Genomic DNA, 67,093 nt, shown 5'->3' with positions numbered 1-67,093 from the left:
CGGCGAGATCGTAAACATCAGGCAGGGCCTTGATGCAAAGTATCACGTAATCGAAGGGGCCGACGGTGTTTGCGGCTTCTTCGGGAACGCGAACGACTGTAGAAAAAGCGCGTAAGCAACGATGAATCCATTTTCCCCTGGTTCTCGAGGAGCATACTTACCATGTCGAGGCTTGAAGCGTTCGTTACCAAAGACTGGCGACCTGTGATGATCTGGTTAGAAGTGGTCGCAGGACGCTGGGCAGGGAGCGGAACATACTTGAACGAAATGCCGTATTGCGCAACATGATCATATCCCGATTTCCACACGAGTGTAACATCGCAGGCGTTGGTTGCCTGTAATCTCCATGACAAGAAGGCGGAAACCGGATTCCCACCCACTGAACACACGCTCATTAGCTCACTGTTGCTGTTGGCGTCGGCCATGGTAATCGCATTCGACACGATGCACGAGCACCGGTCCCTGGAGCGAACGAAGGGAGAGGGAGGAAAATTAGAAGAGAAAAAAAAAGAGAGAGAGAGGGGTGGTAGGAAAAAATAACGAGTGTGAATTTGGCAAATGGAAGGGACGGAAAGGTGTAATTGGGGAGGAAAAGCCGGGCTGACGGGTAGAGATAAAGGGACACAAAATTCCGATCCACACGGTCGCACCGATGTAAGAAGAAGAAGCAATTACTGGAGCGGGCGGGAAGAATTGAAGCCAGGAAATGGACGCACCTGAGAGGATCTTGAGCCGGGGCGTCTTGGGTGCCATGATGGACCCAAATGTGGATTAGTGGTGGGTTGGCCAAGTTAGTCGCCTGTTGTACCCTCTGTACACCACTTTCTCACGACAGCGCAGCGCAAGCTGACGTCGTGAGCCTTGTGCAACGACGGCGTATGGAACAACCGCCGGATGTGGCTGCGGTCGGTAATTCGCCTGCAATTGAGCGATGTAAGGCTGGTTTGGTGATGCTGCGTGTATCGTCGAGGGTACGGAGTTCGCTGGTCGTTTCTTTTTTTTCCCCTTCCTTCTCTTGCTCGAAATCCCCTACTGGACGACAGCAGGTCGACAGGTGGGCGCGTCGGTGGATTCGATAGGCCTCAGACCCATTCGATTACGGGCAAGCGTATCGAGGCGGGTTTGGGGTGACGGGGAGACGAAGCGATTCGACGACGACGACGACCGATAGACTCTCCTTCTTCCTTCTCGTACGGTAGTAGGCAAGCTGTGGCGCAAGGTCGGCAGCGACGGGACCACGGCTTCTTCCTCTTCTCGTCGCAGCAGAATTAACGAACGTGACGCCTGTAATGGCTAGTCGAGGTCGTGGCGGCGCGGACGAGCTGAGGTGAAGGGTGGGCTCACAGAACGGGCCCTTTTCGAAACGTAGAAGCAATGAACAACAGCAGCTCGTACAGAAGCACTGGCAGGTAAGGTAGGTAGGTACAGGGTCGCGTGCTTGCCGGAATGGAATTTGCAAGCAAGACTGTCTATGTAACGAATGTGTGGTTGACCAAGAACGTGTCGTGTTTCGAAGAATGGTCGGCCTGGGAGGACAGCGAACGGGGGGGCGTGATCATCAAAAGGAGGTGACGAGATTTAGGATTACAAAAGGGCGGGAAAAAAAAGGAGATGGGGGGGGTGGGAGTGGGATGTGTTGTCTGGCGTTTCGTAGGACAACAACTTTGGTTCACTCGTGCGGAAGACAACGAGGAATTGGGGTGGGAGGAGAGATCAGAGGAAAAAAAAAAAAGGACGGGATGACGGTAGAAGGAGTCTGAGCCAAGGTGGTGGAGAGCGGCAATGGCTGGACGCGGCGTGTAAAGTAAAAGGTAAGGTGCACAGGTCAGATCAGGACCGCCAGGCAGGGCAGGGTGCAGGTTAGGTACTTTGGGCATGTATCTGTGTTCGTTGTGCAGCTCAGCATGCAGAGTCCCCTACCTTGCGTCGTAGGGTAGAGCTGGATAGGAGCTGGAACTTGATCCGGAACACGTTCTGGGCACCAAGGTGAGGTAAGGTACTTGTACGTGTACCTGCCTGAGCCGCCGCCTTATTACGTGGAAGATGAGGTGGTGTGCGATGTGTGTGGTTTGTTTCGGGGAAAGACACCGCTGCGGAGGCCATACGGTAAGGTACGGATTGCGGGATCGCGCCTGGCAATAGGACGGCTTAGGGGAATTAAAACTGAAAAGCCACGCGGTAACAGGAGCTGATGTGCCCTGGTGAATATGACACTTTGGGAGAGTCGCGGAAGGACAGGACAGGGGTGGCTGGATCGGGCGTGGAGGGCAAGACGTAGGCGCCGCCGGTGAAACTGGACTCAACGGGAACCAGAGACGTGGACTGAGAGGCAGGAAGAACGGGACGGGGTAAGAGAGGGAAGGATAGGCAGCAGCAGTTGGAGCAAGCTGGGTCCTGGTGAATTTGAGGGGAGGGGGAAAGGAGGAGACTGTCACTAACTGGCGCAGCGAGCATGAGCAACAGGCAAGCGGGCAGACAAAAGGATGGGAACGGATGCCAGTTGACAGACTAGCAGAATGGCTGGGATGAATAGGATGGTAATCGGATTGGAGACGTATAGTATCAGTACAAAAACCTTTGGGATGGTTGCACTGGACTGTCGAACCTGCCCACACCTGGTTTGACGTGCTATGCAACGAGATGCTTTTAGCTTTTGATATTCGAGTTACACGGCAACATACGGATACAATTGAGTCAACAGCATCATCACGTATAGATGGTGGTAATGTTCTCCGCCTCTCTGTATCCCTTCTGCTTTCCAAGCATGAGGTACCCATACATGTGTCTGGTTTCTTGCTTGTTGACGAAGTGCTGGCAACCCCAGCCCCGGACTGTGGATGTCGATGTGGACTGTGGATGCCGCTCGGGATGGGCGGTGCAAGTTGCGTCTTCCCTGTGCCTCTTTTTTAGTCCGCCCTGTCGGTTGTCGTTCTGTGTTCTGTGTCCTGCGTCCTGCGTCTCTTATTGTTCAACGGGCAAGGGAGGCAGAGCTTGCTGGGGTCCGCCTCTTTCCGCTTGCCTTGCACCCGCCGCCCGGCAGGTAGGTACTATGTACGTACCTTTCCCTGCTTTGCATTCTCACCACATCTTTGGGCCGGCCAGACTCTGAGTCTCTGGCCAGGGCAGAGAATGGAAGACAGGAGTAGAGTCAGGCACGTACATATAATAGTCAGATACTTTGTGGTTCCGTCCAATTGAGAGCCATCGGCCTCATCACCAGTACAAGTACTCGTACGCACTCACTGCTGCGTTGCTCTGCCCGACAAAGTCTTCGATGCACAAATCGACAAGGGAAAAGGTCGATAATCGATATTCGCCTCCCTGTACACCAAATGCCCGATCAGCACCTCAGATACGTGGATGCATCTGCGTAGAGGAACACGCCCGATTCCCGTCGTCCACTAGGTACGGAGCACGGCGTAGTAAACTCCCAACTGGGCAACTGGCCTAGCGCCGCCGCCCCTTTGTGGTCCGTTGGTTCCTTGGACAGCGTTGCAAAGATGGACAGGACGCCGGTGTTGCGCGCGTCGCGGGATCTTCCTCCACTAGCCCGGGGGTCGAAGTGGTGACTGTCCACGGCCGATGGTCGATGGCATGAGCAGTCACTGGTGCGACTAGGCTGCATTCGTGTTGGATCAGAATTGGAAAGACTGACGAGTTTTCCATCCCACCCGGCGATAACGACTGCCTTGTCCTCCGTGTCCGACGGCCCGAATCGTTACTGAACGGTTAGGCAAGCATCAAATAAGAAATTTCTTCCAGACCACTGGGAAGAATAAGCAGCGTCCAATGTACACCGTCTGTCAGTGCGGCGCATTTGAACTGCAAACCCCTGAACTCAAAGCTTGTTGATTACCAACAACAACAAGCGCAACACGAACTACCAAGAGTCCGATTGCGAGTATCGGGCTCATCCCACCCTATGGTTCTGTTGTCAATTCCGGCTGATTGCGAGGGCCCTGGCCTGCCAAGAAAGGAGTGACAGTGCGGTACTCTGTACAGGGCGGGCAGGCCGCTGTTGAGGTGCAATGCAATGCAGAGCGGTATGCACCGCAACAGCCGGGCAAACAGGGCGGAGTGGGCGAGTCGGGGCAGTATCAGGATTCCATTGAAGAAAGGAAAAGAAAGGGTGCTGACAACGAAGCTCTCGGACTGCTGCAGCTTAGGTTAGCTGCGAGAGGCATCCCATCAGCAAGTGCAAGAACAGACCCGAGCCGTAAATCTGCGTGTACTAGTAAACAGCGTTGGCAGGGTCTTACACCTCTGCTAAAAAGCTGCACTTCACCTCAAAATGGTGTACATAGTAGGTGTGGTCTGGCCCCCAAGCGTAGGGCAGGCCTGGCAGATCGTCTTGCCGCGCTGTCTGTCGTGTCGTACGTGTCGTGGCGCGGCGTCGGCAACTCCCTTCTCACTGACCTCTGCTTTGCCCCGGAGGTCCGAGCGAGAACACCAGCGCTGCCAGCTTGCGATTCCAGCCTCCGGAGTGCCCATGTCTGCGGTATGTCTTGTCTGCCAATGACTGTGGGCTACCACAGCTTGTTGGATGTGGCTGGTCCAAAGATAAGGTCCACGTCGGTTTCTCATCACTGATCAGGTGGCTTCATGTCGAAACAGACAGATCTGAAGCCCCGTGTATGACCAGGACATGGCCTCTAACGACTGACTCTCCTCATACATCGATGGAACTTGCAGATTCCTGACCTCTCAATAGCGTGCACCAGCGGTAGTGTCGTGTCGTGTCGTGTCGCGGGCGTTGGCGTGTTCAGGGGTGGACCGAATGCCGTATTCTTGTGCGTGGGGCAACCCTCAGAACACAACGCAATCAAGATTCAAGACTCAAGAGGTCCCCCCGCTGTCAATTCGTCCCTCCCAGTGGCTGTGTCCTGTCAAGCGTGGAGCCGCGAAGCCGTAACCTTCTGGTTGGATTCTTCACAGTGGAGACGGGATGTTGATCGGGAAGTACTCTCTACCGCGTATCCGTGGTGTACTGTAGGTATCCGTTTTGGCTGCTTGGGTATTGCGGTCGCAGACTACGTGCCAAATAGTAAGCAGACAGGCACTGCGGCCTCGGAAGCCCACCTCGGGAAAGCAGGATACCTACCGGAACGAATGCCACCATATGATTGGTGTCTGGTCTGCATCTCGGGGTTTCTGGAGAAGTCGACGGTACAGATTCATGCCATTCATTCCATGCTAGTCGACAGCAAGACGGAAGTGTGGTGAGAGCGGACGGGCCGGGCGGGCTCCGACTCGCCGGGAAACCAAAGGAACAGGACGGGCATTAAAGAACCAATGAGGATGTCGAAGAAGAAGAAGAAGAAGGAAGAGGAGGTCGACAATTTCGCGATAAAATAAGGTGTCTGAAAGCAGCTGTTCATTCGAATTGAGTTTGCTTGGCAATAAGGAAATGCGAAATGCCCACCGAACCGGATGGATATCAATTTATTTTCGATGTGTCAAAAAAATAAAATAAAAAAAGTCAAGGCTCTGACGAAAGTGAAGGCGCGACTGAGGAAAGCAGTCCATACGGTACCTGCCTGGGCTTTCTCTAATTGGGGCACTAGGTATGCGAAGGCGCAACCGGTAGCAACCGCCAACGTCCTCGCGCTTCCCTCAGACGGAAAAGTGAGGCATAGAATTTTTCACCGACTCGCCTCAGGGAAGGAGCCTTCAAGATTCGAAAACAGATGAACGGGTAGGGTACCTAGGTAGGTAGGGTCTTGGCTAAGAATGGCAAGACAATGTAAAAGCCTGCAAGGAATTCCTCGGGCCACGCCTCAATGGCTCTCCAGCTCCTTCGTCCGAACAGCTGATGACGAAACAAACACAATCAGGAAAGGTAATTGTCGCGGATGTCCCAGCGTCGCTCCAGCGCTGGGTATTCTTTTCCTCGAATACATTAACGGACCGCTAGATACCCATAGCATTGGATCTTACCATTGTTCCATATTGGATCCGTTGCCGCAGCCCAGTGCAACCTCACCTTATCTCACGTCAACATCAACATCGTGGAACATCAAAGTCAACAACAGGGTCAATCAGCACCTCCGACTTTTGGTGTCCAACCAGGCGCCACCAATCTACCGCCCATACGGACGCCTCCCGACAGATGCCACCATCGGTCCGCGAGGAGGAGGGAATCTTCCGGCCGCCTCCACCCTCATCAAAGGCTCCGAGATATGGACGGAGACCCTACGAACACATGCCCGCAATGGTCGTCATTTTTTTTCGCATCTTTTTCCTTCTTGACATCGTCGACCGAAACACCGCACAAGCTTTCTTCGGAGTCTTGACCAACTCGATACGTGCCGTCCCACTGGCCCACGACCTCCTCCACGCTCTTCGTCAATTGCACCCGGCGCCAACGAGAAGAACCCCTACCGGCTTTCGGGGCCCCGTTGCATCCTACCTGGCTGTGCGTGGTGGCCTCCGATTCCCTGCGCAGGTCCAGAGAACCGCCAACACTATTGCTGGGATGCACACGCGGTGGATATTCAAGACCCAACAACGATCTTAGTCCTACCGTCTACGGCTTCTTCGCCGGACGAAGGCTCAAACGACTGTTGTGCCTACAATGTTCAGACTGCCGGACGATACCTAGAGCACGCAGTGGTATGACTCTTCGACAATTTACACCATGGCCAGCCGCATTCCTGCCCAAAACTACCGTCGAAGCCGATCCACAAACATATACTCAAGCATGCTCTGTTGCTCGGATACCACGCCCAACGGAACGGCTGATGCTGACGCTGATGAACCATGAAGGGGAAAGGACATTCAATCCCGCCTAGCTATGCGATTCCACAACTTCGGAGACTCGTCTCCTTGAGACCTCACCTCATCATCTCGGACTATAGGGGCGTGCAACTTTTGGGTGTTCGCACCCGGCGAAAAAGGGTCGCTAGGCAGATTGGCATTTTGTCCGAGTCCAGAATCAGAATTCGGCCGCATCAGCATTGTTGGATCTTCGATCTTCAATCCCCAATTACCCATAGCACTTAACGCCAGCTCCACAGAGCGAGTCAAAAGTGGTGCTTCCGAGTCGGAAACCCAAGAAACTCCATCTTCGGGCCCCTGGACATTCCCACATTGCTTTTTATTCCGAACATGATGTGCGCGCCCGGCGACACCGTCCAGTTCAAACCTCAGCATTGGTATTTGCAACTCTTGTTGAACGTCTGCTGCCGCTCAACTTTCCATGGCCACCACCTAGAGTGCACTTCAGTCGCACTGAGGGGGCACAAGGTACGCTGCAGTCCGTTGTAGCTCTACCTTGATACGGCCCAGCAGCAGACTCGGGAATCTCGAAAATCTCCTCCGCGGCTGTTGTTATCTTTATCTTTGGAACACCATCCACAAGGCAACCTTGCAGAATGAAAGCGCGCCAAGGAAGAGCCAGGCACAGCATACTCGACGCTATCATACGCGTGTTGGCGGACGCGCCTAGGAGCACGGCATCCAACCGCTCTCAGCGAACAGTGAGAGTAAGGTCTGAGGAAAAAAAGGCGAACCAGACCCCGGCTAAAGGTCAATTGGGCGGCCCCATTTGTCACCTTGGCCCCTGATGTTCGGCGTGCCTGGCAAGCGTCCGCGGGATTGCAAATCAAATGTCACCAAGCTCCCCCTCCGCCGACTGTGGTCTCTTTTCAAGGTCATCAATAAACGACATACGAACAGTCCAAGCGGCTTTCTCAGCGAACTGTCTCCGGATAAGAGGCTCATATGCAGGCAACGATGACCCAATGCAGAAACATCAGGATTTCGGTTGTTTCTTGCCCATGTGCTGCTGCAGCTCGACCTTGGAAGGGAAATTAGCAAAAGACCATCCAAGATGCCAAGTTGTGGTGTGGTGCTTGAAAAGGCATGCCGCTAATCCCTGCACACCAATGGTCTTAGCACCAAAGTTAGACACAGCTTGATATCGCCCCTGGGTTGCCCCTGGGCTGCCATCCGCTGGTACCTAGCAAGCCTAGCGGACTTAGCAGCAATCATCCAGCTGTCCGGACTGGTCTTGTCATCAGAGAAGCGTCATACTGGCATCGATCAAATCATCGTCTATACTACTGTTACCTCTCCTTCTTGACTCGAGCCACCGGGTCAGAGGAGCACCGCGATGGGCAGATTTGGGCCCAGGGGCTCAAACCCTCGCTGGTGTTAGCTAGCTAATCCTGCTAACCTGCCACACAAAGTCAGTTGAACTTTTCCCAATGTGCACACTACATACTTTCTTTTTAGCTTCCCTTGGAATCCTTCACGCGCAATGGATGCAGCCATCCCCTCAGCTCCGGGTACTGACAGCTTGATAGTCGACAAGAAGTGTACTGTTATTCGTGTTATGCACAGCAAGACACATAAATCTCCCTTATTCCACTTTTCCCGCAAGAAGCCCGCAAATGATGGGGCGCGAACTCGTTTTTCGTGAGGGCGGCCCCCTGGTTCGTCTCTATTAAAAAATCGACCAGGGAATTGCTGATGGATGACGAAACAAATGTTACCGCGGCCGATGTACGTATCCTTTTAGGGCGGTCTGCCGCGCCACAATCACGGATCCTGGTCGATATCAGCTGTGTGGAAGCTTCCAAAGGTTCAAACACGGGCGGCTTCTTCGGAGACGACGCCACGAGCTGGCTAGCCAAGACATGTGCCCCCAACGCAGATGAAGCCCGTTGTTATCACAATCTGTCGAGCCCGGATACGGTCTACTTTCGGAACATGTGCTGCAGTTTGGGCATCACTAACGGCCAGAGACAAGACACCGCGTGAAGAGGCTGAGGATCAGCATCCTGTCAGCAGCCTTCCGTACACCACTTTGGGGATACGAGTACGCGCGAGGTTTTGTTGGCGACTGTTGCACAAGACCACCAGCTTCCGGGCCACAGCACGTTGCGTTCTGCACGAGAGCTTCGGGCCTATTGCTAAGCCGCCCTGAAGTGTTTTGAAGTTATGAAAAGGCGCAAAAAGGGTTTTCGAGTCGCGGTGATTCGCCAATATCTAAACTTGATCCATCTTGCGATCTCACTGCGTATCTCTACGATCACTACGACCGGAACGCGAACGAGAACATGGTATTTGTTCTGTAGCACGGTCTTGTCACAATCGCAGGCGTCAAGACAACAGAAATGTCTCATCTCAACCGCAGCTTACCGGGACACTTCCAGTCGGCTCATTCCCTTCATCGCTATTATCCCGATTCATTCCCGTGAAATGGTTGCCGCATTCTAAGACACTTCCGGTGCCGCTGCGAAGTCCACTTCCCGAATCCGCTACGCCTCTCTTCAAGCAGTGGATCGACAACTGCCGACAACCCCTAATGATACGGGGCAGACAACTGCAGCAAACCTGCGCAGAAGAGCCCAGTGGCGTGCAGTTCGGCTGGCGACAGACAGACGGATCTTCATGGAGGATCAGCAGATTGCACCAGTATCGTCCACTCCGCGCGGAACCGTTCGACGAGCCACTGGATGGCGCATGGCATCCCTGCTTCGGCTCGCTATTGTGGGGATGACATTCGGCCTCCCCCTCGGAAGATGCTTGTTTACTTCGAGGCTCAACTCATTTCGACAATGTGAAGTGGTTGCGCCGGAGTTGATTGAGCTCGCGGATAGGTGCTCCTCGACAACGAGCTGATTTCCTCTCTGGACCGTGGACGAACGTGGCGACACTGCAAGTCTGGGGTAGGACCGACGCGTCCCAGATTACGATCGAGGTTGGTTCGAGGGAAATGTGTGCTCGTCAAATATGCGGTTCCCAATGAGATGGTTTAGATCCGACCAGGCCGGCTCAAATTCTCCGGACGGACGGCCGGGTACCTTGCTCGACGGGACGTCGCAATACCGCTGGCGAGCCGCCGCTACGCGAGAACCAATCCTTGGGTCGGGCTCAAACATATCCCAAATGTCCCTGCACCATCTTTTTCAGCCCCCATAACTTCGTCTCCGGGACATCAAAAGCAGGTACCACGCGGAGACTTCTCAATATTTTGCCTCCTCCTCTCCCATCCTCCTTTAACAATGATGACGCTAAAACACAACGGCATCTAAGTGATCCGGATCCGGATCCGGATCATTGCGAATTCGACTTCGTTGGTCGTCGTTTGATCTCGGTTGCGCTGTCTATGCAAAGCATCATGCTTGGCATCCTTCTCTGCCTACCGGCTCACGGTCAGTGCCCCTGATGGGAGGGCGTCGACAGCCCGCTATATTAAAAGCCGTAGGCTTTTGCCGCTGGACCTCAAGTTGGGTAGCGAGGGGGAAGATGTTTGGTCGACGCGGAAGGATCCTGCATACGCCATGTTTTCAGGACCGCAGGTCATCATATGTGTACCATGGAACAAGTGACACGGCACAACACCAGCCGCATCTCTGTCGCGTCACTTGTTGACCACTCCCTCTCCAGTTCGGCTCGGAGGAAAGATTCGTCGCCAATGTCTGGTACTTCCAACGGCCTGATGCCTCGGTGTGTTGTTACTCCTGGGTTGTCGGGGGGGACCTCCTTGCGACCGCATACGGTTGACATCCTCCATAATCTCTGCAAAAGTCGGCCGCGCCTCGTCATGGGGTTGTAGGAGCTGCACAGGAGTTTGGTCCAGCTTCTCGGTCCAGTCGCGAGGAGCTTGAAGAGTTGACCGGACTCCGCGATACCGTGCGGCCTATTAGACGCCTACATCAACATTGATACATGAACTCAAGTTGGGTTCTGGACTAAGACTGGCTCGGTCCGTTTGCCGTAGAGGCGCCAGGATTCATGACAGTCAGTGATACCTGGTTATGGATTTCGAGAAAGCTGAATCGCTTCCAGGCTTGCTCCAAACTTTGACCGACTTTTGGACAACACTCTTGGAAGTCTTCACATGGCATTTTGAATCTGCTGGAGAACAGCAACCGAAGCATAAGGGGCTGTAGTCTAGTGGAAAGAGCGCTCCCTCCAGAGTTTCCCCCCTTCTTCCAAAACCTGAAAGTATTCGCAGAGTTCCTCCGGAGGAAGAGGCGGCGGTTTGGTTTCATTCACCCAGGCCCATGTTGATGTCACACAGCAACAAATACCTCGATCCTGAAGTTGTTTACTGAGCCAGGCAGTAGTAGCAACCAAAATGGATTAATGACATGACGTACGCTGCTTCCCGTCTCATCTCTACTAGCGCGCGTGGGAGTCGATAGATCGGCGTCGCTCGGACGGCGACGGCGGGCTCCTTGCCGACGTGGCTAGCCCGTGCTCGGACAGCTGTCATCTCATCGTGAGATCTATCTTGCTTGCCTCCGTGCGGCGGTTGATGACGAGGCATCGGCGCTGGCAGGATTATACGTTACGCTAGCTGTGTGAATGTAGCGAAGGCGGTGTTCTGGTCGAGCTGAGACCTGGTTTGAGTCCCTTCTTCGCCTGTAGATTTCTTGGCCTATTGCAGTAGCCATCTACTTGATTAGAGCATTGTCGTGCTAAAGAGTATTATCGGTGGTGTAGAGACGGGAGGTCGCATGCCTGAGCGGTTGTCTTTGTACTAGAGCTAATATCCCGTGAGCTCGTGGTTTTCGAAGGTCCCTCAGAGTGCAGCAATGCGTTTTCAACATTCACCTGATGTTACCGAAACACAACCGATCCAGGTTTGCGATCTGACATCATTAATAGTTCGTGCACAGAAGTACTGACTTCGAGGCTCTGCGTGAAAATAGAGGACATCACATGCGGGGATATATGCAGGCTCGGAACTCACTGCCGTCCATATAAATGCGGATGATTTCGAGCCTTCTGCAGCTTTGAAGAGAGCTGTGTTGTGTGTTCTGTATCTGTAAGTTGCTGCATCCTGAAGTCTCTTTGCTTCTCGGCGGTATTCAGTCGTCGCTGGAATGATTGGGTGTAGTTATCAGGAGACGTACGTGTGTCCGGGTGAGTTGATCGCGACAGCATGCTTATTCTGTGGTGGAATACTTGAAGAATAGTGCGAGACGACGGGTAAAGGTTCCATTAAACTTTCATGGGCTGAAATCCCGGAATAGAAGAAGAATGTACCTGAGCGTGTATCGTGACCAGGACACTATCTGCCCGATTGCATTGAAATCGGAACAAGTGCAGAAGTCGCTGGGGAGAACGTATCAGCGAAGTGTTGAATATGTTTTCGTATGTCCTCTACTTCACACATAGTGAACGGGGGACGGAACTTGCTTTCAGTATGGCTTGGTGGCGTGTCATCTCAAGCGAATTCATCTTACGGAAATCGTCAAGATCCCAAACAGATTCCACTGAGATACCCTCTGAAGTCCGTTGCGTACTCAGGCCTAGATTACCAAGCACTTCTCACATCGGCTTGTATCGTCTTGCGGGATTGCCTCATGATTTTATCTGGGATTTGTGTCCTCTGGAAAAGAATGAAACGAGTTTCCGATCAGATTCAATAAGCTATCGTACCAGGCTCCCTGACTGGCAAGGAAGCATGTAATTAGGCATCTTTTAACCATGTGACGCCGCCCGCGACAACCTGATAGAGACCCCCATTGGGGGACAACTGCGTAGGAGCAACATTATTGTTGAAAGAACCACCAGCTCCAGCGTAGATACGCCAAACAATCTCGCCCGTCCGAAAGTCGATAGCCGTGAAATACCAAGCGTAGAGCCCCTGGCTCGCAAGCTCCTCATCCTGGGTGTAGGAATACACGAGGCCGTTCGCAGTCGAGAGGCTAAGAACGCTTGTCGATCGGACATCCAAAGTCCAGCGCGCCTCGCAGATTTCGTCAAGGGTGATGTCCACGCGTGTGATTCCAGGAGCCAGCGGCGCAAAGTCATTGAACTCGCCGTTCTTGTCGTTAGACGCTCCTAGGTCCTGCATCTCCGGAGCCCCGTAGTTGTTATTCATGATGACGCTGTAAGTTTTCCCATCGAAGTAACCAACCATCGCGTTCTCGTTGGCGCTGCCGTTCGGCTGGAATAGGGGGACCTCGCAAACCAGAGGCAAGCCTCCCTCTGGAAGGGTTTCGGCGTCGCTGGGAACTTGGCGGTAGATGAGCAGGTTGACTTGAGCGTCGGCGTTGTCGGTAATGGCAACATATTTATCGCCAACTAGTGAAGGAGTTGATCCGGAGCCCTGAGAGAAGCCGCCAGGCTTGGCTGAGCTGCCGGCGTCGTAGGTTGCGTTCCACAAAGCCCTGATCTGCCCATCGTTCGCATCTGCGCGGAAGGCGAACATGTGGCCGATGGTGCTCCTGTTGGTGTCTGATGCCTGGGGGCCGGTGTTGAGGTAGACAGTTCTCCCGCTTATGGCGATCGAATTCTCGATTCTCTGGCCAGCAATGGCAATCGTGTGCACGACACCGCCTGGTGTAACATATCCAAGGATTGAAAAGTCTTCGGATGTACCGGTTATCATGAGGGCAACAGATGTGAACCACACGTTCTCCTCCTCGTCGAGATAGCTGCTGACAGCGCTGTGACCTTGGGGGAGTACGGAGGTGAGATCGATGTCCCGTGTCTGGGCGAAGGTGGTGTCATTGACGCCATCGATGCGTTCAACTTCGAAAATGTGCCTCTCCATGGTCGGCATAATGATGGTGTTCCCGGCCACCGAGATGTACGGAGAAAGCAGCGTCATGTTCTCGGGAGCCCACGTCCCTAACACGTCCATGGTATCAGGATCAAAGGCAGCGATGCAGAAGTAGGGCTCCTCAGCATCGGTGCAGACGGAGCGTGCCGTGAGTCGGTTGTCGCTGTGCCAGTATTGGGCCGAGATGGCAATGGAGCGACTCGCAACAACGGGGGACACTCCTAGAGGACCATCCCAGTCGTTTGTTCTGGTGTTGCCGCCGTCCTGGTGGAAGCCGACGACGTTTGGACCGTAGCGAGTCTTTTTCGGAAGGGCTTGGATTTGAGCCGGAGACCCGATGAACCTGGCGGCAGAGACATTCTGGCTTTCTAGAACGACACCTGTATCTTCTAGGGGAGAAGGAGAAACCTGCAGACGTCAGACTGTGATCTCGTTGAAGTTAAGCCTGGAAAATTCGCAAACGTACAAATTGACCCAGAGCCGTGCGAAGCTGAAGCCCGAGGGCAAGGACTGCCAGATTCGTCTTCATGGTAGTGATGATAAATGTTTGTGGTAAACATGTGAGTTAGATCTAAGAGGACGGCTTCACAAACGTCTTAAATAATTTCTGGTAGAAACCAATGGTTCTTCGATTATGAGTCCAGGAATCTTGACAGTACGGGTGGACGAGTGGCATATCTTGGCGTTGTTCATTCAATTTCCGCCCGGGAAGCCTGACGGCGGGAACTCAGCCACATCGCTGCGTCTTCCGTCTGCCATTCGGTTCCCCGCAAATCGACAGATGAAGCCTCGCATTCGTCACGATAGCAAGTGATGCTCGTATCTCGCTATACGTGGCCGCAGATCCTAGATCCAGCATCGCTGTACCCGCTGGAAGGTTAACGGCGCTTCGTGTTGTAAACTGTTCACTTGAATACTTGGCTTTTAAGGACCGTCTGCAACTTCGGGGGTCTTCAAGAGCCCGTGACTCCGATACCCAGCCAGTCTAGGGTCCAGGGCGGCATCAGTCCTTCTGCTGGATGCTTAGCCAGGAAGACGGCAGAGTAAAAGTCGGTCGTGATGTCTTGTTTGTAACGTTCGGCAGAATACTCCGAGGCTGATACAAACGATCGGGATAGAGGATGGAGCGGTCTTTGAGTTGGCTTTTAACATGTTGATAATGTCGGTTCGTTGAGATCTCTCGATTGTGAAGTTAAGTTTGACCACTATGACTATTGAAGAAGCTTGTCGAATCAGCCAGCTAAGCTTCTTCTTGCTGGACATAAACAAGATTTCCAAGCAATGTGGTTCTCGACATTATATGGCGGTGCCGGATCGGCATCTGTACCTGGGACGCGGAACATAGTGTTGTTGTTGGGTTCTAGGGTTTCATTCAGGTCAACTGAATTATCAGCTGGGCTCTTTTATAGTAGAAGTTGAACTTGCGGGAGGCCATAAAAATACTGTCTCAATAGGGGATAGGTTAAGTTGGTCGCGAGCAACCTTTCGACACCATGTTTCAGGTTGGCATGCTTCAGTTGATTATTCCTGCGGAAGAAAGAATGAAACGTGTTGTTGATATGAAATCGTGAAAATGTGGATGTGTGTAGCACCTAAAGGTAACAAAGTCACCCGCTCGGATGTGGTCAGCACATATATGACGGCTCCGAGACGCACGATGGATGATGGTGTTGATGAGCGTGTCCTAAACCTAATGTGCGAACGGGACAAAGTTCATCGCCACTGTCAGAGGCAAAATGATTCCTCCAGCCATCAGAAGAGACCCGAGAATGAAGTAAACAAAGCAGAACAGGTCAAGCGGCCGGTTATAGAACCGCAATTGCACACTCTTGCCAAGCCTGTCCTCCCTTTTCGTCAAAGTTCCGTCAGGCACATGCTTGAACTCCATCTTGCTCCCGCCTCCAAGGCCGCCCTGGCTCTGAATGATAGCTTGGTGAAGCATTTCCCTGTTATAATCAACAAGCCTCTCCTCGAGCCGCGGGAACCACCGCTGGACCACCACAAGTGTCCTCATCAACCAACAAAAGCCCCGGAAGCAGGCATAGTGATACACGCCCGGCCGTCCCATGCCGAGCTGGTCACACAGAGCGTCACCGTTGAGAACCCGACTACCCGCCTCGATGAACCCGGCCGAGAGGTTGATGGGTGGCAGGTCTCGCACAGTCTCGACGAAATTGTGGCCCGCCACGAGCGACATGTCCGTCACAAGACGTTCGTTGTAGCTCATGCTGTCCATGAGTATCTTCGCTTTGGCCGCCGAGGCGAAGTGCTCCGTCGGCGTGCCCAGCAGGTGGCCAATGTACCGCCACAGCGCGACGTAGTCCTCGATCTCCTGCTGAGGCACGGAGATGCCCATGAGCGGCAGCTGGATGAAGGCATGGTTGCAGCCAAACGTCGTCAGAGCATGTAGCGAGTCCATCGTGTTGATAGGGACGCCGTACTTCTCAATATTGTAGTAGGCCGACCCTTTGGCCGTGTCCCGTACGATCCTGAGGATGCGTTGCCGCACCATCGAGTGCAAAAGTCGCACGCGAACGGCCGTCTTGTGCCCGCGTCCTCCAGGCCGTATGTACTCGAGACTATGCGTGACCTCGAGGAGCATCTGGAACGTCTCGAGGAGCCTGCGGAAGAGCACGCGGGTGCTGAAGCCGCCGGTGCGCACCAGGACCTCGACGACGCCCGCGGACGCCGAGTTCTCGCCGACGAAGCCCTGCAGGGCGAAGCCCATCAGGTTGGCCGCGGCGTAGCGGTAGAAGAACTTCTGGCCGCGCGCGAGCTGCTCCCAGTCGACCCATTCTGGAACCGTGTGGACGTCGTCCCACAACCGGCCCAGCGCCTCGTCGTGTTCGTGGTGCTCCTCGAGGACGGCGAAGAGGTCGAGCTTGGAGAGGTGTTTCGCGCTGTCCGGTTTCTCGGCGAGGTTTTGGCGATGAATCTCCTTTATCCTGTCGACGGCTGTCGCACCGATCTTGTCGTAGGTGTGTCGCAGGTGCTCCGTTTTCTCCTTGGGGATGTGGTCCTTGGTCCAGCGGAAGGAGTAGTTCCCCACGGTACGGACGTCGTCGTTCGGCTTGCCGAGACCGAGGATTCCCATGTTGACAGATTTCGTTATCCACGTTGTGACGAGCGTGCAAAGAGAGATTTAGTAATCGGCATACATTGAGTGATTTAAATACAAGACTGTTTGTCATGTTTTAGTGCAGCAGATCTCGCCAGTCAGCCCAATCAACCGGCGCCAAGGTCAATATTATGCGACGCAGATGAAGCTGTGTGCGATGATACGCTAAAATATGACAGCTCGCATTCCGAAGGCGGTGACCAATTCTTTTGGGCTCGGAGTGTGGTGTGCAAGCAGGACTCTGTTGATCCCACAAGGGAGGGAAGATCGTGATCTATCGGACGGGCCGCCGATATAGTGGGGCCGCCGGCGCCGTCCGGCGAGCGGCATTGGGCTCCACTGTTGTGAACCCGGCCAAGGCGCCGACTGCTAAAGCGCCGGGAGTCCTGACACCCTACGATAATACTCACGATGATTTAAAGCTAAAGCCTGCAAGACTTCAGGACGTTCATGATGAAACTGGGAGCAGAGAGATCAAATCAACCCGAATTCTCAGCCCCCATCTCTATCGTCTGACAATTTACTAAATAAGTATTACATGTAAGCGACATGACCGCACTCGGGATAGTACGCTTACGGGTTGACACCTGAATATGCATCGCAACCTTGGCGCATGATGCCAATTGCGCCGTATCTCGTACAACGTTATGTCGTTAAAGACGCTCGCCGTCTGTCATGGACGGGTCCTTCGCGAAAGCTTGTCCATATCACCCACCCCACAAGGGATTCAGAAATACGGATAAATATCTCAGATGGCATCGACGAAGACCACCAGGAATTTCCATTCGTGTCAAAGAAACCTGGGGCGCTCGCTGTCAAGATGTCTGCCCGGACCGTCGTCGCGCTCCCTGACATGTTCAAGTGCTTCCTTGTCCAGGAACCCAGGGTGAATCGAAGTTACGGGACAGCCAAGCTGGCGTCGGAGATATGGCTCGCAGGGTATGTCAAGCATCTCTCTATGTCTTCCTAGGGGTGGTGATGACTTATGGTCTTGGAGCAGAAAGTGCTCCTTCTCCCCGAGAATGCAGAAGAAAGTCAACGCCTGCGACTTCTCGTACTTCTGCTCCATTGCTGCACCGGATGCTCCAGAAGAGCGGCTGCGAACCATGTGCGACTGGGGAAACTGGGTGAGTCCTGATGGACGATGGCTTTTGGACTTCCGTCGCATTTGATGACATTCATGATGCGCCAACCTGTCAAACACTAACTTCTCCACCCAGGTCTTTCCATTTGACGATAGTAGGTCGCACTCATCAATATACAATTATATGCCACAGAATAATAGCTGACTTGCGTCTAGTGTTCGATTCTGGGCATCTCAGATCAGATCTAGAAACAACGCAACAGGTGCTCGACAGCCTCATGGCAAATATGCTGGGCAACCGCTGCTACATCGGCACCAAGCTGCCCGTAGTCCAGGTCCACGACGACATCTTCAGAAGATTGGCAGAAGTGAGCCCCATGCTGAGTTTCACAGATGAATGAGTCAATCGCTGAGATCGTGATCTTTGGATCCAGGGTGCTCCAGTCGGTACGCCGTCCCCAAAAACCAAATTCATGTTGCGCTCCTTGATGTACTGACGAGGAGGCTCTGCAGGAGTTCAAAGACGCTTCGCGAGATCCATGGAGCTATACGCCGCGGGTGTCGCCAGTCATGTAGAGTCGTTCACGAATCACCGCCTCCCGTCGCTGCAAGACATGCTGGAAACACGGCGGCTGTCTGTTGGGGTCGCACCGCTTTACCACCTGGTCGAGTACGCACATTCTCTGCAGGTACCTGACGAGGTTTTCGAGGACCCCGAGATCCAGGCCCTGGAGCGCCTCGGAGCTGACTTCGTCATCCTGTGAGTCCTCGCCGGCATCATACCAGTAGAGGCGCAAGGTTACACCGTAGCTGACCCGCAACTTCGACACATAGTTCGAACGATATGCTGTCTTATCGCAAGGAAGAGGTGCGTATTTGCACCGAAGCCGAAGATGACAAGCGGGCTTGCATGTACTAGAGTGCTGACATGGTATTCCAGTCGGAGGGATGCCCCTTCAACATGGTGGCTGCCTGTCGAATGACGGGACAGTCTGCGCAGGAGGCTTTCGACACGGTTGGATCCCTTCTTGAAGAGCGGTACCGCGAATGGGACGATGTCATGAGCCGCTTGCCGCATTGGGGTGGGAATGTCGATAGCGAAGTTGAACGCTACGTCAAAGGCATACAGGATGTTGTCCAGGCCAACATTAGCTGGAGGTATGTGGTACTCGCACTTCGTATATCCGTCTCAGGGGACCACGCCCCATGGGGCTACGCACTGCCTAGACTTGATGTGAATGGTTTTCGCTTACTGGCGTGGCGTCTTTACAGCTTGCAGTCGAGAAGGTACTTTGGTGTCCTTGGCCCGCAGGTACGCAGAACCAGGAGAGTCGATGTTCTGGTCAACCCTCCGTACCTATCCGATCTTGGGGTGACCAATTGTTGAGTTTGGCTGAGGCTTGTGATGGCGATGATGGCCGTTGTTGGTTCTAGACTGCACTTGAATCGAAGGATGAGTCCTGTGGGGCGGGCAGGGATCGAGTAGTCGCGAGCCATGGGGACCTCATGACACATGCGGCGTGACTCATCAGTCAATAAACAACGAATTATATACTGGTTTCACCAGGATGTCGCCGCGGCGTTTGCTAGACTTTTGTGAAGGGCGCAGGTAGCCACGATTTGACATGATGTGGAACCCTTGGAGCAAGCATGTCTCGGGAGACCGTGCCGTCGGTGGCCGTCTGTATCAAGCTTGCTGAGCCGAGCCTACGTCCGGCCGTAGCCATTCAAAGGTATCAAGCAGGTCGAAATTGAAATCCAGCTGGGTAGAAAAGTCCCAGTCCATGGCATCCAAACCGGCGGGGAGACCAACAGCACCGTCTGCGGAAGCCGAAGCTCCTGCGGCGGCGGCGGCCGGGTTGTTCAGCGCCTGGTCGAGTACGTGCTGGATGACGACTTTGCAGTCTGCGCAGAGATCGCCGTTGGGCGCCGTCGGGCTGACCCAGTCGAGGAAGCCGACGAGCAGGCTGAGCTTCTGGATGATGCTGGAGCGAGTCACTTTCGGGTTCTGCGGGTGGATCCCACCGTAAAGGGTGGGCTTCAGCAGTTCGAGGCAGAGAATGCCACCGCCAGGGGCAGCGTAGGCCATTACCTGATCATGTCAGTGTTTCCGTCTGAGCAGTTCGGATGGATCACGGAACCCGAGAAGGAACCCGGTTGCACATACCAGCCACTCGAAGTCGCCGTTCATGCAGGACAAACGGTCCATGTTCGTCCAGAACATGAGGGTCTTGGATACCATCTCGAAGCTCACAGCCAGTAACGCGCCATCGTCGTGGCCCCTTTTTGCGAGAAGGCGCTCGATGAAGAACATGTTTTGGAGGTGTTCTAGGTGGGCGATGAGGCGCGCATAGAGAATGGATACCTCTATATTCCTGTCTTGTATGTCGTCTTCGTTGAAAACGATAATCTTGGGGAACCCGGCGACTGTCCTGAGCTCCTTTTCCTTGATCTCTCTGCAGTAGCATGTCAAAATAACGCTTCATTAGCGACAGTCTGGACGGTCCACTTACAACAGTGTTTCGAGAGGCGTGATAGATCCGTGACCCAGAGCTATCTCAAATAGCTCATCGCGGATGCGGGCTAGCAGAACGCGGGCTCGGACCATCGTGGAAGAATACAGCCCACCTTCCGTATTCCATCCATTCTCGTCAAGGGTTGCGACGTGCCGGGCGAACGTTGCCTTGTCGGATAGGAGGTACTCCTCTTTGAGATCCAGTGGCAGCGGTGTACGAGCGTATCTGCGGCTGATCATTGGAGGCCTGCCTGAGAAGGAAGCGAGGACCTTGTCCATGTAGAAAACGTAGGAAAAGACTTTTCGCTTGATCTCAGAACCGATGTTCGGCACATACGGCTCCGGGTCGACTTCATCATGGAAGCCGAGGAACGTCGATAGTGCCACGGTTTCGGAATGCAGCTGCCAACATGCGAAGCCTAGGTCGGGGTTGTCAGTATTATTCTAGGCGGCTTGAAGTCAGAGTTGCTTACTTGCATCACCAGAGAACATCGACTCAATGATTGTTCGTTTGGTGCACATGAACAAGAGCAAGGAATTTCCTCTGCTGCCGGCCGCCTTTGTCAATTCCATACAGGCGCAGATGCAGTACCGGTACTTCATGACGATCTTGGTCCCCTCATCCACATTTGCGAACTGCATGCCCACATCTGGTCGATACGGGCCAAGGTACCTCGCCGCGAGCTCCCAGTACACGAACAAAACCCCGAGGGATTCCCACCGCAGGTTCGGACCAAGAAGCTGGCCGACCCATTTCTCCGGGTCCGACTCTTCGTCCACGAAAGGTTTGGCCGTATTGGCGCAGATGGTGCGGGCGAGAGACTCCAGCTCGCTGTCGCTGGGGGGAGTAGAGCTGTTAAAGAGCTGGGGAAAGGTGTCGTAGATCGAGTTCATGATCAGCCGCGCGGCAGGCCGGCACCATCCGTCGCTTGGGTTCAGATGGCTGTCGAAGAGCTTCAAGCCGGTCTCGCGGTCCGGTAAGTGACGGAGGATGGTGAGACATGTCTCCAGGGCCTGCGGCGTCAGGGGCGGAGAGCATTCCAAGCCGCAATAGTTGGTCGTTGCGATCTCGCCAATGGGCGCTATGCCGGAGGGCTGAAGCCGGTTGAGGCTGTGCCGAGTCTCTTCGTAGATGCCGCAGAAGGAGGTGAAGCCAAGGTAGCCGATGCCGAGCACGCTCGGAGTCGCGCTCACGGACTCCTCCGGGCTTGTGGGGTGGCTTGCGGTAGGCTGCTGCCGGCCCGTGGAGGCGCTGGACGGAGTTGTCGAAGTCGCCGTTGAAGCCGTTATCGAAGCTCGCGCCGTTGAGCCCGAGGGATGGCCTGGCAGAGACGGAGGAAAAGACAGCGTCAGCGGCTGGGATGGAGCTCTCGAGTCTCTGGTAGCTCTCCGGTGTTCCCTCAGTCGATTCGGTCTGGGAGCATCTCGGGTCGCAGGGGTGGTGCCGACGATGTACTCGCACGCTTCTGGATTCTTCGACTTTCTGCATCTGTTGCATACCGGCTGGGTGTGGTCACAAGCGACTTTGCGCTTGCGGCAAGGCTCACAGGCCTGCGCCCGCCCGTTTTTGCGGAACAGTCGCGGTTCTGTCGACTCCATGTCTCCCTCCGATAAAGTCAGGATAGTCAACTGATTGACATGATTTGGAACTCCGGCGTTTCTCTTTTCCTTCCGACTGCCCGACGGTGTTGTTCGGGAAGCAAAAGTACCGGTTCATGTCTTCCTTCGGCTTACCATACCTGGGCAGGTTGAAAAGACATGAAGTGCGGTTTCGGCTTCGGCTAGGAGTTTTCGCTTACGCGGCTCGGCTTCGGCATCCACCTCACCTCCACACCTGGCAATCCCGTCACTATGAGTGATTCTCACATCAACCAAACCGACTAACCCCATTCGACTCGTTCGTATAGCACATTACAAGGGCTTACTGGGCTGACTGGCCAGGTTTCTTTTACTTAAGCATCCGGCAGGATGGGCCGTTGGGAGTTTGTGGTTGTGGTTAAGCATTTTTAAGCACTTACTTGGCAGTAGGAATCGACCCCGGCACGACTACACCCCGGTCTGACTGTGACTGGGGCCGTGCAGTAGCGTGTAAGCCAGCTCCATCGTGCAAGTTTGAGCCGATTCATACGCCCTTTGAGAACATGATACCATTTCACATTTGTAACTCGGGAATGGCTTGCATGTTTGTGAGTCAAGGTATACTTCAATCCGAGCCTCGTTTGGCGGGGTTTGAAATTTCTGACTCGGATCTGGGAGTGTATAAAGACCTCGCCAAGTCCCCTTTCGAAATCCAATTTCAAAATCATCGGTGAAGTAAACGGACTTAAGCTAATACACCTACGATTCAGCACCATTCAAGACTTCATTTTTACCTCGATTTAAACTCTTTGACTCCCCACATGAGCTCCATCGAAACCTCATATCTCAAGGCCATTCTTCGTGACGCCGCAACCAGCACAATGTCCGGCAACTACTACGAATCAGCCATGGTCATTCCGGGCATGCACGCTTCGGCGATGCCCCGGAGGCCTGCCCAGCCAGCGCCAGCATCAAGTTCGAATGCTGCAGCGATGGCTTCAGAAGTGACGCTAGTCGACAAGAACGGCGAGCTTGTCCAATGTAAGGAGAAGGTTGATGCCAACAGTGCCGCCGATGGTAAGTCATGATTGTCCTAATCTGAAATAACACTGAAAGAATTGCACTGCATCTTGTTGTCTTATTCGGACTGATATTCTACCGCGTCTGGAAACAAATGCTAACATTTCTGCGTCTAGGATCATCGCCATCTCGCAAAGGACTTCTCAAGCGCATCCTGAAGAAGGCTTAGATGAGAACTACCGACATGATACCCCTAAATCTCATCATCAACAAAGAATCTCCTCTGAAGGAGTGGGTCTTTCTCAACGTTTCGGAGGATGTCAGCATCTTAATGATCCATCTCCTTGCTTACGACGACACCTTTACCGCCCGAAGATTACGCATGCCTTTTGGTCGGCGTCGGCTCGGCTTTGACGTCTGATTTCAGTCACAATCCATCGATTCTCGGCTTAGAATCCTTCGTCCGACGACTTCGAAAACGCCCAGGCTGTCAGCACATTATTGCAGATCTCTTGGAGCTCCGATGCCATCATTCATTAGGAGAATTGGCTTTTTAATTCAGAGCTCCGTATACTCGAATCACGGTTGCTCTAAGGGCATGGAACTAGCGGCCAGCTGGCTCATTCTTTGATGTCATGGGAAGGATGAAGCATCAGCAAGCCTGCCTTCAGCGTCGACTCGACACAATCTCTTTTCTTTCACCACCAACGGATAGATATCAGCACGGTCTCGGTTTCGGTCTCAGCGGCCTTTTGACGGACGGAAATTGATGTGATCGGTCGGGAGAAAAGCCGGGCAGAATTAGGTTTAAATAGGAATTATGCTTAATGAATCAACGAGTCGCTTTGATAATCTTCTGCATGGCAATAATATATGATTGTAACACTGTAGCATCCGTATTTCCACATTCATTCACAACTACGCTCCCTAGCGACGACGACAACGACAATAACAACGATAACCAAAATATAAATTCTGGCTCCTCGGATCGATATTTCTGATGTTTGCTTTGCTGTCAAACTCACCAGGCGTAATGTCAACTGCGGTATTACCGGACAACTGCGATTCGCACACTCCGAGCTGCCCCACTCCGATCCCGACTGCGGGGCCGTAATCGGGGCCGGAGCCGATAGAGGCACGGAGGCTCGTGAGCTCCCCAAGAAGACGACAGCTGCACCCTAACATCAACCACTACGGCTGATGTAGCGCGATTGTTGTTCCCCCCGATGTCACGAGTCGACTGCCGCATGGCTGCATACCCCTGGATCTTTGCCTTTCCCTCTCCTGGTTTTCCATACGATTGTGACAACTTCACGCTTCTTGAAGGTTTGCCACGCCGAGACAGTCAGTCATACACTATGTGATCTTCTTGGGGGACAAGATGATCCCAAACGTGGCTTTGAAAATGTCAGAGGAAGACACCTCCTGCAAACAATTTCCGGCGGTGCCTCAGGTTCTGTTGGATGGAGGTCGATGTCCAGTGTTGAGCTGTCTTTGAAATCAAAGAACTGCAGGTCTTATTTTCAAGTTGACTTAGGCAGAATCTTGCAGGTACCTAGCTAGAGTAATGCGCGGTTGCATACTGGTAGGTCATTACCTTTACATAATGGAAGTGAAGGGTAAATGAATGGACCGACTTGGATGAAAGAGAGCAGTGTTACTTTTGTCTTTGATGATTTGAATCAAGCATCATATTCGTGCATCTACGATGTTGTGTATCAAAGGAGACTTAAATTCACCCGTCGTTTTGGCAAAAGGTCTTCCTTCCTAAATCTTGGGCTCTTACTCCAGCAAGAAAACAGCAAAGAGCAGCAATGCCATTGTCTTTGACTTTTTAACTCATCTAGAAGTAGATGAGACTTGATCTTCGTTTGCTCATCTGGAGATTTTTTTTCTTTGACAACAAAAAGTTTCTGTCCCTCCTACGCCAGCGCCTTCCAGCATGGGAAATCAAAGCTCGTCCCTCGAGTCCACCATCACCACCTAAGCGGGAGGAAAAACTTCTTGAGTTCCCAGTCGCTCTCGCACTTGGCACCCTTAACTACTGCAAACACTCATACACCGAACCAAAAAAAAAAACCTCCCCAAGCAACGGATCCGATTTAATCACGATTGCTCGGACAAGATGTACCCCGAAATCCCCCCGGACTGGGCCGACACCTTGGGCGACCTCACGCACAATATCCTCATCAAGTACAATTTTTTCAACCAAGGCATCTGGGTGAAAACCACATCCGCGGGTAGCAAAAACGGCAGCGTCGACATGCTCACCTTCACCGGGCAGCCGCGAAAGGTCACCCACAACAAACATACCGGAGGAAAGTGCTGCTACCTCGGCGCGCGACAGTTCCCCACGGGATGGGTCGACAGGTTCAAGTGCGCTCTTCCTCTAGGCGACTTCCACGACGTCGACTACGTCGTCCCCGTCTTCGAAATTACGAGAAACCCCCGGGACTCGCACCCGACCCCGTACGTCAGCGTCCCGCTCATCGGGCCCTGGGAGAACTGGACCCAGGCCCGTCGTCTCGCGCTCCGGATCGACCACATGAAGGACGGCAAGATCGTCGGGCAGTACCAGCACGCCCACGATCACACTTTTCCGTTCCCGGTGCGCGGGTCTCCGCACAACTCGTTCTTGAGCGGCGCGTGGTCTCGCGCCATGGCCTGGATCGCGACCCTGACCAACTTCGAGTGGGCGGACCGAAGTTGGTTCCGTCACTGGGCTCTCCAGCCCTACGTCGTGACCATCGAAGAGATCGGGCTGTCCTACCTGGACCAGTCAATGGTGATCAACCAACCTATCCGGGGGAAAACACAGGAACCTCCCAAGCGCATCAATGTGGAAGTCAACATGGAAGAATTGGACAAATTGTACAGAAGGGGACAATGGGAAATGCCCGTCGACTGCTGGTCTCCCAGCCTCCCCAGTGGCAGGACCACATGCGACGCTTGCCATATTGTAAGTGAACCCAGCCCTTTCTTAGGCAGCTGCCTAGGCTAATACCCTGAATCAGTCAATGGCCAATCCGTCAGCTATGCACTGTCCTGTTGTCTGCATAGATTGCGCCCCGACCAAGATCAATATCCCAAACACCAACAAGACTCGCTGGGTCTGCGACTTCTGCAGGTCCCTAGGACGGGTGTGCACATTCACCCCCGAAGATTATCTCGACCTCCACTTCGACACCTTCAAGTCTCTCGGATACGCGAGGGTCCTCGGGAACCATCCTGAGATATCTTCTGGAGAGGAGTACACTGCCCGCATACTCTTGGAAGATGCGGCGATGCCTGATTTCGTGAAGGAGAGAAACCTAGTTCCCTTGCGGGATGTAGAGAAGGACTCTGTTGGGGGCGTGGACAGTACCGAAGGCGATGGTTTCCAGGCGAGATACGGTAGCAAGGACCACGGCTTTAGCCAAGGGCGTACATAGGTGGTCAGGAGCGGATATGGCGTAGTCAATGCGGCTCTTGAAGAAGCCAGAAACTGGCAGGGCCGCTCCTGCGTCTCGACGTTGTTTTTGTACCTACCAAGCTACCTACCTACTTACCCTTAAAAGTTCACCGTCACTTCTTGAAGCGCTCTTACCAAAACCCATCGCAAGACCGCTCGCTCCACAGCTCATGCCCTCGTTCACTTGGCGTTCGTTGAGAAGGTGCCGGTCAGGTTGGCTCCCTTGGATAAGTAGGTAGTCTGAACTAATCAAGGCCCCGATTTCCACCACCGACGTCTCATGATTTCTTGACTTCAACATTCCTCCGTCATTATGTACATCCATTTTCTCCAATCACCATAACCAATCGGTCTATCACAACGCAATCGTATCAAGGCGACGCTTAGCCTTCATCGCACAGCCCTCTCTACCCGTTGGACGACAGTCGCACGTTGAACCCAGCAACACTTCCAACACTCCATTCAAAATGGCTAGTTCCTCCGACGAGTTATTCGAAGATTCCGTTGATTCTACGTTGTTAGAAACGCCGATGTTGTCGCCTGGTGCAGAGCCGTTCCAACCTATTCAGCCTGATCCTCCGTCATCACCACTGTTGGAGTCCGGTGCTACTATACCCCATTGCGATACTACGGCGCCCAATACTACGGCTGTCGCTTCTTCTCCGTCTTCGGCTTCGTCATCACCACTGTCGGAGTCCGGTGCTACTACACCCCATCGCGATACTACGGCGCCCACCACTACGGCTGTCGCTTCTTCTCCGTCTTCGGGTACTCTGCCGTCCGAAACTCCGGTGGCGGTTGACGATACTCAGGCGTCTGGTTCCCCAAAACCTAGTACTCCAGCCTCGCATACTCCGAGCGAAATCCCCATCGCCGTAAGGCGGATCGTATCTGGACTACCCCAAAGAGCCAACGTCTACAAGGACGCGGACTACTATGACTCCAAGAACGGCAGTATGGTGATAGTATGGCCTCTCATGCAAGTTCTGGGCAACTTGAGTTACATGGAAAACGAAGAGTCACTGCCGGAAATGGCTTTTTGCGAAGATGTGTTTACCCAAGTCCGTTTCACCAAGAAATGGGACGCCAGCTGTGAAGAGTGGCAGAATGACAGGTGTGGACTCACCAGTGAATTCGATATTGGCGAAAAAGCTGTTGCCCTTTTCCTGAGTTACGCCATTCCGCGTCCGGAGTATTACATGGTTCTACGCTACGAATCCGACCCGGTTGACGGTATCCTTCTTGAAGGGGAACCTTATACTATTCACGACGACTATGTTGAGTACGGACTCCACCGAGAAGAGCCTTCTGAGGAAGAAAAGAGTGCAGCCCCTTCAGCTTCTGGGACTGTATTACTCAACCCTCGCATATTTTGAGAGACAATACATCGATAATCACCAAGGCATGAACAGGGGAAAGGAGGACACGGGGAGGGGGCCAAGACAGGGAGGGAGCAGGAACATGGAGTACAGTGTGTAGAAGTTGAAAACAGTTTAAGATATTGCAATGGGAGTATCAACGTAAAACCAAAAACCAAAAATTGCCGCCGGTTCCCAACGCCATATCGTGAATTTCCCACCCATCTATACTCAGGTACGACAAAGCAAACATCATTCTGACTTTTCTGAAGATTGGGAGTTCTCATTCCCCTTATCTCCCGTAATCTTGCCCCAAATCTTGTCAAACTTGTCAGTGATCCAGTCCCAAATGCCAACCATCGTTTCTTTGCCCTTCTCAATGGCGTCCTGGTCTGCGCCGTCGCTCTCTTCTGCACTGTCAGACGCGGCATTGGTGGACGCCGGTTGAGGGGGGTCAATCTGGATCGTCTTGACGGACTCGGACGCGGGCGCCGAGGAGTGAGCCGCTTGCGAGGCGCTGGTTGCAGTAGCAACCTGAGAGGTGGTGTACGGGGGGACGGGGTCCTGAGGTTCCTCGGGCGTGTCCTCGGACTTGTGAGTGCCGACGGGCGAGAGCGGCAGGCGCAGGGTCCCGTTGTTCGGTTTCGGGATGAGGCCGACGGAGTCGCACAGGATATTGTAGACGTTGATGTTTTCTGTCGCGTGTTAGATCAGGTCTGGTAGACGAGTGTGAATGGGGGAAGGGAGGGAGGGGGGGAGACTCACGGAAGACGTCGATCTGACTGTTGGGCGGGTGGGGGAACGCGGGGCCGCGGGCGATGAAGATGGCGCGCATCAGCGGGTTCTCGTGGTCGTAGCCGTGCAGCCCGCGGGGGTTGTACACCGTGCCGTCCTGCAGGGCCTTGGCGACGTCCATCTCGTCCTTGGTGACGATGGCCCAGCCCGTCTTGGGGACGATCCACAGCGGCGCGATGCGCTTGTTGTTGGAAAAGTGGTAGCGCGCCGGCATGTTGACGTCGCGGAGGTAGACGTCGAAGTTGGGGTTCGTCTTGGCCTTCTCGGCCAGCCCGTCGTAGAGGCCCTGGAGGTCGTTCGGGTTCTTGGGGCGCAGGCCGTAGAGGGGCCAGCCGTCGGTGTGGGCGATCTTGGAGGTGTCGACGAGGTCCTCGAGCTGCAGCACGCGCGTGGTGTCGGTGGTGGCCATGCCGTGGTCGGAGACGACGATGACGTTGACGATGCCGGTGAGGTTGCGCGCCTCCAGGCCCGCGAAGAGCTGGTCCATCATGGCGTCGGCGGCCTGGATCGTGGTGCGGATCTCGGTGCTGTTGGGGCCGTACCGGTGGCCGTCGGCGTCGACGTTGGGCACGTAGGCGGCGATGAGCTGGGGCCGCATGTCCTCCACGGCGGCCGTCTCGTCCTCCATGCCGGGCTTGTCGAGGAACTCGAGGATGCGGGCGACCTTGTCTTCGAGGGCCTCGTCGCCGTTGAACTTGTCGAGGAAGGTGGGCTCGACGCCGAGGATGTGCGCCTCGCTGCCGGGCCACATGTGCACGGCGGATCGGATGCCCTGGTTCTCGGCGGTTACCCAGAAGGGCTCGCCGTCCCACCACTTGGCATCGAGGCTGCGCGCCGGGTCGGTGTAGTAGAACTCGGCCTCCATTTCGGGGTCCCAGAAGGTGTTGCCGACGACGCCGTGGCTTTCCGGGTGAAGACCCGTCGCGAGGGTGTAGTGGTTCGGGAAGGTGACGGAGGGGAAGGCCGGGAGCATGTGTTTCGGGGATACGCCCTCCCTAACGAAGGCGTTCAGTCTGGGGGTGAGCCCGCGCTGGAGGAAGTCGGCGCGGAAGCCGTCTAGGCTGATGATGATTGTGGTCGGCGCGAATAGGGCCGTGCCGTTGCTCACGAACTCGGCCTTATGCGCCGACCTCCTCCCCAGTGACAACTTCCATGCCACGAGCACCAGTATCGCGAAGCCGACCGCGATCATGCCGTAGATGAACAGCGACCTGCGCCAACTCCTCCTCTTCTCCGTCTTTACCTTCTCGTTCATCTTGAGTCGTTGCCTGTCGAGCTCGTCGCTGTCGTCCCGTTCGCTGCTCTCGCCAGTCGAGCTCCCCTCCTTCATGCCGCCCTCCTCCATCTCGTACATCAACTCGCCGTCCTCGCCGTGGGCGGCCTTCTCCACGAGGCGCTGCTTCTTCTGTGTCCTCCTCGTGCGGCGCTGCTGCCTCTTATCCTTCTCGCTGAGACCGAGGTCCTCCGAGGACCCGTTGCTGGAGCCGGGCCGGGCGAACATCTTCAGCGGGTTCGGAACGGCGAGGTTCGAGCCGCGGCGCTGCAAGTCCTGCTTCTTCCTGCGGGTGTCCGTGACCAGCTTGTCGACTTCGTCCTCCTCCATGAAGACGATGCTGTCGGCGGCGCGCAACTCGCGGCTGTTGCGGGCGCGCTGCTGGAGCTGGTCGTCATCGCTGTCGCTCTCCTGGTCGCTCCGGCTGCTGTGCAAGGATGAGGCGTCGTCGTCGTAGTCGCCGGGGGCGAGGAGCTTCGCCGTGTCCCGGTCCGCTCGAGATTTCGATCTGAGGGTCGGCATGGCGGGAAGGAGGCAGTGGCGGCGCTGCGCGAGGTGCCGAAAAAGAAAGAAATCGGTTTTAGATCATGGAAGGTCGGTCCTCCCGTCATGAGACGTGTAAATATTTTGCTGGATGGCAATTCTTCTCTTACAACCAGATGCCCCTGTTCTCCCTAAACACTAACCTGTATGGTTCGCGGTGATTAGGATGCTCCATTCCGCCGCGTTGGCGCAGGGTCCTCTGGCATGATTGGTTCAAATAAAGTTGCCCCGCTTTCTGGGCTGTCTGTTTGGGAAGTCGCCGTTGGTAGCGGCCATCGGGGGTCCCACTTTGCTCCGTCTCATTCGCTCGGTCTCCGGCCGCTGCGGTCCTGTCATCGACGCAGTTGACCAAAAACATCTAAATCTGGCCCGAAGGTGTTCATCCCTACTGCGACGGGAGGTAAATGGGGGCGACAAGTTGGGGTCTTCTTCCCACGGCGACATCTTTCATCATGTTTGTTATCCGAGCATGCCTACTGACAGCTATGCGACAAATGCAATACGCTGCGCAATATAATATAGCTACCCTTATAATCTAGTTATAGATATCTCACTATACCTAATAAATATATATTTAATATTTAATATTCTAAAAGAATAAAACTCTATCCTAATAAGCTTTATAGTATATATAGTAATATATAAATAGCTTTACTCTTAAGGTTAGAGGGAGTAAAACCTTAATAAGAAATATTAATCTATAAGAAATTATCCCTTTTATTATTAAGATTATACTATAAACTTTATCCTTTTATCTATTTAAAATATTATTCTATATTCTTTATTTTATATTAGCTCCTATTATTATTATCCTTAATATAATCTTAAGCTTTAACCCTCTTTAATCTCTTAATACCTTTAAAAATAATATCCCCTTTTACTTAAATTATATTAATAATATTCTTTTTATATATTATATTAATAAGAATATCATAATAAATACTATCTTTTTAAAGAAATAGATAATTTAGTAATAATATATAGGTTATATAATATTATAATAAAATCTAAATTTATTTATAGCTTAAATAGTAGCTAGAATAAAATATAAACTACTATTAATCCTTAGTATATTATAATATAGTAAGCTATATAATAATATAGGGCTTAGCCTACTTAATATCTTAGTAATAATAAAATAGTATATAGAGGTATTAGTTAGGATCTAGACGTATTAGATATAAGGTTAGTAGTTTTAGATATATTAGGTATAATTAGGCTTAAATTAATCCTTATTATTAAATAATAGCGCTAATATAGGAAAGGTAATATATAAGATAGCTGTGCGACCACATCACATCACGGGACTCGACTCACATTTTGATGTTCTGCTCGAGCCGGCAAACGGCGCTAGTCTCTTCATGCATCAATAAATGCCACCCGCCTCCAATGACAGGCATTCGGTGTGGCAGAAGAGCTGAAATACCCCTGCTCCGGGACAACATCTTCCTGATTCCTTGGTGATAGTGGCGTCTGCACCGCATTCCTCCCAGCAATTTGTCTCTTTTCGTGGATGGAACGGCACGAAAATGTTCCTGATGGCGATATTGCGAGCTGATGAGATGGCGCCCAGAGAGCCAGGTTGGTAGCCTTCGTCTAATATGCCTTTGATACTGACGCCGAGCCCAGATATTCAAGGCCTTCCGCATGGCTCATTCTCCCCGATCCAGCTTTGGAGTTCCAGACCGCTTACCTGGTGAAAGGGTCTCATAAAGTGACCAGGGTCGACCCAAGCGGGAAAAGGCTTGTTTCCTTCTCGTGCCACGGACTGAGGCTTTCATAGGTATCACGCGGCCCGGCCGTGATGCTGATTGGCGATTCTGGAGCAAAGAAGCAATTCTCTCTAGTCTCACCCTTCTCCCCTGTCTCACACACCCTGCCCTACGATTACCTTTCCTCTGCGGGAAGAAACCCATGGGAAAGGTCGGGCGGGGGTACAGGATGCCCCTGGGTTTCCGGGCTGCGCTCTCTCCAGCTCGGCCGGCTGTTCATTAGCTTACCTGCCCCTCGAGGCTCGGGGTTCGAGGTGTTGTCGCTTCCGATCTTTCCGTTCGAGATTTACTTCGGCTACAGAAAACGCGGGCGTCAAGATGCTGTAATGTTGCTATAGACAGACGTCTTGAACCGCGTTCGAGGACAATCGTTTTGTCCATCCCAAGACACCAAAGTTGATGCCAAGCCTCGCCGGCATGCCGCGGCGCCATGCACAGAAGACCTTCCCTGAACACCGCAGTCGTGTTTCGGGCGCCCTCTTGGAATCGCGTTGATTCCTGGGGCCGCGCCGACGGGAGCCCGACGAGCCAGGTCTCCACCCCGGTGATCCCTTGGAATCCTCGCGACGAGGTTATTCGGCGATTCTCCGACCCGGCCAAGGACGAGGATATCCAGGCCACCGGGTCAAGTTATGAGTAGGTTTTCCCCAGGCGCTGGCTTGGCTGCTCCGTGGCGGCGCACACTTGGTGAGAACTGTGAACGAACGCGCCCGGAACAGCGCACAGAGTTGCATCTAACAAGAGTGGCACTTATACTGACTATTGCATTAGGAAGGCCGAGACGGCTTACGCAAAAGCTGTCAAGTCATTACAGACACTCCTTACGAACGAAGGTGGTACTGCCATAACCACTACTCAAAATGGCAAACTTGAACTCTACCAGGTTGCCAAGCAGATCCAAGAAAGCAAGGAGGGTATATTGGACAAGAAAAAGATGTCACGATTCGTCAAATCGCTAGATCATTACCAGGGGGTCTTCGACATACTCTCTCAAGCCGACTTCTCAGGTTTGCCCCTGATTTGGGGCGGTCTGAAGCTGATTCTGCTCGTACGAGGCCAAATCCACACAACCACGCGCACCGTTCCTAACAGATACTAGATGTCGAAAACGAGTTCCGATGCACTGTCCAAGGTGTTCGAAGTGATCATCGACATTGGGCGGAGCTTGGAGAGAATCAGAGCATACGTCAAGCTATACCCTATTCCCCGGATGACCGAGTTCACGACCGATCTCTACGAAGCGATTGCCGAGTTTCTGGAGAAAGTCATCAGGGATTCCAAGAAGAGCGCTCTGAGTACGTTTTGTGAGGGGTGATGGTGTCGAGATACGAGCTTACGCGAGGACAGAACGGGCAATGTCGGACTTTTTGCAGCCATTTGAAGTCCGTTACGGAGATCTCCTGACGAAGATGAAGAAGATACAGGAGGAAATAAAGGAAGACGCGAATGTGTGTCTGCACGTCAGACACGCGATGACGAGCCACTCACTCGCCCGGTACCAACGAGATCTCCCGATGCAGAAACAGCAAATGTACCAAGCCTTCAAATGTCGGTCTTCGCCTGCCTCCCCGGGAAAAGTGTCTGGTAGCTGACAGCCCACAGCCATGGCCGAAGACCCGTCCGCTGAGATCTTCAACGCAATCAGGAAGAACCTCTTCCACCAGTTCGAAGTCCAGGTGGGATACCACCAGGAGCTGGAGTCCATCTACAAGACGACGACCTCGAAGGCGTGGGTGGAGTGGTTCAAGATGGAGCAGAAGTACGTGCCGTCGGGCTACTCGCACGAGACGAGGGTGGTCCAGGCCGAGTGCGACGCCCCGGACCCCCAGCATGCGCTGGTCTGGAAGAAGCAGCAACGCACCTTCGCGTCCCACGTGCCGTCCGCCTACCTGATATGGACCCGCGGCATGACGGCGCGGTCGGCCATCGCCTCGCTCATCGACCAGATTCTTTTCCAGAAGACGCAGGTCATGGTCGAGGCCGGGCTGGACCTGGAGCAGTTCAGGGAGGCCAACGACTCGCCCCGCGCGCTGTGGAAGTTCTTCCTATATCTGGTCACCGTCCTCGGCGGGTGTATGGTCTACATCACGATCGGCTCCGTGGGAGACGACGAGGCTGCTGTTGTTGGGAAGTTCGTGGCCATGGCGAAGACTTGGAAAGGGCCGCCTATTAACGTTACTCTGATCCATCCGTTCAGTGATGAGTTCGCGAAGGCAGATGATGTTATTAACCTGGACGATAAGTACGACGTTCATCCTTCGCTGACCACAACGGACGCAATGCACCATGTCCTAGTCCTGGAGCTCAACGAACGAAAGAGGGTTTCCGAGACGATTCAGAGTCTGCTGTGGGAGACCGTTTGGAGGGAGGTCCGGTACGCTGTCATCGGCATCGCTTTCAACCAGGTGCTGGAACACATAAGTCTTGCGGCGGATGTAGTCGCAGACAAAGCGAGAAAACAAGACGGACCATCCGAGGAACAGGAAGCACTCCCGGATCATAGAGGACGGAGGGCGAAGAAGTTCACCGACGCCGACAAGGGACACTGGAAAGCGGCCGTGTCGGAGTGGACGAAACATCGGTGGTCGATGGACATCCTGCGCGAGCAGATCCAGCGCCACATCGACATCGTCGACATACACCTCCCGCCAGATATCAAGACGGGCCTAAAGAAGAAGCTCGAGCTGCTGCTTCTCGCGCAGGACGACGGTTTCGAGACGCGGCACCTTTCCGAGGACCAGAGGATGGCGATCTGGGATGGTTTGCAGTCGGCGATCCGGCCCGGGACCGAGAAGATGTTTTGTGGGCGGATGGAGGCGCTGTTAGCTGCTGTCGTGGAGGATTTCCGGCGGGAGGGGCCCGCGAAGGTGAAGGAGTTCTTTTTGTACGATTTGAAGGAGTACTTTTCAAAGAACGGGCGTTGGAATGAGACGTTCTCTGCGGATAAGGAGTTAATTGCGGGCGGTATCACGAGGGCTGTTGAGGTTGGGTTTCGGGACTTGGTTGAGGCGCTGGCGTCAGGGGAACCTTCGACGCCGTAGACATTTTTTCGGGATGTAATCTGTTATGCTGAGTCGCCGTGGAGTTGGACGGCCGTCGTTTAATTTGAGTTCTTCGTATGGATCATTTTCGACGAGGAAGTGGTTTTTCTTTTATATTAGTGTTTGATCGTGATGCACCGCTAGCAGCAGCTCACACAGTCAGTCTGTATTGGGAAAGAAAGAAGAAGAGAGAAGCTCACAGAGAGGGCGAGGACGACATACCTACCCAAAACACGCAAAGACTAAGGAATCACCATGAAAGCCTACAAGAGAGACAAAGTCCTCTACATGAAAGGAAATCCGAGTAGGACTACGGGTGTCGAGGCGAAAGTCAGCAAGTCTGCCTTCAAGAACGACTCGCTGATCCAGACCACAATCGACATCAAGCTATCGCATCAAGCTATCGATTTCCGATTTCCACATCCAGCCCGATGCCGGACTCCGGATGCGCGACGATCCAATGGCGAAGCTCGAGCAAGCCACACCTATGCAATGAACCGGGGGGCTTTTATCAGCAGCTGTTTGTCACCCCGGGGGACAGATTTCCCGCAGTCACATTGGTGGTGGTGATGAAGGTGGGAAGATGTGGGAATCGCGCTCGTTGGATGGGCGTGGTTCTAGGATACCCCAGCTCTGGAGGGCTATGTCACAGTGGAGCGGCCTTCTCCTAACCCCGCTGTGGGAGGTCCCCTAGACGAGACGGGAGCTCTTAATTCATGAGCACCCCGCCAAGTCGACAGCTTCATTTTGTCCGCCTCAATCGCAATCGGTTAGGGTCGTGTCTTTTAACGATTTAGAGAGCTCAAGACGTAAGTCGGTTTCCGAAATCTGAGAGTAAATGTCCTAACAAAAACGCAGCCATCAAGGGAGCCAGCAACCTCAATCGACGACCTTCTCCAACTCTCATCGCGACTTTTGTCTCATCTCACTCAGGTCGCCTCGCCGTCCTCACATCCCCTCAAAATGGCGGACCTCGTCAGCACCAAGACCAAGCAACATGTGAAGTTCGCCCCCGCGACTCCCGCCCAGCGCGATGCCGCATGGCGCCTCAACGGCGTCTCATGGGCGCCCCCGATGTCCCTCGAAGCCTACGTCGCCCGCGAGACCGCCCTCTCCAAGATGGCCCTCTCGGAGAACTGCACCTACTACGTCCTCTTCGACCCCGCCGACCCGGAGCACATCATATCCTCCTGCGAGGCCACCGCCAAGACCCTTTTTGTAAGGGACGCCGCCGACGGAACCCTCCGCGAGGAAAAGGCCTACGCCATCGCCTCCGTCTACACGAACCCCTCCCACCGCGGCCACGGCATGGCCACCCTCCTCCTGAACCGCCTCAAGGACGCCATGGACGCCGACTCCCGCGCGAGCGTGCTCTACAGCGACATCGGCACCGTCTACTACGCCCAGCTCGGCTGGGCCGTCTACCCGTCCCTCCAGGTCTCGCTGATCCCGGACGACCCCTCGGCGCTGCAGCCCACGCCGCCCGACGGCGTGCGCTACCTCGCCGCGGACGAGGTCCCCACGCTGTGCGAGAAGGACACGGAGCTGTTGCGGAAGAAGCTCGAGGGCCTGCCGGCCGACGGCAGGACGCACATCGCCTTCGCGCCGTCGGCGGCGCAGATCACGTGGCACTTCGCGCGGGACAGGTTCACGGCGAAGCAGCTGAGGGAGGGCCGCGAGGTGGTCAACCACGGGGCGGTGACGGCGGACGGCGGGGCCTGGGTGTACTGGGACCACGACTTCCGGGAGAAGAAGCTCAAGGTGCTGCGGGTGGCGGGGGATCCGCGGGCGGACGTGACGGCGCTGCTGCACGCTGCGGTGCTGGAGGCGGCGGACTGGGGGCTGGCGAAGGTGCTGGTGTGGAATCCGGACGACGGGGTCGCGGCGTCGGCGAAGAGGGTGAGTGATCGGACGGATGGCGCCGTCAGGGTCGTGTTCGACGAGAGGCTTGACGGGAGCATTCCGAGCTTGAGGTGGAAGGGCGAGGGGGAGGTCGTGTGGGAGGATAATGAGTACTATGCATGGTGCTAGACCGGGCGTATAGACAACAATCATGATGGAACGATATGATATTCCGGCATCTCACCTGGCGAGGACTAGATACAAGCAGCAAAGCCGCGAGTATGGATACATCATACTCCCTCGTCTTACCCGAGGCATCTTTAGCAGGAAGTACAAGCTGATGTTTGAAGTTTTAAAAGTGACATGGGCTACAATAGCTTAAGTAGATATCCCTCACTTTGCTGGTGTAATTGTCCTTCGACCTATCTTTCCCTTGGGCTCGTTTGTGCTCTTCCTTGATCACCAATGAGCAGGGCAAGATGGTCCAGATGTCCGGGTTGGTTCATATAACACCCGATCCGGATATGTTTACTCTGGTCATTGGAACTCAAAGGTGTGGTTGTGCTTTTTGTCACTCAGATCTTTTTTGTTTTCGTTGATGTTTCACCGTCCCTGAGTCTGTGAGGTGACACCAAAGGAGGCCGTCATTTTTTACGTCATGGTCAGAATAGTTGACCAGTGTAAGGTAGCCTGAGATCAATGGGAATGCTGGGAACTTGTTTTGCTCTCTCGTACTGGAGGCAAGTGACTGCTTTGGGTGGGTGAGTTCTCGGGTAGGTGAGCCTTAGGTTGGAAGAAATTTTCGGTTTGAGGAAGGAGCTGCTCTGGTGAATTTTCCAAATGTGAGGCGCGTGTAAAACTCTGCCCACTAGCTAAAAGTGAATTACTCCCAATGGGATATTTCTGTCGTCTGCTTTTTGTTTCCTCCCTCCCACATCACCCTTCTCCATACACCAACCTTCGTCCTACATCAACCACCAATAACTATGGCCCCTGTCAACGAACCCCCGATCGATTGGGACGGTACGTCATGTGCATGAATGATATTCTTCCCATTTATTCTGGAAGAGGTCAAATGCTGACGGGAATACAGCGATTGATGCGGAAGCGGAACGTATATCGTGGGATAGTAAGTGAAAGGAACGGGAGCATCGGTCGGCCCTTGCTTCAGGATTGGGTGTTCAATATGCTAACTAGTGCCGCAGTTCCAGCATTGTGTTGGTTATGTTCTATACCCCGGCCGTTCGACGTGTATCTAACACAAAGTGCTGCAGCGGCTCTGGCGAAGACGGCTGCTAGGAACCCAAAGGTTGTTTGGGAGGAATACGAGAAGGCCAAGACCGAGAAGGAGGCCAAGAAGAAAGCCGCGCCGTGAGTCATTATCTCAGAACCGGTGTGATCTTCACTGACGTTGTGTAGCAAATCCATTTACCACGACCTCACCATCGCTGTTAGTCTCCAATAACATCTGATGACTCTACTGCCACGGACACAACACTGACATGGAGAGATAGGAACTTTACGACATGGAGGTGGCAAAGGTCGAGCGGCTTGTGAAGGAGAGAAACTACAAGGAGGGTTCCGACGAGTCGAAGAAGTCGGACGAGTCCAAGAAGTCGGACAAGGCAAAGAAGTCGGACAAGTCGAAGAAGTTGAAGAAGTGAGCCGCAATCAGGTTATCAACGGCACAAGCATGGGTAGAGCTAGCATACGGCTACGCTCTTCACAAGCAAATATGAGCGCAACTACTCCTACCACTGCCGACAGCATGTATCGAGCTTCTAGGGGGCGACTAAGACAGGAAATTGCAAGAGAAGGGGGGCTTTTGCCTACGGCCTAATCTTATCTGTTCTCGCCGCAAATTCTGTGACTGATGCCCTGTGTTCTCGTCTGACCAAAAAGTGTCAGCACTGCCAACTGATCATTAGCGGCTCACTTCAAATATCATATGCGCCAGAGAAAGCTTGAAATCTGAGATATCTTCTCACATCCTACCGGTCCACGCGAATTTGACACAATCGTGAATTTCATCGATCTGTTCCAAGCTGAAGTTCATGAACGATCAGTACAGAAGTACAACGCCTTACATCGGTTAGGCCAACTTGTCCCTCGATTTTCGCCATTACTGGTGCCAGAATAGTTCTTGACGATGCGAGCGCTGTTCTCCAAAAACATCCACGTCTTACTGTTCCTCCGACAGACATAACTTTGTTGGTGGCTCAGCTATGATCAAGAGAAGAAGGTAGCATGGCGCAGGACTCATCCACATCAGGTTCATGCCGACAGCAGTATGGATTCATCTGTACATTTATCGCTTACCTTGTTCTCTCTCAATATATGGGTCTGAATGGTTACATAGGACACAGAAAACAAAGGAATAGAGGTGGTAATTTTGCTTCTATGGAAGTGGTCATTGTCTGCTTGCTACCACAAACGGAAGATATGACGAATGCGTCTTTCCGCCAATCTTTCCATTGTCCTTACCGGTACAATAGGTCGCCTGGACACTCCTTTCTCTCACTTATATAAAGCTGGGTGCTTTGCTTCTGGCTTAGATATCTCAACCTAACGCAATAAATCAACTCCAAACTCGTCTTTTTCACCGTTCCAAGCTTCCGAAACAAATTCTTTCATCATCACAACCTGACACAGTGGGCTTTCTCTAATAGAGAACCACCATAGCGGAGTCGTCTTCTTCTCTGTCCGATTTCGAGCGCCTTGCTTCTATTTCGAGTCATCATCATGATCGTTGCCGCTCCATCTTAACCTCTACAATGTCAGCACAAAAGCAGGAAACATCCAAGCCCAACAAGGTCATCGTTGTCGAGACCAAGTCGAGTGGACCACGCAGGACGGGGAACGACAACAAAGAGGCTGCTCCTTGGGGCAAGTCCCTCCCTGTATTGGGCACGGCGCATTTGATATCTCCTACCTCGACAGCCCTATGTTTAAGAAACACCTAAACTTTGTGGCCATCCGGCCTCAGAACATGGTGTGTGATAAGGCCGTGAATAGCTTTGAAGGACACTAGGGCTAGGCTTACGTCTACGGTTAATCTAGTTAGAGTTGCAGTGCGCGTGACCAAAGACGTTGACACTGAACACGGCTAGAGATCCTGGAAGGCGGGCGATTTTGGGATAAGGTATGTAACGCCTTCTATTTTGCTACTGGAAAGCCGGATGTCGTCGAGGTCTATCCCATGAGGTGGCAGGACTGCTTCATCGAATTTGATGTTGGGGACAAGGGGTGTCCCGTTCCCGTCGACTGCGTCGAGTATGGACTCGAGGCTACGGATGAAGCCAGACCTCTCGGCATTTACGCGGCGCTGGAGAGCGCAGACTGTGACCCAGAAGAATACCGACGCTGGGTCTGTCTTGGGTACTTCCGTTCAACTGCGAATAAACGGTATGCAATGCTTGAAATGGTATTGAAACTGTGCGACTAACAGCTTCCAGAGGATTTCAGAAAGCTGGAACATCACTTCTTTTCGATGGCAGCCTTCCTGACGCCAAAGATTTGTGAGAAGATCATAAGAACAGGCGCCTCACCTGGGACGGTAAGGATTCCTAAGACTGGGGTTGGGATCGGTGCTTGGAATGTTCTGGTATGTCCTTGCTTGCCTCATTGCCCACCGGAGTTTTATTATGAAATCCGAGAGGATCATAAGCTTCATGATGTACGAGAGTAAGCAATATCATTTACAATAGGAAGACCAAATGGACATGGACCCCTGTCACCATGTTGTCCAAGGAAGACACACGTACGACAAACCTCGATAACACAATGAAGTGCCTCGAAAAGACTGTAACCACCGTGTTAGAATTTCGCGGCAGTAACTCCGTGAAAAAATAAATGCTAAACACGCGCTCTTCGTTCTCGGATGTGGGCTTCGAAAGATAATTCACAGATGTTGTGGACGATATCTACGTCGCAAACGGAGCCAATGTTCTCGGCGCGTGGTTGTAACGCAGCGAGCCTATTCATCAAACCCGCTGCTGCTCATAGATCTTCTTCCATGTAGATGAGAATCCTTGGTTATGAGAGAAGTGGCACACCTGATATATACGCCCTGCTGAATCCCGAAAAGCCTAAAGGCCGCTCATACATGCATAGAGACGTTGGCGTGAGCTGTAGCAGTCTTTCTCTCCCCTCTAGATTTCGTTACCCTTCCCGGTGTGTTTAGTTCGTATTCAGCCAATATCTCCAGGTCCCTTCGTCTCTATCGTCTTCTCTATCGTCTTCTCTATCGTCTCCTCTATCGTCTCCTCTATCGTCTTCCGCATCCTTCACTACTCCCGGTATATTCAATGCCTAATCAGCCGACATCTCAACAGGTGTTTTAACGCGTGGTTTCTGATCGGGTCCACTGAATGTCGAACGTGGGGTGGCAAGGTGCATCAGTCCTTAGCTGGGAGGCATTCTGCCCTACAAAAACCGGTAATCCAGAGCACAGGCAGGTAGCATGAGAGTAGGAGAATCGTGAGAAGATCATAGGATTGCCCAAGAGGTGAAGATGCAAACACAAAAGTTCAGAATAGGAGCAACAGCGCATCAAGACAAGCACTGGGGTGGAGAGCCAACTGTCGCCACCCACCACGCCGAGATTCCTCGGAATATCACATCGACCCAGCAGCAGCATTTTGAAGTTGAGAAACCTCGAAGGCCTTGCGGCCACTTCTGTTCAGCGAACCTCACCATTGGCAGCAGTCGAACTTCCGGAGAAAAAGAACGGTATGTGGACTGGGTGTACCGCTCAATTTCACTCGCTGGAAAAGGAAAGCTGCTTGCGCACAGCTTCAGGGTGTCGCCGTATTCTCGATCGACTCGGCAGGACGCACAGACGGCGGGGGCGGGGGGCGGGGTCGAATTCGGCAGCGATGGAACGACGGAAAAAAGCGAGAGCTCAATAGCTTGTGTACGGCGGAAGGTGACCGCGCCGAGAATGACTGAGAATCATCGAGAAGTAAAGCGGATGTAGGAAGAGAAATCTGGTGTCGGCCGAACGGTAGGTTGCAGAACGCGCAGGTAGACTTCGGCGACTTGAAGAATTGGTTCTCTGGCAAGCTGGACTGTCAGCAGGTCTTCTGAGAGCTGGAAAGTCGCAATAAGAACACATGTAATCGGTCGGTCAGTCAGCCAGGTAGTTAGTCAATGTCGACAGGAATAAGTCGAGGTTGCGAGCTGATGTTATTGTAAGGTAGACTTTGGCAACGGCAAGCTCCGGGAAAGAGCAGTTGTTGCTTCCATTGGCCCTCGGCCAATGGGAGGCTGTCCGTTGATGTGAGGTCACATGATCCGGTCACCACGGCTCGGGGGTGGGGCCGGCACGGAACTTCACCCGTGAAATTTTCCTAATTTGACCTCATGTAAACATTACAGGTGAGAATTTCTCATGCGCTTGAAAACAATCAGCAGACATTCAAAAAGAGATTCAACGACTGCTTTGAAGTTGCAGGTCACGTGGAGATATCTCTGAAGTTCGTTATCTTATCACTCAAGGAAAAATTACCCCTCACTTCCGCTTTGTCCCACGACGGAAAGATGGCGGTCAGCTCAGATTGCTTTGGAAATTCGCCTCAGTCCGTCGCAATTCTGATTTTCTATCCAGATTCTCAGAGATAAAAAAATAATTTTGGAAAAGACCGGCGCCATGGCAACGTGCATCATGCAATGCTACTGCCCCTCCACTGCTTCAGAAGTCCGGGCAGGGAAGAGGAAAACAGCGACATTGCCCTTGTTGGCGGCGCAGGCGCTTAATGCTGCACGTCACCCCTGGCCTGGATCTTGTCGCCACCCCCCGGTCTGACCTTTTTTTTCCCTCGATAGAGAGAGCACGATCAGAATTTTTTTTTTCAAGATGGAACCCCGCATTGCCAGCTGCCGCCGTCCACATCAGCCACATTTTTCCTCGGTCGGTGTGCGGTCATCAAGGGGGCGATATTTAGATTGGGGGCCAACCTTGGCTCACTCGCCGGACGTCGTCACAAGCCTTTGCGTCCATCAAAGTCCATCACGGTTGCCTCTCGTAGTTTGGCGCCGTATCGTTGAAGACAGAGAGTACAGGGGCCTTTTACTAAGGCACAGACAAGAGCCGTGGGCAAGGACAGGCCTCACGGAGGAGCCTTGGTTTCGAGGAAGGATGGACCATGGTCTCGTCGCACTTCTGCTACAGAGGTGCCAGTCTCGAGAGTGCCAAAGAAGTGGCAGAGACTGCCAGAGAACGTGACTCATGCCGAAAGAAGAGTTGGGCTCAGACCTTGGGACGCACCGCTGGGGGTTCCAGGTTGGGCTGCGCGGCAACCTTGCTGACTCTGGCAGGGATCCGGAGGGGTGGAGGGGCAGAAATGGTAGCCATGGAGCCTTATCGCCGTCCATGTACATCAAAGTCTCTCTTGCGTATTGGGACAAAGCACCAGGAGAAAGAGAAAAAATTGTGCTGCCGCGCTGGCGCCTGAGACAGAAGAAGGCAGGTAAGGTAGGCTCAGTGGTGACTTGGCCAGCTCCATGCTGCAGACGGCCCCGGTAAAAAAGAGAGCAGTGATGCCAGTAAGCCCCTCCTTCCCTCAGACGACGACGGGCAGCTAGCTCCCGTTTGGAAAAATCATCGTGATGTGTCGGGATGCCAAAAGGACGGACGGTCTGGCTGAGCCGGCGAATTGACATCACCGTCTTTCAGATCTGCAGCTCAGGGCCTGGGCGTCTGGAGCTCTCGGAGTGGGGTGCAAGATGAGGCCACTGAGACTCTGGGAGAGCTGCGGCATGCGACGGCGGTGCCCGTTTGCAAGGTGTTGCCCCGCGAACAGCGAGCCAGAAAGAAAAAAAAAAGTGCCCCTCCATTTTTTTTCGGTTGCCCCTCGCTTGTGATATCATGGACGGCGGCAATAGTCTACCTAAGACTTGTCACAACTCCTGGGAAGGCACGAACAGGTTTGGTAACTGCTCGTGAGGAAGGAGCGACTAATGGACGGATTAGCTACACGTAGATGCCAAATTTGAGGCAGTTACTGCTGTTTTCGAGCGTAGAGCAAGAGCAGCCCGCAGTGAACGTACTACCTACGTAGGTCGGGTGGCAGAAGGCGCTGGCACGGCGGCCGGCCGGTCGAGGTGGGGTCTGAGTGGCGGGGTGGTAGTACGTGAGACTTTGAGACTCCCGCGGTACCACAAAGCTACGGATACAGAGGTATATGCCAAACTCACACATCTCGACCATTCAAGTCGACCAATCAAGAGCCGCATTTACGTCGACAACAACAATTAAATAATTCCTTGGTGTGATACAATTTCTAGGGCATTCACCGGAGGCAGCGACTGAGACCCACTTGCCCCGCCGCAAAAGTTTTCGAACCCCTCCTTCGCCCGTCGCCGCCCACCCTCGTCGACTTATTCCCCTCCCACTCGACCCAAATCCACACAAACCCATCCGCAACAACCACTCCTCCCTTATAAACTCAACTTCCCCTCACACTCTTCTCTGGTTCTTCTCCTTCTTCCTCTCTTCGTCTAGCATACCGTCGATTATCTTGACATCTGCAAAGTGAGTCCTTTCATCGCAGTCCCTCCTGCCAAAACTCATCACTGACGTGTTCCCTTCCCCACAGCTTTCACTTCAACCACATCTCACTTCTTCGACCAACACCGCAACCATGGGTAAGGAGGAAAAGACTCACATCAACGTCGTCGTCATCGGCCACGTCGACTCCGGCAAGTCGACCACCACTGGTCACTTGATCTACCAGTGCGGTGGTATCGACAAGCGTACCATCGAGAAGTTCGAGAAGGAGGCTGCCGAGCTCGTGAGTACACTTCCCACGATCATCTGCGACCTCTACTAATGAAAAAAACAGGGCAAGGGCAGCTTCAAGTACGCTTGGGTCCTTGACAAGCTCAAGGCCGAGCGTGAGCGTGGTATCACCATCGACATTGCCCTCTGGAAGTTCGAGACTCCCAAGTACTATGTCACCGTCATTGGTAAGTTCTTTGATTTCTTCCGAATCTGCGAATCGCGACAAGATTTCCATGAAATTGCTTGTCCCCAGTGGCCTTTGCGATTTTTGGCGAATTTTTCACCGATTCGCGGATTGCGAGACTGCGGTCTTCGTGGCATTCACATTGGAAACATGCACTAACCCTCATCAGACGCTCCCGGTCACCGTGACTTCATCAAGAACATGATCACTGGTACCTCCCAGGCCGACTGCGCTATCCTCATTATCGCTGCCGGTACTGGTGAGTTCGAGGCTGGTATCTCCAAGGATGGCCAGACCCGTGAGCACGCTCTGCTCGCCTACACCCTTGGTGTCAAGCAGCTCATCGTCGCCATCAACAAGATGGACACCACCAAGTGGTCTGAGGACCGTTACCAGGAGATCATCAAGGAGACCACCAACTTCATCAAGAAGGTCGGCTTCAACCCCAAGTCTGTTGCTTTCGTCCCCATCTCCGGCTTCCACGGCGACAACATGCTTGCCCCCACCACCAACGCTGGCTGGTACAAGGGCTGGGAGAAGGAGGGCAAGGGCGGCAAGGTCACTGGCAAGACCCTCCTCGAGGCCATTGACGCCATCGAGCCCCCCAAGCGCCCGACCGACAAGCCCCTTCGCCTTCCCCTCCAGGATGTCTACAAGATCGGTGGTATCGGCACTGTGCCCGTCGGCCGTGTCGAGACTGGTATCATCAAGCCCGGCATGGTCGTCACCTTCGCTCCCGCCAACGTCACCACTGAAGTCAAGTCCGTCGAGATGCACCACGAGCAGCTCACCGAGGGTAAGCCCGGTGACAACGTTGGTTTCAACGTGAAGAACGTCTCCGTCAAGGACATTCGCCGTGGCAACGTCGCCGGTGACTCCAAGAACGACCCCCCCGCCGGCGCTGCTTCCTTCAACGCCCAGGTCATCGTCCTGAACCACCCCGGTCAGGTTGGTGCTGGCTACGCCCCGGTTCTCGACTGCCACACTGCCCACATTGCCTGCAAGTTCTCCGAGATCCTCGAGAAGATCGACCGCCGTACCGGCAAGTCTGTCGAGAACAACCCCAAGTTCATCAAGTCTGGTGACGCCGCCATCGTCAAGATGGTTCCCTCCAAGCCCATGTGCGTTGAGGCTTTCACCGACTACCCCCCTCTGGGCCGCTTCGCCGTCCGTGACATGCGTCAGACCGTCGCTGTCGGTGTCATCAAGTCCGTCGACAAGTCCGCTGCCTCCGCTGGCAAGGTACGTTCACACATCCTCCCATGTCTACCATCATCATCCACTAACAATCTCATCAACAGGTCACCAAGTCCGCTGCCAAGGCTGCCAAGAAATAAGCGACTTGACTCTCCAGGGTTGGGTTCTGAGTACGCCCGCCGCACCATCGTCGCGGATGCTCACTTCTACGGCTTAACGAATTCCCTTTGCGTGGCATGAGGACACATGATATGGCTCGGAGCACGAATATCGGGAGGAAGGATGGATGATAACGTCAAAAAACTTCTCATGATACGTGCTAGTTAGCACCAAAATAGAGTCCTAGAAGTGATTCCCAAGTTAAAAAACCTGCTGTGCCTTTTTGCCTGTGACGTGTTCGCGACGTGACTCGGTGATTTTGTGCCCAAAGCGATGTCGCTGCTGCGCGGCCGATTGTTGTGGACTGCTGCCGGCTGGATACTGAGCGTCTATGCTTGCCTGTTTCCTCCCTGGAGTACCCCAGTGCGTGAGCGCCGCTCATCGAGTTGGGGTGTGGTGCCTAGTACTCGCCGCGGCTGAGCCAGCATCATGTTGCGGTCCAGACATTTCAACGTCAAGATGTCAAGTTGTCAAGAGACCGGCAGAGGATATCTTCTGTAACCATTTGAGGCGAGGAAGGTTCGTAAAAATTCAGCTGTAGTTACTGGCTGTGACATATTTGATCAAAACCTTGAGTGGCCTTGATTTTAGACTATTGAGCAAGACCCGGACGACGTGAACCTCAATGCAAGGGAATATCTCGTGACGACCGAAGCCGGGTGCGTAGGTAGTCTGCTTATGATGTTTTACTTGATTGGGCTTTTGTTTTTTGTACATATGATACATATTACACGTGGTATAATGACACGTGGTATAATGTCCAGTATATCTTACACCTCACCGCCGTCCTTTGGCTTCTCGCCCTGATCCCCCTCTTCCGAAGCCGCCCCGGCACCGTTGTCTTCCTCCGACCACATGGTCCCGTCAGAGACGGGTCTATCGACTTCTTGCTGAAGCTCGCCCTCATCGGCGGCGAGGCCAGCTTCCCCCTGTTGCTTCTTCGATGCGAGAAACTCGTCGACAGGCAACGACACGCTCTCCTGCGGAGCCTCTCTGGCCGGCGCGTGCCGTTCGGCGACCTTCCTGACGGGGCCGGCTTGCTCTGCCGCCAGGTCCCTCTCTCCAACCCACTTGACTACGTCTCCCCGGGCAAGATCCTCGACGAGGCGGATGTACTTCTCGGTATGTGCCGTCTTCTCCCGTTTCGAGAGGGACTCGTCCGGCGGCGTGGCTTCGAGCACCAGCTCCGCGCGCCGACCGCCGTGGTGGCCGGCCTGGATGCTGTTGTACTGGAGCTTGTGGCCCTGGTACTCGGCCTCCAGCGTGCGGCGCATCTCGAGGCCGGTGAACATGTAGTCGACCGGCGCGTCGATCGTCCCGCCGGCGCGGGTGGCCGAGGGGAGCCCCGAGAGCGTGATCTGCGGCGGGGGACCGAGGCGGCCGGCGAGGAGGTCGAGCTTGGCGGAGTCGATGTACTCGCGGAAGGGTGATGAGTCGAGGGCGGAGGCGGACATGGTTCGTAGGTCGGGCTGGGAGATGCGGAGGTCGATGGGCTGTGAGGGGTATGCGACGTCGACGATGTTGGAGCGTTGGACGGCGACGAGACGCTTGGGGCAGGAGTCCCAGGTGAGGGGGCCTTCGGGTAGGTCGTCGGGGACGGTGAGGTGCAGTTCGAGGAGGCCGGGGAGGTCGCGGGATAAGTTCCCTGCGACTGTCGGGTGGGGACGGAAGGTGAGGATGAGAGACGTCGTGACGGGACCGGCTTTCGTGACGGCGTCGGAAAGGGTGGCTAGACTGGCGGGAGGAGGGGAGGTTGGTGAGAAGATGTGGGTGATGTTCTCGGCGGCGTCGTCGATGCTGAAGCTGCCGGTGCTCTGGTGGAGGATTTGACCAAAGCTGGCGACGGCCGAGGTGTAAGGCTTGCTCCAGGTCTCATCCGAGTCTTGCTGCGGTGCCCGGAGCGGCCGCGGCAGGACCTCGCTAACTTTGAGATGGTCGTCAGACTCATACGATGAAAGACGACCTATCGGCTCCATCCAGCGAGACCACTGTGTGACCCTGTCCAGCCAGGACAGCTTTTCGCGCCCGCCAGCTTGAGGAATGAGCCTGCCTTCGGCGTCTTCTGGGTATTTGAGGGTGACGGTAGAATGTCTGGGGTAAAGAGCGGTGTGTAGAAGACGTCGGACGACGTTGTCCGGACGTTCTCGGCCTTCTTCTGGTGACCCGTCACGGAGCCACGACACACGGATCTGTTTTCCGGTTAGATGGCGGAAGCCGTCATGTCGATGAAAGTCACTGACCTTTGTTTTCTTTCCCGGGACGAGAGTGATGGTACAATTCATGAGCCGACCGAGATGTGACAGGAGTCGAGTGTCGACATCGTTTCTCGAAATCCCTACTGGCTCGATTGTGTGGCTGACCATGTCTTTCGCCGCCTTGTCAAGCTCCTTCAAGATCGTATCCGTCTTGGCCTTGGTGGCGTGAATTCTCAACATTCGGTGGACGAAGATCTTCTCGCCCTCGTCCAGGTAGGTATCCCTGATAAAACTGAGGCGCTTGCCATCCCCTGGTTCTCGTCAGTACATGTCGCAGCCAGAATCCATCTTTGCAACTTACTCGCCAACACAGACAAGAACAGCTCGTTCGCCTTCGTAAAAAGTGTGCCTACACCGTCGACCACCTCTCTGAGCTCCAACTTCCAGGCTTCCTTCATCAGGGTCATGACCAGCCTCTCCTTCGGCAGCAACTCGGCAGTCTCGAGTGTCCGCGCGGGTGTCCAGGACTGCTTCCCTTCAAGCCAGTCGTACTCCACCTCCTCCTTTGCCGATCGTCTTACGACGGCCGAGCTCTCACGGATGAGGTACGCCCGCACCTGCGCGACTGTGAAGCCGTTATGCACCTTGTCGAACAACTCCTCAAACTCCGACTGGTAGACGATGCTGTCGCTGGGACGCAGCTCGTCGATGTGAGCCAGCGCCTCCTCCATGGTGACGCCCCTGTTCATCCTCTCGAGCTCCAAGTCGAGGTCGATCTCCTCCGGTGTCAGGTCTTCCACGGGGAGAATCCTTGGGGGCCGTATCGGCTCATCGCGCATAATGACGGTGCGGGCATGCTTGCCCAGCATCTTGGCCTTGAGATTCGTGGTCTCGAGATACACTCGACGGTTGCCTACGCGCTTATGGTCACGGCGCTCTTTATACTCGAATTTCTTGAACAGCAAAGGGCCATGTTGCTCGGAGGACTGCTCTGTTGCGGCTGCGGCAGGCCCTGGTTCTTTTTTACTATTCGGTGCTGCATCGGCTTCTACTGTCGTAGCCTGGCTCGAAGCAGGTTCGGCTGGCGTTTGAAATGGCGCATCTCTAACAGAGGCATTGTTCGGGTTCGTACGATTCGGTGTCCTATCCCCCTCTTGCTTTTGCTGCGGTGAATCCGCCTCAAGGCGGTCCCACGCAGATTGGGCACTATAACTTCGCCTCTGGAGGAGTTCGGATCGAAAGGGGGGTATTCGTGGTGAGCTATGAACTCTGGTTCGGTCGAGGAGTCGCAATTGGCATCGCAGACATACGCTTCGAGCAAGCGCTGCGCGGGAAATCATTTGGGGTATGAAAATATGCCGGTCAGGAGTGGCAAACTGGTTCAAGGCATTTGGGAATCGTTCAAGTATATCGAGCTAAAGCTCCCAAAATTTGCGACAGGCATGGTGGTTGTCGATAAGATAAGAGATTAGATAAGGAAATCGCGAAGTAAAGTGCGCCGCGTCGCGTCCGATGCAGCAACGACCTTGACGGCAAACCTCATTCATAGAAAAAGGACTTGTCGCAAATTTGGGCAGGCGAAACATATTTCTTCAATATAGCGACCTCGTAACTCTTCGAACACAACTCTCTTTAGTCTCTATCGTCCAGAAATACGTCACCATGCCTCCCTCTCAACGACGCAGAAGACCAGTATGCCCCGCGGCCCCCGCTCACAGATTCACGACTGACATCTAGTCATTAGGTCGAAGACGACGAGTCGGAAGAGGAAGTGCCTCATCGCAGACAGCGCCGCGATAACGACGACTCGGAGGATGCTGGGGAAGATGCAGAGAACGGCGAGGCCAGCCCGGACGACCAGCTCGCCAAGAAATTGGTGCGCTACGCCCTCGCGTGCGAGTTTTCTCGGACCCCGATCCGCCGAGATGGTATCAAGGAGCGAGGTATGCGATGCCCAGCACGCTTTGGGTGACTGCTGCTTACCGTCGACAAGTTCTCGGAGACCAGGGTAGAGCCTTCAGGAAAGTCTTCGATTTGTCGCAGCAACAGCTCCGGACAGTCTGGGGCATGGAGCTGCGTGAACTCGCAGTCAGGGAGAGATATACAATGGCAGAGAAGCGACAAGGTAGGTTCCGACAGAAATCTGAGCATATCCTACTGAGTGCTGACACTGGACAGCATTGAAATCCGGTTCCCAAGCTAAGACCAGCTCCGGCGTCTTCGTCCTCTCCACAACACTTCCCTCCCAATACCGCAATACCACGATCCTCGCTCCCTCAAAAGCCCCAAGCGCCGAGATCGAAGCGTCCTACATCGGCTTCTATTCTATGATCATATCCATAATCTTGCTTAGCAGCGGCGAGCTGTCCGATCAGAAGCTGCGGCGGTATCTCAACAGAGTCAACGCCGAGGCCAACGTGGCCGCCGATAAGACGGAAGATGTTCTTAAGCGGATGCAGGCTCAGGGATATGTAGTTCGCAAGGTGCAGAAGAACCCGGCCTCGCAGGCGAACGACGGCAGCGAGGACATCACATGGCTGGTGGGACCTCGTGGCCAAGAGGAAATCGGCATCGACGGCGTTGCGGGCATGGTGCGAACGGTTTACGGCGAGCAGGCGGACGAGGCGCTTGAGAGGAAACTTGGGGCGAGTCTGGGGATCGAGGCGGTGGATGCAGATGGTGACGCCGACATGTCGCAGGCTCCTGAGGCCGGACCATCACACTGAGGCGGTTTTGGACGTGGAGGGCGTTGCGAGAAAGCCTGCGGGCACGGTGGTGCCACGAATACCCCAGAGTAGAAGCAATCGTCGCTTGCAGATACGTGAAAAGCCAGTGATGGCAATGAATTATCAAGGGTATCTACGCCCTATTTTATGGTCCCAAGCAAAGCAGTCCCCAACGCCTTTGATGTTTTCTCAACCGCGAAACTCGATGCGTAGTAATCCCGTTTCGGCCGTTAATCCTCGCGTACCGGCGGCGGTCCGGCAGGTTGTATCATTTTCTGGTAGCAAGTTAGCACACATGCTATTTATGCCCATCGGACGGGTTCTGCTGAATGAAGACGTACCCGAATCAGTCTCGCTCTGAGCAGTTGCGTGGGCTCGTTCTCGGCCAAGGCCATGTAGGAGAGCATGGGAGGGTGGCCGGCGATGGAGGAGTAGGTGTCGCGGTAGATGTTGGTCTTCCACTCCCAACTCGTCGTGTCGGGGTGTCCTGTGCCGATGTACTTGGCCTGCAGGCGCTCGAGTTCTTGCTGGTTGCGAAGTTTATCGGCCTATCAAGAATTTCTATTAGAATAACACAGTTAGCCGGGTGGAAGAGTACTGACCATTTTGTCTGCGTGGGTTGGTTGTGGATGTTACAGCAAAGTTGTAGATTGAGCAGGCAGAGACAGTTCGACCGTGCTTGGATGCGCCGGCTGAACCCCGGTAAGCGTTCACCGAGATTATCGGAAAGGGACACTCACCTCTGTGGACCCACTTCACCTTGACTTACCTAGGTACGGCACGGACCTCTCAGTCTCGACTTCTTGCTTGGAACTCTCGCTTCAGCAACAGACACATCGGTTCATGATCTCTACTTTATAAAGCTATCCGGAATCTCATCAAGTTGACACAAATTATACTATTCCGACTAGTAGAGATCGTTCTCAACTCAGACTCAACTTCGACACATCCGCCGGACCATCGTCGCCCTGACAACGGCACTCACCATGAGTAGGATCAAGCAAATACAGGATAGCCAGAGGAGGCAACGGAAGACGGCCGACTCCGTCGAGAATATCAAGAGCAAGTGCGCACAGAACCACGGAAAAGCCCATGTTGCGCACTGCAAGGATTGTCATGGAGAGTTGGTGGAGACCATGAGGAGCAGGTATCTGGATTCCAAGGACGAGTGGTTCTCCAACAACACCGGATTCTTGAGCGACCTCGACAGCTTATTCGCGAAGCTCAAGGACTTCACAGACGACCTCAAAGCCATTGAGACCCGGATAGACAAGGAGAAGGCGAAGCACTACCGGGAGACTCTGCCAAAGACGGCGGCAGGCCGTGCCGCCGAGGCGTCCATGGGTAAGGCCACCTTCCAGGCTGCATTGGAGGACGAAGAGAAGCCTATCGCCGATTTGACCGGGGATGTTCGCAAGGCTGTCAACAGTGGTGTCGACAACGTTCCGCGGCTAGCGGATGTACTCTCGAAATTCGACAACTTGACTCCGGAGAAGGAAAATGACGTTATCGTCGACGTCTTCTTCCGCGATCCCAAGACAGGCGAGGTTCCAGCATCATGCGCCAAGTACGTGGAGAAACTGCGGGCCGGGGCGGACCTCGAAGACGTGATGGCAGTGATGGAGGCCGACAAGCCTTCGAGGTCGCAGGCGTCAAGTAATATGGACAGACACAAGCGGACGCTGAACGAGTTGAAGAGGGCGCAGGCAGCACATGAGCAGGATAAGATGCTGAAAGCTCAGAAGCGCCAGCAACCTCCTCCTCAAGCCCCGCAAGTCAACAAGGAGCTGTACGAGCTCCCGCCGTGCAACGTATGCTCGGGCAAGGTGTCTCCAGAAGATGTCATCGCGTGCCCAGCGTGCTTGATCTTCGCCGAGCTGAGCCTGACTAAGAGGACGGTGTTCGACTCGGAGAAGTGTTTTGAGCAAGGCTACGTACGTACTGCTGCAACTCCAGACGGAATGATATTCTGACAAGTGGACAGGAGGAACACGTCAACAGCGCCCACAGCTGCGCCGCCGGCGAAGGCTGCATCCAACTTAAGGACGAGGATGAGGAGATGGGCGACAGCGGCGAGGGAGCCGTCATCTGCGAGGAGTGTGCGGAGCAATTGGGCCAGAGTACTGTCTACTGCTCCTCGCGATGCGCGAGCTCGGATTTCCAGACGCATCGTGACGGGGTGCACATTCCCAACTGGAAAGGTCTTGGGATCGATCTCGACACGCAGGGCGAGCACTTGATCTACGACAACGACGATAAAACCAAGTATCACGTCAACGACATATCGAAGTTTGTGTGGAGGATTGATGATGCATTTGAGCGCATTTTCAAGGGAAACAACCCTGATATCAAGGACTTCAAGCACTGAAGTTGTTATCTGGTACACGTCTTATGACATAGTCGGCAGTCTGTGTCAACTGGCTTCCACAATGAGGGTTAAACGAGGTCTCTGCTGGCCACCAGCCTTTCAATTCCGTTAGATGAAGTTGTTGCGTGAGTCGGAAGCGGGAAGTTCGAGAACCCTCTTGTTCGTTAAGTACCTACTGGAGGAGATCGAGGACTTTGGGGTAGCATAAGAAATGGTTGTATCTAGAACGAATCCAGCCGTCCGATTCGTAGAATCCATCGAAAAACAATCTGCTAAATTTTCCCACAATCGCAAACTTGAAAACATACGTCAGCTTACTTGCATGGGTTGCGGGGACGCAGTCGTCACCAAAGGGAGAAGCTCCGAAGGAGGCCGGAACTTATCTTGATACACCGCTGCAGGCCAAATGCCGTCCCAAGTTGGCGTCACAGCAGTCCAGACCCCTGATTTCCGCCCTACTAGCGGAGTCGAATTAGCGTGGTTCTGTGCATGCATCTGGGGCCCCAGCCAATCGCCAACATCCGAAGGGCATCGGAACATTATTGGCTGCTTTTTTCACTCTCACCCACCGCGATGCGATGCCTGACCTCGTGCATGCTTCACACTGCCGCGTATCTTACCCTGGACACGAGCGGAGCTGCCCGCGATTATTTGCTCTTACGAGCTTCATATCATCATCTCACTGCATTGTTCGCGTCTACGGGGCCCCAGCGGTCTGGTAAGACTCTCTGATTCTCTCGAAAAACAAACCGACCCGTCTTGGCCAGCTTTCATCTACAATCCGTCAGCAGCTTTAACTCCCCACCCACCCGGATGCGGCGACTCACTTGACTTCTTCGTCTTTCATTTCGTTGTCCCTCCCTGGGTTGCCATCCAACGGCCGTTATCGCTTTCCCCTCACCACGCTTCCTTCCGGCTATCAACCCGGCCGTCCCGATCTCCGCCGGACCCTCATCCACCCTTCACGATGGAGCCCAACGCCGAACACGATGGCGCAAACAACACCGCGACCCCACGACAGCGGGTCACCAACGCCTGCGAAGCCTGTAGAGCTGCCAAGGTCAAATGCCAGCCTAGTGTCCAGACTGGTATATGTCGAAGGTGTGTGTGCCTTCCCCTCCTGGCTAGACGACGTTGTCTCCCGAGGCAGCTCGGCGTATAAGTCGACGTGCATACTGACCACATTTTCTGCGCGAATCAGATGCCTTGAATTCAAGAGAGAATGCGTCTTTCGAACTGGACCAAGGACCCGACGACCACGTCAATCTAAATTGTAAGACCTCAACCTGTTTTCCAGGCTTGAATCCTCCAGTGGATGCCTTTGACCGTCTTGGTCTCTTGAATCGACATGCTCACACTGTTCCAGAAATCAAGACGTGCCGAGACCACCGCCTCCACCAGGCCCATCCAAGACCTTCAGCATCGACTTCGAGATGCCCCAGCTAGATGACGTTGACGATGTCGGGAGCCTAGCCACGCGTCATGAGCGTTATCTCGATGAATTCATGCCGCCAGATTCGGACTTGGACTCCATCGACATGATGTTTGGCCTCACTGAATCCGGTAGCGGCGGCTCACACTCCACGATATCATCACCACCATCATCTGGTCCCGCCGTGTCTGTGTCGAGTTTTGGCCTGAAGCCTCAATTCAACCTCGACTCTGCCGAGAAGTTGCTGCAGACGTTTAGGGTCATGTTAAAGAACTACCCGTGCGTCTCACTGCCGCCGGATGCCACCGTCACGTCCTTATCAAAGACGAAACCGTTTCTCCTTCTCGCCATTCTCGCCACAGCTTCCGGTTCCACCGCGTTACAAGGCCACACGTTATACGACGAAGAATTTCGAAAGATACTGGGCCTCAAGTTCGTCGCTGGCTGCGAGCGGACTATGGAGCTTCTTCAAGGCTTGCTCATCTACACCGCCTGGTACGTCGCTTCTCGTCCCGTTCACACGATACACCAACTCACAAACATATCTAGGTACCCATTCCACCTCCGGCCCAAGAGCAAACAAGCTTTCCAATACGTCCGCATGGCTGCCGAGATCCTCCAAGACCTAGACCTCGCCGACGCGCCCCCGGGCCTCACCGCCGCCTCAGATCCCACGCCAGAGCAAATAGACGGGATGCGCGCTTACCTCTCCTGCTACTACCTCATCTCAGCGCACGTCTTGCCTTTCCTACAGTATTTCCGCAAGTGCTCTCTGACCGATGCTAGGTTTGCAACTGGCTGGGCAAAGACGGCGACTCTTCAATTCACCTCGTGGACCGCCACCTGCTGCGACCTTCTCGAGCGGTGCTCCGTCCTCGAGGGCGACCACATGCTGGCATGGCTCGCCCGTATGCAACACATCTCAGAGGAGGCGACCACCTTGGCGAAGATCAAGCCGGCCTCGGAGCAGGTCAAGCAGCAGGTGCATTTCATGAACCTGGGTCTCGAGAGTCAGTTCAGGGAGTGGCGGGGGCGGATGCCCAGCAGTCTCAACGACCTACGTGTGTTGATTCCCGCAAACGAATCCATCAAACATCTCATCGCTAACAACCGCCAGAAACCATAACCGCCGCAAACCTCTTCACTGAAATCTACCTCCTCGCCGCCCCCGTCTTCCAGCTCCGCTCGACGTCAAAGATAGGGGACAGCGACCTTGGCCCGCCCATCCCCGCAAGCCGCCTCCAGCGCTGTCTCACCCTCCTCCGGACCTTCTTCGACTTCATCCTCTCCCTCGACAAGCCCGCCTTCGTCTCTTTCGCCTCCATAGACTGGGGCCGCTTCATCCAGGCCGTCATCGCCGCCATCCGCGTCTCCTTCCCGCTCCCCATCTGCCCGGAGTGGGACCACGCCCGCGCCCGCGAGCAGCTGCAGTTCGGCTCCTACCTGTCGCGGCTGTCGGCGGACCACGAGGAGCTGACGCCCGCGACGAAGCAGATGGACGTCCTGGGCGCGAGCAAGGTCATCTTCGCCGTCATCAAGCGAAAGTACGAGGCCCGCATCGCCAACATCGAGACCCCCGTGAACAAGCTGCCGAGGACGATACGCGGGTGCCCGATGTTCGACGGCAGTCTGGACCAGTACTTTCCGGTCTGGGACCAGAGCTTGAATCCGAGTGGTCCCCACGGCCTGGCCGCCTCGCAGATGCCGAGCGGCGCGGTGACGATGGTGAACGGGCAGCCTGTGTACCACGACCTGTGGGCTACGATGGAGATGGGCTGGCCAGACGGGGCCGTCGGGGATCCCGCGCAGGCGCAGGATGGGTTTGGGCTTGGTGCGGGGAGTGACGGCTCGTTGCAGCTGGATCCGTCGTTTGAGGCGGCGATGAGTATGGGGCCTTCTCCCAACGGGAGCGGGTGAGGACGACCTATTGGAGGGTTTTATCTGTCCATATCTACGAGTCTGGGCTTGGATTTGGAAAGATGTCCAACGAGGTAACCCTCAAAATTCGATATAGCAATGTTGTACAGCGTGTGGGCATGGTCATATGTCGCTTTGGGGGGTTTGGTTTGACATTTTTAACTGCAATGTTCAGGATCCCAAGGGAGAATGAAGCATTCACAACGAGCGTCGTCGAAACAAGCAATGACAAAAAAATATCACGCAACTCTTCGCAGCCCAAGTTGTAACATCTGTTACATTCTGCCGGATATCACCAGTCAGCCTTGAGGCCAAGGGCTATATCGACGTTGTCTTCTACCCATACAACGTTATAGAAGCATTGCAGACTTAGTTGGTCAAAATACAAATTCCGCAGCTCCTTCCCCACCGCATCGTCTTCAAAACCACATCACTCGACCGACGTCCACACCCCTCAACAGGAAATCTGAAGAACTCATCAACCGTCGACGACCGTCCGCGAATGTAAGTCACTCACGCGTGCCCTGCGAAGACACCAAGAAAGGGGGCTTGGTTCCCAACCGGCATTTCCCTATCGTGCCGTCGATCCTCACCATGCTTCTGCGACGAGAGTAGGTGGGATTCCTGCCGACGCATTGGACAACCACCGATTCTTGAGCTCGTGTTGCTGTGAAACCACATGTACGATGGGAGAGTCGGGGGTATATTCATGAGGATGTGCTGAGCCGGGAAGATGGACTGGAAGGTATTTCTGTTTGGACCGGGTTATGGTTGAAAGAGAGAGAAGGAGAGGATTTGCAACAGACGCCGTGAAAATCACCATTTCACACAACGATACTAATCAACAACGTCTGCAGCTGCTTTGTTTTTCTCTCCGTATACCTCATGGTCTCAAATGTGTATATATATATCCGACATCCTTCAAATTCTCTACCCATTCTCTGCCCAAACACACATGCTTCCGGAGCCAGATTCACTCAGAATCAATTTCCATGAACCGGTTCATCCTGGCAAAGGAACAAGAAAGCTGCGCAGCCCTTTAGATGCCATCTTCCAAACATACCAACCATCAAAGTCTCCGCCAAACCCCTCATCCATCTCTCGCCTCTTTCGTCCCACACTGGTGGCAAAGTATTCAGTCAAGATATATACAGACATCCACAAACAGGCCCGCGTGTCCTGCACAGCTCACCGCCAGGACGACCAGACCGGGCTCACCGACAAAGCTGTATGCAAATCAACTCCAGAGCTGCAATCGAGGAAAGATCTTCACATATGGCTGTTGTGCTAATCGAGAGACGCACCCATGATCTGTTAAATATACACGAAACCCCCCGCGAGACAACCAGGAACACGGTCATCGAGACCAAGCACCTCATTCCAGGCGTCGCGTAAGGCAAGCCGGTATCGATAGTAGTCCGAGGTTTCGATACTGTATCTACCTGACAGGCTACTATCCAGTAGGAAGGATCCTGTCGGAATAAGATGGAACATACGCGAACATGCCGTGCGTCACTTCAACTAGGTCATCGAGCCAAGGAAGCGGAGCCTCGCGGCTGTGCTCTACTGGCGCTGCTTCACGTATACTCTGCAAATTGTCCTCTTTCCCGGAGTCGTGTATCCATCATCAGGAGACGGCGCAGGGAGATGATGTACATCGCTCTTACACAAGGACCGAGGAGGAACGTGAACGGAAAATGTTGAGGCGAAATCCTACGCAGATCTCGCGTATCTCATCACGAGCGTGATGTCTACATCTCTCGCCCAAAGGGGAAATATTACCACAATTGTCTATTACACCAGAACACAGGCTGCGCCATGAGCCCGCGTCTTCGATCCGATCCAAGATCGATCCTGGCCAAGATCGGCCTACCACGTTTCGCGCTTACATTCCCGGTAGTTACACGTTACTCTACATCATCACCGCTCTTACATCTACATACTCACCGCCGTGTCATGATGCCGAAACAATCCCTCACCCAGCCAAACCACCCGCGCGCCGCCTCGACGGTATTCAAAATCCTCACCCACCTCCACACGAAAGCCTCGCAGTCCTTGTAATCCTCGGCATACACGTCCCACGCGGCGACCTTCTGCGTGACGCCCCTCTCCTCGTCCGCGACCGCGGGCCCGACGAGGAGCGCCCTGCCGACGACGCCCTCGTCCGCGACGAGCCGCGTCGCGGCGTCCACGACGTCGTCGAGCCTGGCGCCGCCCGCGCTACCGCCCAGCAGCGCGGCCTCGCCGAGGCGGGGCAGCATGTTGCTCTCGCTGACGAAGTAGGGGCACAGCATGTTGAGCCGCACGCGGTGCGACATGTAGGCCGTGGCGCGCATGGCGCGGAAGAGGCCCGTCACGGCGTGCTTGGACATGGTGTAGGGCGACTGGCCGGGGAAGTGGACGACGCCGGCGACGGAGCCGATGAGGAGAATGCAGCGGTCCTTGGCGGAGGCGCCGGTGGTGCCGTCCTGCTTGCCGTTGCGGGGGAGCCAGAACATGCCGAGGTGCGTGGTGTACGTCAGGCCGGTGATGTTGACGGCGATGGTCTTGGTGGATGGTTCCCGGGGGGCATCTGGGTCCGACTTGGAGGGGGTGGGGTTGTCGAAGGCCTGGTTCGCGGGGGGGAGGTTGATGCCCGCGTTGGCGACGACGACGTCGATGGCGCCGTTGGGGGAGAGGCGCGCAGCCTCTTTGAAGAACGTGACCTGGGAATCCCAGGAAGTGACGTCGCAGGTGACGAAGTGGTGAGAACCCTTTGGGTGGTCGGTGCGGAGGGAGGCGATGAGGGCTTCGCCCTCCGAGGCGTTGATGTCGCCGACAATGATATTGGCACCGTGGGACGCCCACTTCCGGGCGAAGAGGGCACCGAGGCCGAGGGCTCCCCCGGTGATTAGGACTGTCTTTTCAGACAATGTGGACGGGTCGTACGGCTTTGTCGTGTCAACCGGACCCGACAGTCCGGTCGTGGGGACGAGGTTGTGATAACCTTGAGCAACCGTCATGTTGGGCGGTGAGGATGTGTGGGACCGGATTTTGTTGAGATGCAGGAAAAGAAAGCCTGGAGCGAATTCGTCACAGTTAGTCTGACAAGATCAGAAGAAGGCTACAGAGATAGAAAGCACACAAACCTCCAATGATAAATATATTGGTAGAGTCGTCGAAAAAGTGATGAAGCTGTAACGCTCAGGGGGGAAGAGCCTCAAGGGAGAAGGGATGGATCCCCAGGACCCCAGCCATCGAGATTAGACGACATCCTCAACAGGAGATACGTTAGAAATGAAGCAATTGGGTACTTTGGTCCATCAAGTGGCTGACGACAACATTGGACCCTTGGCGGCGCCCCAGAGTAAGCACTGTATGTTGTAGTGCGACTGCGGCTGACACCACCCACATGTGCCAAATGGGCTAATGGAAGCCGTACCTGCGCTGCGTCCGTACATCGCGACACTCGTGGATGATAGATATATCATGTCATTGCCCGTGTGATTTACGGCTCAGATGCATCGGAGGATCGTGGCTAACCGTTCACCATCCCGGCCTGTGAAGTCCGGGAAACCTTCAAAGGGCTCCGAGTCAGCGGGGCCCGGTTAGGGACGCTCATCGGACCCGCTTGCACCTCTCGGCGCAACCCACCGGCGGCGATGGCGGCGCTCAAGAGGCATGAGAATTTTCTGTGGACGGTTATTGTGTTGCTCGCAGAGAAGTATCACAGGAGCCTGAGGAAGGCAGAAGCAGAGCTTGGGGCTCTTTCGACCCCGTGCTAGGCATGTTCCACATTGAAGATCAAGGGAGTGCTTGTCCGCATCTGTTTCGGTTGTCTCGGCGTCGCAGGGCTGGGTCGAGTTGGTCGAGGTATGATCCAAAACTAGGTTCCGGGGGTTACGGCGGTTTTCGGACGATGATTGTTTTGTGTGCTGCAGCTAGCATGCTTGATGACAGAAAGAGCTTGGGTATTGTTGGTTGTTGCTGCCGCTGGCCATGCCCCCGTCCCTCCCCTTGAAAACCCTTGCTTTGACAACACTGTGAAGCTTTCATTTTCAAGGCTTCATGAGATTAGTGGAGATAGGAAATCATAGATCAGGGAATCTGATGTCCAGTTCACATGGACGACGCCAAACTGGTTGGTTGTGGAGGTCAGACGATCTGTGACCCGAGTGGGCATAGCTATGTTCTTAACCAAAGGTATCAGGGCCGAATCCTGGACATGCATCAAGGGTGAGCAGTAGAGGTCCAGAATCGCGGGACCGGTGATGGCCGACGTAGCATAGCAAACCTTGCGTGTTGAAGACTGACACTTGTCATCAGCTAAGGACCTGTACCTACAGCTGCGTGCTGAGCCTTCAGGCAGAAAATGTATTGGTGATACAGCCGCGGTGCTCGACTGCTGCCGAATACGCCCAGCCATGACAGATGGTCGAGCTTAACAGCGTCAATGCTGAAGCATCGCTCTCGAAATAGCCCCGAATTCGCCCGGCGACTTGTGAGTTAGAACAGCTAGGCTTTTGTCGACTAGCCTCAGCCAGCCACGGCGTTTAAGCTGCTGTGACCTGTATTTCGGTTGGTTTGCCAACTTCGACCTGGCCCTCGGGGAATCGGAGACGGAAGACCACAACAGCCAAGACGGCCACATCTATCCGCTGACAGTCCACATGAAGTCGTGTTTGCCATGTTTGCAAACCGCGTCAGTCAATCCCCGCCAACTGAGTGTTCCTGGTGTCAGCACCACCACCAACAGTAACATAAGCGTGTCGTTCTCCGTCCCCAACGCCAAGCTTTCCCAAGAACCGCCCGCTGCCCCCGCAGGCTACTTTAGTGAAGTGAACGGTGGGACGCTGTCTGCTGTCGTATCGGAAGTCTTCCTGTGGGACACCCTCACCTTGCCTAGGGCCGTTTTCGGTACAGCCGCCCCCACTGCCACTCATTCTCGACGATGTTAGCAATTCAATCTCACACACTCACCCAAAGCATGTGCTCATAATTCGTCATCGGCTGTCGCATTCCTCTGGTTGAGAGGTGTCGCAATCTTTGCTGAGGAACGGAATAATTTCAGGCAGGCTCTGCCGTTGCCTGAAATCGTTTTGTGGGAGTGCCCCTCTGCTCCGAACTGTCCCGAGACCGCGAAACTCTGTCGAAATAGACTTCAGGCGACCTCAGAGGAACGAGCACCGTCGAGTCGAGATCGTGTAATCAACTTGCGTGACAGTTAGGCAAAGAATTAGGCGGATGATGCGCCCAATCACAACAATCGTCGACGAGGACATGACACGCCGCTGTGCATTGCAGGCAGCTTGCTAATAGCTTGCTGGTTGACAGATGCCAGACCCTTAGAGGACCACGACAATAATTAGCTCTCGCCGTTAGCCGCTGGCACCATGTCTCAATCTCCGTAGTAAATCTGCCCGCATCATTGCCGCTAGCTCCTGATGGTAGGCAGGTTTTGTCGCATGGTTGAAAAGTTCCGAACCTTGACTTTGTCCGATTGAGTCGGCTACCAGAGACGTGTCGGGAAGAATGTTGCACAAGACACTTTAGCTGGCGCCAAATTCTTTCCAGACGGAAAGACGAGTTGAGACCCGACTTTCCAACGCTTGACGCTAGGATTCGTCCAAAGAAAAGGCACTGCCTGGCTAGTTTCAGGGCTCTTGCATCCGGAAATCAGTAGCTATGAAATCCGCGCAGTAGCTCCATGCACACTGAACGGTAGTTTCAAGAGCCATGAGCCAATGAGATAACACCCGCTGGAAGTGCTGTTCGAAGCGTTGCCTTTTCCAGCGAGTCCGCCGCGCAACCACGACACTGCAACTTTTGGTCGGCTTCTCTGATCGTTCCAAGTTCGAAGTAGCACGCAGCCAGGTGACCCTAATGAATGAACGTTGAACATTACTTGAGCGTCATCACGGACGCTTTGGTGACGATAAATACCCATTCATCGCTGCCGAAGCGATGAAGGTTATCTTGGGACCAACCCAAGTAAAAAAGCTTGCCGCCCTTGAACTCTAAGCACAAGGTGAACCTGTGCAAGGCCATGGTTCTTCGGTGTTTCCCTGCACACACCCTTTACCGTAGAGTCTGTTCCATCAACGTCTCGAGTAAGCTGTCGACACCAGCATGGTAGATCCTTGGACAAGTTTGCCTTTCCAACGTTGGTTGGGACCGAGGGCGGAATTTGCAGCAACTAACACCGTATGCCCGTTCCCCATCCCGATCAGCAGTTCGTTGCCTGGCCTTGGCCTCGACGTTGACGCACTCCATAGCAGTGTACCTGAAGAGGAGTGATGCCTCCAACTCATAGCGAGTAGCTCTTGTCCTATACTCCAAAGACAACGGTTGAAGTCAGACTTGAACATCATCTGTTGTCACAATGTCACCCAACCTTTTGCGTGGGCGACTTCCCCGCAAAAAGGTGGCCGGCTGATATCCGCTTCGTATGTCGAGCAAGGTAGTCGGAATCGTGAGATGCATGGATCTCCCTCCGTCGACGGCATTGGTTTCGAGAAGTCGGGCCTGTGCTGTGCTTGAATCTCCAGGGAAATCGCATTCGAGGATTATTCAGCACTGACCAGCATCGAGGGGTGAGCTTTGCCGGATGACCTTTCAAAAGAGAGTTGTTAGTCGCTGAAGCCGGCGCAACGTATCTTGTGCGTGTGGGTGGCTTGCCTTGATAATAACAAAAGAAATCCGAATGGCTTTGTAGGCGTAAACATGCGATGATGAGCGGATGGCAGGACAAACCGGATGTCGCCAATGGGCCGTAAAATTGAGTCCTGACGACCGGGCCGCGCCTGCTAGGAAACTCAAACACAATCGATTCTCAAATTTGCGAGGTGTTGACAGCGCGCTGGCGATGTGGCAAGCCTTGTCAATGCAGGGATCTAGTCAGAGACCAAAACCTAAGTAAATCATCAGTAACCAGTATTGAAAAAGCATGTGAGCATCAAGGTAGAGAGACTCGATAGACTCGAGAGTTTTTCCCCAGACGAGCTGGCGCGCTTTGAGCTCTTCTCTGATGGCCATTCTAAGCCCGAAGGTTGTGACGATGCGTGGAAATGCTCTTCTTCGACTGCTTAGTTGAGAAGCGCGGATGCAAAGTCCCACGTTGCAGAAAAGGCGTGTTATGTCTGTTGTCGTTGTAGTACCTCGAATTGCAGTAGGCGGGTCCTCGTTGAATGTTGTCGGCTGTTTGTTGTGCAACAACTTCAATGTGACGGTGATTCCCGCGAAAGTTCTGGGGAAGCATGGATGGGCCGCCTATCGTGCAGAAAGACAGCACCCACACGAGCTGCATCGCTGCCGCAGCTGGGCTAGCATGAATGAATCCAGTCACTCCCAAGACAGGCCGTTGTTAGTGTACAAAGTCTAGCTGGCGGTAGAGGTTGTCAAGCCGGCCAGCGGCTATGAAGGCGGTTAGAGCCTCTGGGGTCAGTCTCTGAAGAAGTTCGTGACGTCGCGGCGTAGCAGTGCATTGTCCACAGACACTTGACGCCGGTCTTTTTTTTTTCCCACCTCGCATTCTGAATGGGAGCTGTTTCTTGGAGTATTGAGAGGTCATCCATGACAGACTCTAATACTATATTGAGTAAGCCCGAAACCCTCAGAGAGGCAGGGACGATGCTGGTCGATGGACTCAGCAGTGCAGACGTAAGCTATCAAAGAAAGTAGAGAAACTTGTCTCGAGAATTCGACGTTCACTTCGGACGATTTCCCTCTGATTGTAACGTTGTTGTAAGTCGCAGCCAGCAGGTGAAAAGTGGTCGTAGTGAGGAAGTGTAGCGTCAATGGGTGCCTTAGTGACTTGGTAGGGTCCAGTACGGATAGGGTGGGTTCAAATCAACGGAAGTTTTGACACCATTCCCAGAAGTAGTGCAGGGGCAAGGGCAGTTGGCGTCGTGCGTGGTGCGTGGTGTGGGCAAGGTGCAAGTGACGGCGCGAGCTCGCCTTCCATTGCAGAACATTGACCCACTCACCTGACCCGTTCGGGACAAGCGTGGACCGGAAGGCGGCTTGAGAGCTAGCGAACAGGGAAGCGAGACGCTAGGGCTGTATTGGGCAAGGGAAGGTCCTGTCGGAGTGCAGGACTGCCGCTTTCTGTCAAGCGCGAGGACGTGGATGTGGATGTGGATGTGATTGTGGTTGTGGTCGATGAGGTGAGGACTCGGGGAAGTACCTAGGGAGGAGTCGAGAAACAACAACCTGGAAAAGAACGTCAAGTCCCGCCGCCAAAGATGCGGGCAAAAGTCGAGGCCACACTCACCACGACGGGCAGATGTGATGCACCCTTTCCAAGTAAAAACTGGAGCATTTGGGTTGGGGTGGCCCACCTTCCAGATTCCCCGCCCGCTGCTGCATCGCATCGCCCTTCTTCTTGAGGTTGAGATGTGACATGTGCCTGGCCTTTTTCTAGAGTGCGCGTTGCTGTAGAATAAGCTTCAGGCAATTGATTAAGCTGCCAATTACCTCTGAAAACCTGTCGCCATGATTTTCTGTTATTCCAAATGTCTCTCGTGAAGGGTCGGCTTTTCTGTTCACCGATATGGTGGACCGTTCGGGGTGTTGATGGTGTCGATCCGGAGCGCGAGGGCGAGGAAGTAACGACCTGGACTGCGGGAGCCGGGGATTCGGTGCTCGGCAATTCATTGGGCGGTCGAGGTCGTTTGTTTAGCGGCAGGTTGTGGGAAGCCTGAGGTGCCTATCAGCACTGACTTGACCTGCAAGCCGGCGACCCTGCGCGACTTGACTGGCCAGGAAAGCTGCTCTCGCCTGCCCATGCTGCATACGCAAACTGATATTGCAGGAAGTGGGCAGACAAAAACTGCATCCGTCTACATTAAAGAGAGGTTATCTATCAGCTGGCCATTTTCCAATCGAAGAAGGAAGCAACCCGGCTTCTACTCCCTGCCTTCCTGCCTTCCATGTCCTGAGAGGGCTGGAGGTGAGTTGCGGGAGGAAGGTACCTACCTCGGCGAGGCTCCTTCCTTCTCTTGCTTGCCTGACTTTAAGCAAATGGCAAGATTCAAGCACGCAATATTTCACGTCACAAGTATTCCAAGGACGTATGTCCAAATGAGGAGGGTGATTATTAAGACTCAAAAGTCTAAATTGTTTTCATTGCGCGTCAGTCTGAACTTGGTCTCCTCACCCTGACCGTGTCATCATCAACGAAAGGACGAGACACAGCAGCAGTCCATCCCGATACATACTCTTCGCAGATATTGACTACAACGCCTTGGGTACTCTGATGTGTGCTGTCGGGGTTTCAAGTGTGACAAACAGCCACTCGACGAGCGAACGAGCTTCGGACCCGGGTCATGCAGGAGGTGAGGCGAAAGATCTGATGCGACAAGCGAGTACTACCGGCAGACTTGAAGACTCGGCGTAGAGATTTTTTTAAGATGTGTCGACGCAGGACGGAACCGTCAGGCGAGGCACGGACTGCTTCAGTAAACTGAACTCAAACAAGCCTCCACGCAGTTTTCGGGGCTTTCGTCTGCTTGGTCTGGATTTTCGAACAATAATCCAGAGGAAACGCATAAGTCTGGAGGCAGAGATTGTAATACGACACGAGATAGAGGACACTCATATCCCAATATTAGGAACTCACCGACGTGTCATATCGCGGCTCAAATCGCAGAGTCCCGCCGTCACCGACTGCACGATGACGATGAATGATGTATGTTGCAGTTCAGAGTGCCTGGACTCCTCAAAAGGCAAAGCCACTTCGTCGTGGATGGAGAGAGGCGCACGCGAGTGTCTGGCTATCGGCTGTTCTATCCTTCCTTCTTCTTTCCGTCGTTCGCCACCATGACTGGCCGTAATTCTCATGGCTGATCTTCAGCACGGGCAAAGGGTCTTCTTGCCTAGGTGGTCTGGTCCGGTCCCTTGCTGCTCGTGCTTGGATACCGATACGTACCTTGCCGTACCGACTTTGGCGTGACGGGCACATGGCCTCGTCTGGTCTGTGGTCTCGCGTGGTCGATCAGGGCCAACAGATCCGTCGAGGGGTTCCCAGTTCACGTCTGGGTCTCTGGCAGTCCATTCCTTGCCTTTTGTGCGGGTGTAAGTTCCTCCCATTAACTTGCGCACAGAACACGACATCTGAGGCCGTCCTCCCGAGCGTTGGTGAGTAAGGCAGTGCACTCTGCGTACTTCAGTAGGGTGTCCTCGAATACCTTCTACTGAAGTGAAGGTAAGGTAGTTGAACACTGGCTCCAGCATGT

The 67,093-nt window shown here is 54.1% G+C and overlaps 18 protein-coding genes across 18 annotated transcripts in view; 10 read left to right on the top strand and 8 right to left on the bottom strand.

Annotated features, from left to right (window-relative positions):
* CkaCkLH20_10945 (uncharacterized protein) overlaps positions 1–425 on the bottom strand; it is a gene marked incomplete at both ends in the record, with an annotated part of 5,467 nt that extends 5,042 nt beyond the window's left edge. The window contains 3 exons of the mRNA XM_038893659.1: positions 1–96; positions 162–202; positions 259–425. The exon at positions 1–96 is cut by the window's left edge and continues 334 nt beyond it. Of these exons, the coding sequence (XP_038740995.1) occupies positions 1–96; positions 162–202; positions 259–425 (304 nt within the window). The remainder of the gene's footprint in view (positions 97–161; positions 203–258) is intronic.
* A 12,005-nt stretch (positions 426–12,430) lies between these two features.
* On the bottom strand, positions 12,431–14,057 carry CkaCkLH20_10944 (uncharacterized protein; the record flags this gene model as incomplete). Its single annotated transcript, XM_038893658.1, has 2 exons — positions 12,431–13,936; positions 13,995–14,057. 2 exons carry the CDS (start codon positions 14,055–14,057, stop codon positions 12,431–12,433), a joined length of 1,569 nt encoding a protein of 522 aa, XP_038740994.1.
* Positions 14,058–15,218: 1,161 nt separating this feature from the next.
* Positions 15,219–16,622, bottom strand: CkaCkLH20_10943 (putative transcriptional regulator; the record flags this gene model as incomplete). Its single annotated transcript, XM_038893657.1, has 1 exon — positions 15,219–16,622. One exon carries the CDS (start codon positions 16,620–16,622, stop codon positions 15,219–15,221), a length of 1,404 nt encoding a protein of 467 aa, XP_038740993.1.
* An 844-nt stretch (positions 16,623–17,466) lies between these two features.
* On the top strand, positions 17,467–18,649 carry CkaCkLH20_10942 (uncharacterized protein; the record flags this gene model as incomplete). Its single annotated transcript, XM_038893656.1, has 7 exons — positions 17,467–17,585; positions 17,647–17,773; positions 17,867–17,885; positions 17,947–18,098; positions 18,165–18,177; positions 18,244–18,490; positions 18,565–18,649. 7 exons carry the CDS (start codon positions 17,467–17,469, stop codon positions 18,647–18,649), a joined length of 762 nt encoding a protein of 253 aa, XP_038740992.1.
* Positions 18,650–19,417: 768 nt separating this feature from the next.
* On the bottom strand, positions 19,418–21,734 carry CkaCkLH20_10941 (fungal specific transcription factor; the record flags this gene model as incomplete). Its single annotated transcript, XM_038893655.1, has 5 exons — positions 19,418–19,822; positions 19,898–20,186; positions 20,244–20,664; positions 20,719–21,445; positions 21,504–21,734. The coding sequence occupies 5 exons, from the start codon at positions 21,732–21,734 to the stop codon at positions 19,418–19,420; spliced, it is 2,073 nt and encodes a 690-aa protein (XP_038740991.1).
* Positions 21,735–22,644: 910 nt separating this feature from the next.
* On the top strand, positions 22,645–23,072 carry CkaCkLH20_10940 (uncharacterized protein; the record flags this gene model as incomplete). Its single annotated transcript, XM_038893654.1, has 2 exons — positions 22,645–22,900; positions 23,020–23,072. The coding sequence occupies 2 exons, from the start codon at positions 22,645–22,647 to the stop codon at positions 23,070–23,072; spliced, it is 309 nt and encodes a 102-aa protein (XP_038740990.1).
* A 1,896-nt stretch (positions 23,073–24,968) lies between these two features.
* On the top strand, positions 24,969–26,274 carry CkaCkLH20_10939 (uncharacterized protein; the record flags this gene model as incomplete). Its single annotated transcript, XM_038893653.1, has 2 exons — positions 24,969–25,802; positions 25,858–26,274. The coding sequence occupies 2 exons, from the start codon at positions 24,969–24,971 to the stop codon at positions 26,272–26,274; spliced, it is 1,251 nt and encodes a 416-aa protein (XP_038740989.1).
* A 1,630-nt stretch (positions 26,275–27,904) lies between these two features.
* Positions 27,905–30,242, bottom strand: CkaCkLH20_10938 (type I phosphodiesterase/nucleotide pyrophosphatase; the record flags this gene model as incomplete). The annotated part of the gene is made up of 2 exons (XM_038893652.1): positions 27,905–28,347; positions 28,418–30,242. The coding sequence occupies 2 exons, from the start codon at positions 30,240–30,242 to the stop codon at positions 27,905–27,907; spliced, it is 2,268 nt and encodes a 755-aa protein (XP_038740988.1).
* Positions 30,243–32,465: 2,223 nt separating this feature from the next.
* On the top strand, positions 32,466–35,076 carry CkaCkLH20_10937 (uncharacterized protein; the record flags this gene model as incomplete). Its single annotated transcript, XM_038893651.1, has 5 exons — positions 32,466–32,671; positions 32,807–33,083; positions 33,135–33,330; positions 33,383–33,583; positions 33,638–35,076. The coding sequence occupies 5 exons, from the start codon at positions 32,466–32,468 to the stop codon at positions 35,074–35,076; spliced, it is 2,319 nt and encodes a 772-aa protein (XP_038740987.1).
* Positions 35,077–36,039: 963 nt separating this feature from the next.
* CkaCkLH20_10936 (uncharacterized protein) lies at positions 36,040–37,107 on the top strand (the record flags this gene model as incomplete). Its single annotated transcript, XM_038893650.1, has 1 exon — positions 36,040–37,107. The coding sequence occupies one exon, from the start codon at positions 36,040–36,042 to the stop codon at positions 37,105–37,107; it is 1,068 nt and encodes a 355-aa protein (XP_038740986.1).
* A 797-nt stretch (positions 37,108–37,904) lies between these two features.
* On the top strand, positions 37,905–38,582 carry CkaCkLH20_10935 (uncharacterized protein; the record flags this gene model as incomplete). Its single annotated transcript, XM_038893649.1, has 6 exons — positions 37,905–37,941; positions 38,012–38,047; positions 38,124–38,135; positions 38,193–38,289; positions 38,338–38,368; positions 38,433–38,582. The coding sequence occupies 6 exons, from the start codon at positions 37,905–37,907 to the stop codon at positions 38,580–38,582; spliced, it is 363 nt and encodes a 120-aa protein (XP_038740985.1).
* A 5,979-nt stretch (positions 38,583–44,561) lies between these two features.
* CkaCkLH20_10934 (translation elongation factor EF-1 alpha) lies at positions 44,562–46,222 on the top strand (the record flags this gene model as incomplete). Its single annotated transcript, XM_038893648.1, has 4 exons — positions 44,562–44,711; positions 44,763–44,886; positions 45,055–46,127; positions 46,187–46,222. 4 exons carry the CDS (start codon positions 44,562–44,564, stop codon positions 46,220–46,222), a joined length of 1,383 nt encoding a protein of 460 aa, XP_038740984.1.
* A 789-nt stretch (positions 46,223–47,011) lies between these two features.
* On the bottom strand, positions 47,012–49,401 carry CkaCkLH20_10933 (uncharacterized protein; the record flags this gene model as incomplete). Its single annotated transcript, XM_038893647.1, has 3 exons — positions 47,012–48,430; positions 48,482–48,747; positions 48,798–49,401. 3 exons carry the CDS (start codon positions 49,399–49,401, stop codon positions 47,012–47,014), a joined length of 2,289 nt encoding a protein of 762 aa, XP_038740983.1.
* Positions 49,402–50,098: 697 nt separating this feature from the next.
* Positions 50,099–51,162, top strand: CkaCkLH20_10932 (MAGE family protein; the record flags this gene model as incomplete). The annotated part of the gene is made up of 4 exons (XM_038893646.1): positions 50,099–50,128; positions 50,181–50,379; positions 50,430–50,561; positions 50,615–51,162. 4 exons carry the CDS (start codon positions 50,099–50,101, stop codon positions 51,160–51,162), a joined length of 909 nt encoding a protein of 302 aa, XP_038740982.1.
* A 230-nt stretch (positions 51,163–51,392) lies between these two features.
* CkaCkLH20_10931 (splicing factor 3b subunit 10) lies at positions 51,393–51,674 on the bottom strand (the record flags this gene model as incomplete). Its single annotated transcript, XM_038893645.1, has 2 exons — positions 51,393–51,437; positions 51,504–51,674. The coding sequence occupies 2 exons, from the start codon at positions 51,672–51,674 to the stop codon at positions 51,393–51,395; spliced, it is 216 nt and encodes a 71-aa protein (XP_038740981.1).
* Positions 51,675–52,148: 474 nt separating this feature from the next.
* Positions 52,149–53,530, top strand: CkaCkLH20_10930 (uncharacterized protein; the record flags this gene model as incomplete). Its single annotated transcript, XM_038893644.1, has 2 exons — positions 52,149–53,096; positions 53,147–53,530. 2 exons carry the CDS (start codon positions 52,149–52,151, stop codon positions 53,528–53,530), a joined length of 1,332 nt encoding a protein of 443 aa, XP_038740980.1.
* A 967-nt stretch (positions 53,531–54,497) lies between these two features.
* Positions 54,498–56,879, top strand: CkaCkLH20_10929 (zn 2cys6 transcription factor; the record flags this gene model as incomplete). The annotated part of the gene is made up of 4 exons (XM_038893643.1): positions 54,498–54,631; positions 54,897–55,457; positions 55,512–56,023; positions 56,080–56,879. The coding sequence occupies 4 exons, from the start codon at positions 54,498–54,500 to the stop codon at positions 56,877–56,879; spliced, it is 2,007 nt and encodes a 668-aa protein (XP_038740979.1).
* Positions 56,880–58,822: 1,943 nt separating this feature from the next.
* Positions 58,823–59,881, bottom strand: CkaCkLH20_10928 (uncharacterized protein; the record flags this gene model as incomplete). Its single annotated transcript, XM_038893642.1, has 1 exon — positions 58,823–59,881. The coding sequence occupies one exon, from the start codon at positions 59,879–59,881 to the stop codon at positions 58,823–58,825; it is 1,059 nt and encodes a 352-aa protein (XP_038740978.1).
* Positions 59,882–67,093: the final 7,212 nt, after the last annotated feature.

This window comes from Colletotrichum karsti (genome assembly GCF_011947395.1).
Source record: "Colletotrichum karsti strain CkLH20 chromosome Unknown Scaffold44, whole genome shotgun sequence".
In the NCBI taxonomy this organism is placed as follows: domain Eukaryota; kingdom Fungi; phylum Ascomycota; class Sordariomycetes; order Glomerellales; family Glomerellaceae; genus Colletotrichum; species Colletotrichum karsti.
The sequence above is the reverse complement of the archived record's forward strand: the minus strand, read 5'-3'. Positions and strand labels throughout refer to the sequence as shown.